Genomic DNA, 69,255 nt, shown 5'->3' with positions numbered 1-69,255 from the left:
GCGCAGCCAAATTAAAAAAGAAACAAATATTTTACAGATACAACCAAAGGAAAGGAAGGGTATGGTTGTTGTGCAGATTTACGGCTTAGCTTTCCCTATCGATAGAAAAGAAAAAAGAGTTTCAAAAGACTGTGTCTCATCCTTCTATCTGGCATATAGAGAGGATTCCTTTGAAATGAGATTTCTCTGGTAAATGTGACTCACAGAAGAGCTGTCTTGAACTTGGGTTTCAGAGATGATCATGTGTCCTCTAAAAAAAAAAGTTAATTGGGTCCCACTAATTCTCATGCTGAGGTGGTATATTTTGTGGTAGCATTTGCTCCCCTTCACTTTGGATGTATCCCCATTTGTTTACACTGTCATCTACTGAAGACATCCTGATATTTGAAAGTTTTTAGTTATTACAAGTAGAGCTGTTGTATATAATCATGTGATACTTTTTGTCTGGACGTTTTCAAAGCTGTTTAGTAAGTGCTAGCCATATAGTATTCAGGTCACAGGTGAGCTTTGTTTAGCTGTGGAAAAATCCAGCTATGTTTCTCTGTGGCATGTGGGATCTTCTGGGGTAAGGGATCAAACTAGAGTGTCTTGCATTGTCAGGCAGATTCTTTACCACTGAGCCACCGGAGAAGTTGTGCCCTACCCCCGTTTTTTTTTTTTTGAGTTTACTGGATCTAATAGGTGTGCAGTGCTACCTCACTGTTATTTTAGTTTGTAATTTCCTAATGATATGTGATTTTGAGTCTTTTTGATAGGCTTATTTACTATCTTTATATTTTTGTAGGCCAGGTGTTTAGGTGTATACATTTTTTATGAGATTGTTCTAGATTTTTTGGTATATTTGGAGTACAATCCTTTATCAGATATGTATTTTATAAATATATTTTCCTGTGGCTTGTGTTTAAGTTTTGTGAATAAGGTTTTTCACAGTTTAAATGTCTAATTCTTTAAAGTTAATGTTATATATGTTTTATATCCTTTTTTGGATAGACTTTAGTGTGTTGTTGTTGTTGTTAAATTTTATAAGCAGAAGTGAGGTACTGTAGATACAGTTTTAAGCTAAGCTGAGGTACCATAGATACAGTTTTGCCTTTTGTCTGTTAAGAAGTTTGAGTGAGTTTGGTGTACACTGTATATAACATTATGTCTACATTCATTTGACTGGATATAGCTTCCAATTATTTGTCTAATTGGTTTTGGAGATATCACGGGAAGTCAGTTTTTCCAAGGGAAACTGAGGTCCATGAAACATGAACTCTTTTCGATCGGTCGGAATCACTCTCTGCTATTTCTGACAGATTTGACTTGTTTGGATATCTCATATGAGTGGAATCACAGAACGTTTGTCTTTTCTTGGTCTGGTTTATTTCACATGATCTAATGACCATAAGGTTTGTCCACATTGTCGCATTGTCAGAATTACTGACTTTGAAGGGCCGAATCAGATTCCATTGTGTGTATACCACAGTTTGTTTATGGAATTGGCTGCCATGGACACTTAGATCACTTCTGTTTGTTTGCCAGTGTGAATCATGCTGTTGTGAGTATGACGGAAGAAGTATCCATTTTTTCAGCCCCCTTTCCCAATCCTTTTGGGTACATAGCTTGAATTGGAATCGAACTATGTATTTATTCCATGTGTTTGTTTTGGAGTCATTTCTGTAATGTCTTGCAGAGTGGCAGCACCATTTAATGTACTTTTTCGTATGGTGGAATACCGTTCAAGCTTCTGAATATACCTTGTGTTGCATATTCAGTCTCCCACCAACGGACACTTGAATGAGTTCTACCTTTGAGCTATTGTGAATGTCACTATGAGTATTTGTGTACCAGTTTTTGTTTGAATTATTAACAAGTACATTACTATATATAAAAGAAGCCACAAGGACCTACTGTACAGTTTAGGAAACTATTAAATATCTTATGATAATGTATAATGGAAGAGAATCTCAAAAGGAATATATGAAAAGCACATAGTAACCATGATATTTATTGTGCCAACACTATGAGTTATCATAGCACTACTCAACGTGTATTTATACATGTCAGTAAAATATTCACATCTGTAAGGATATTATAAAAAATTATATAAAAAATCAAGAATTCAAACAGAGATTAAATAAACTTCCTGTCACTGCTCATCATCATTTATACATTCATACTACCTGTAACACTCATTGTATAAGTGCTGGACTAGCAATTGATGTTCTCGTAAACCAAGAGATTGTGAAGGTGTAAGGAAATATAGCTTATTGAATTCCTTAATGAAGGATTATAGAACTCTATGTCCATGAAGTGAATGAAATTCCATTTTATTGAAACACATTCTTACTAGAGTGATGAGCTTCCACCCCACCCAACGTTAGTTCACAATGAAATCCTGCAGTCCTCTGGCCTCAATGTCTGCTTCCTGCTACCGAGAAAGAAAAGATGAGGAAGTCCTGACAAAACCGATGCTATTTTTCTTTTTCTGATTTGTATTTTATCGCAGGGCTTGGCAAAAAGAGGGCCCAACCTGTTTTTAGAGTTCCATCCCAAGGGTTCCTCTGGCATGTTCCCTATGTTGACAAAGTGCTGATTATTTTCAACAAAGGACAATGATCTGCACTTCACTATTTGTTGCTTGAGCTGGAATAGCGGGCATCCCTTGAAGTGCATTCCTTCATGCTGAAGTAGGCATCCCTGAAGCAATAGTATAAGAGGAACACATTTATCACGTAGACATCGCAGCGCATGCATTTGTAATAATTTTTCAGTTATACCCATCATCATCGGAGGAACTGACTTGTCCCAGTAACAACGAGAGTACCCAGTATAACAGTTCCTTGACTTATGAGTACTTCCTATGAGTACCCTTATGAGTACTTCTTCCAATGTTGTTTCTCCTACTTTGGTCATGAACAGTAGAAGCTGATGGCAGTGGTCCTTGAAATGTATGTCGATTCCTAGGTGGCACAGTTGATAAATAAAAAATCTGCCTACCAGTGCAGGAGGGGGAAGTGATGTGGGTTTGATCCCTGGTTCAGGAAGATAACAATTCATACACATGTTTTATGTGAACCAGTTTGATACTCATGAGTTTTTTCTTCTGTATACAGAAAAACAAATGCTGTTCAAGGACACTGAAAGAACCCTGATGTTGAAAATCAGATCTGTATTGTGAGCAATGCTTAGATATCCATGAGTCGAAGCATAGTATTATGCCTATCATCCTTGTATTTCTCTCAGTGAAATATGTTGAGGAAAACTCTTCATTCGTGGTCTAGATTCACGAAGAAGCTAAATAGCATTCATCCTTTATGTTGACAACTGTGAATTTAAATCTCCTGTGAATCCTATGTGACAACCACACATACCAACATGAGTTATCAGTATTATATCAATATTTTTAGTCCTATTGTATGTCAACTAAAAAAATCAGTATATAATTGTACATGAAGTCAAGACATAAAATCAGTGCAAATACAAAATGTTCCATCCTTTGAGAAAGGGAGAAAAACATCTCTGTGCTTAGCCTATTGCATTTTTATGTATTAGACCCTTAAGTAGTTTATTCACCACACCCTGTGAATGATTCACAAATCTTCAGAGAAGAAAGGATCATTTCTCTTGAACAATGAGTAGTTCAACTATTCTCAAAGCAAAGCCATAAGTGAGTCTTATTTTGGGTGAGACCATGAAAACTCAGCGTTTTCATTATGCTTGTGCTTATGATGGGAGGAGGTCTGAGAAAGCACTTCTGAAGGTTTATTCATACCAGTCGTTCTCATATGTATCGAGTCTTTAAAGGTCGAATCACCAAGGTGTTGCTTCTACACTTGTACTAGGCTGAGCAGCAACATTCCCTTTCTCCGTAAGTGCAGTAGACGTGTTCCCAACCTGTCTGTCTTCTGTCCTCTGGAGTATGCATTGCTTGAGCTCATCACAGCCTAGTAGATGGAAATCATCAGGATATTCTGGAAACCCTTTTTATTTCAGTCTGTTCAGGAGGTTACCACTGCTGCAAACCTCTGGATTTTACCAAGCGCTTTTAACAACCTCAGATGAAGGATATAAGTCAACACTGGTGACAGCCACGGGCTTCCATGGCCTATCCATGATTGTTGGCTTTGCTTTCATAATCATCCTGTTTCTTATACCAGCTAAACTGTCAGTGTATTTTTTAATTACCATTTTATCTTTGATGGTTTTTAGAGCTATTATGGATTTTCCTATATATCTTCACTTATCGGTGAGGGTCTTATGTTAGTAGTAGTTATGACAACTGACTTTCTGTCTGTTAGCTGTGGCAGAATAAAAAAAGAATGACCCACTGTATATTATTAATATTATGTATCAATATATTGTTAGTTTTATTGTTTGCAGTCATCCAATTCCAAGTTTCTGAAATAAACTTTCAGAAAAATCACATCCTTTTGAATGCCCATTTGACTGAATAGGAGCACGGAAATGTTCTTCCATAAAATTGTTTACAGTTTCCATTCCGTTTCTCCTGTTTGATGTAGATATTGGCCTTTGGTTCTATCAGTAGCTTTGCAAGTAAAAAAAAAAATTAATTAGAGCTCGTATGGTAATTTTACTGTTAGCAATAAGTTTAGCATAAAATGAACACAGAAGAGGTTACAGTAGACCAAATATGAAAGTCAGTTTAAAAGAAAACATAGTGTTGAATGTTTACAGTAGGAATATAGTTATGAAGTTCCTTTATTATTATTCTATCCTTTCCTTTTGTTTTGCAGGGGTGTTAATGTACAGATTCCAGTACTATGGCTAGAGCGAATAATAGTATCATTATTCTTGAGAGCAACTCTACTAAGTCTTCACGCTCATGTCACTCAAGGTTTTTTAATACCTATTATGTTAGTCGTGTTTGTAGTTTGTGAAGTCACATAAGTTGCATTCATTCAAGCAATAGTATCAAACAGCTATGGCATCAATTATAGATGTGAATCGATATCGAATGTGAATCCATTTCACTGTGACAAGTTATTATTGTAGATATTCTATTCATGCCAGTAACAAAGCTGTGCAGAAATAATACAATGTTTATTAAGAAAATAAGATTTACTAATTTGTTTTATTATTCTATTTCTTTTAAACAGATTTAATGACAACAGGCTCAACTTTTCATTCACTTGTATGACTATGAGCGGTTTGACCAAGTTGAAGAAGATGACTCGTTTGTAGTCTTCCTCATCAGCTCATTCCATCTACTGGCTTTAAAATCATTTAGTACAGAGCTCACCGTCTAGGTGTTCATCCAGTGTTTTGTTTGCTTATCATGCAGGATCATTTTAAAAGGAAAAGTATGTGTGTATGAGTTAGAGCTCTGATCCCAGGAGTCCATGTAGAAGCTTCCCCTGAGAAATGTATCGTTTTTGCACCAATGCTACTGAAATGTGTGAATGTGGTATACCACGCGTCCCAATAAGTGTAAACAGCGTCATAGGCTACTTATTTGAAATGACCAGTACTCATGACATTCCATTCAACTGAGGACTAAATATAGCCAACGTAGGCTGTGTTTGCCAAATAGACTTTGAAGTATTCTTCACACAGTCCTTCATCGATGCCAGTTTTCAGATCGAAGAAACCCTTGCTCCATGAAGTTTGTGAACACATATACTCATGTTTTGTTTGAGATTTTAAAGTCATTCTTCAGTTTTGTTGGAGGAATGGTTCTGTATATGCCCCGTGGATCCCCAAATCCACTGATGTTCATGTGTCTTGGGGCTTCCCAGGTGGTTCTAGTGGTAAAGAACATGCAGAACATACCCATGCAGGAGACATGGGAGGTATGGATTCCATCCCTGGGGCAGGAAGATCTCCTGAGGGAGAGCATGGCAACCCCCTCCAGTATCTTTGCCTAGAGAATCTCATGGAGAGAGGAGCCTGGTGGGGCCTAGTCCATATGATCCCAAGGAGTTGGACACAATGTAAGTGACTTCGCACAGCACATGATTCGTTGTCATAGCTAATATAATGGAGATGACATAAAAAGAAGCACCAGCGGGCGAAAGTCAATATCCATCACTTTTAAACTTTGGAATGTATTGTGATATTTTACATCCATATTTGTATGACTTGATAGTTGGAGAATCGATGCATGTGAAGGCCTGGTTGTGTTATATGTATGTTGAGGGAAGATATATTTTTATGTGGTTTGACATATAGGTCCCATTTCATTCGTAGACATATGCATACTCATCACTTATCATCATTTTTTTTTTTGAAAAGACCATTGTTTGGAAAGGTTGTTGTCTAACCATGAAAGATGCTTGAATTCTTGGGCTCCTTAGAGGAAGAATTCAACCCGGGGCCAGTGATGAGGCTTGATCAGTCAGAGCTTTTGTGTCCCAACGTTTTATTAAAGTATAAAAGAGAGAAAGCTTCTGACATAGACATCAGAAGGGGGCAGAAAGAGTGCCCCCCTACTCATCTTTGGCTGGATGTTATCTAGCTACTAGCAGTCTACTCATTAGAGAAAGGAATGGCAGCAGACCCCTCACCCACAAGATATATGGAGATGACCGTGGCACCAGGTGAGTCATCCTGGGCCATAAAACGATTGATATGAGCAAATGGATAGCTTCATTCACATAGATCAGGAGAGCCATGTATGAGTAAAGCATATTGGTTTGTCAAGTCAGTTCTGAGCCTTTAGGCAGAACCTACTTGAAGATAGAGTCTAGGGTAAATACATAGTACATTCACATAGCTTAAGGCAAACCTTTCCATGAGAAAAATGCCTTGGTCAGCTCAAAGTATGAGAAAAGTGAAGTTCAGGCGGAACCAGGTGTCATTATAGCAACACAGAATTGTAAGAGAAAATCTCTGTTTAAATTTGTATCAAGAAGGGGAAAAAAGATAACAGCTTGTTTCCTCCTGCCTCGGAAGTGACAGATAACAACTGTCTGACACTTGCACCCCATTTCCTCCCTTTGGAGACCCCTGGCCTTCCTGGCTGTTACCCTCTCAGTTTCATTCATTGAGCGTTTTCTGCCTTGTGAAACATTGGGCATAGAAGTATGTGTTTATTTAGGGGTATTTCATCCAATTTCATTTAAATGCATATGTGAATTAGAAAGTTTGACATGCTGTTGCTTTGTATACCGATTGGGAAATGTGAGCCTCCAAGCTTAATTTAGTTTTTCATGTTCATTTTTCTTTTTAGGGGTACAAAGAAAAATAATATGACTGTTAAGATCAGCTTTCGTATTTTTTGCCAAATATGAATTGGGATCACATCGATCAGAGATGAGTCTGTGCATGAAAGCCCTAATAACTAATGCTAATTGACTTCACTACCATGGGATGTTTTCATATCTATTGAGGATTTACTTCATGTATTTCGATTTTAACTTTCTGTCTTACAGCCTTGTTTGTAGATCAAAGCTATTTGAAATTGTCATCTGGTTTCAAATGGCTTGTGAGGTTATTCATGAGTGGTTCATAAAACCGAATGGATTGTACGTAGCCATACTTTGTTGTCATTCTATGAATTTGAAGAATGTCTGAAGAATGTCTGCAGTTATGCCTTAAAGATTCATACAATTGATGTCCAATATTTATCTCAATAGACTTGCTTTCAATTTGTAGTTTCCTATGCGTATGTCTTTCTTTATGGATTTGGGTAGAACTTGTATTGGAACACTGAAAAATCTGTGATATCAACCGTGCTGACCTTTCTGGTGGTCATCATTAAGATTTTCACGCTCTATGGATCCTAGTGGAAACAGGTGCTGTTCATCCTACTTTTGTGAAGATTGAACTCATCGTAGAAAGTGGAATTTGTTGAAATATTTATGGTATAAATAAATCTTGTCTCTATAATTACCCAGAGTCCTGGTGCGTATTTGATTGCTAAGTTATAAAATGTATGAGATAGATGTGATCCATCAATGGCGACTGGATAAGTGGTGGAGAGGTATTTTGGTGATGCAAGAGATTTAAATGATATGATCATAGTATTTATATCCCTTTTATGTGGATAATGGGTCTTGGATCCATGTTTGAAACCTTACAACCTCGTCTTTTGTTATGCATGGGAAGTGTCAAAAATGAAGAAGATGCGGGTAGGTACTTCAAGGGTAAGTATAGGGCTGAGGGCGTGACTATGATGTGGGTTAGGGTTAGGATGTGGATGGGGGTCGGGTTAGGGTAGGGTAAAGGTTAGAGTTCGTGGAACAGCCCTCCAAACTTGTTAGGGTGAGGGGTGAGGTGTGAGGGTTCAGGATGAGGGTGAGGGTAAGGATTCAGGGTGAGGGTTAGGATTCAGGATGAGGGTGAGGATTCAGGGAGAGGGTGAGGGTGAGGGTTCAGGGAGAGGGTGAGGGTGAGGGTTCAGGGTGAGGGCGTGGGTGAGGGTAAGGGTTCGGGGTGAGGGTTCAGAGTGAGCGTTCAGGGTGAAGGTGTGGGCCTCACATCTGATACAGGATTGTACTCCAAATATACCCATCCCTTCCCTTGAACAGACCTCTCACTATGGGAGCCCTTGGCAGTGTGGAACCCACCGGCCCCTAAGGCCTCCCAAAGGACGCCTGGGGCCTAGGTGCAAAGGCAATACAGGAGTGGAGCTGAGGCCAGGAAGGCGCCAGTGGCGTCTCCCAACTTCGCAAAGGCTGCTCCTTCCTGGGTAGGAAGCCTAGCAGCGAGGCAAGTCTGGGCAAGGTTTGCCCAGGGCAGAGCAGCCTCGCACCAGGAACTCTGCCAGATCGGGCCTCTGAGCAGAGCTGGAGCTCTGCCATCCTGGAGGCGCACTCGACTCCGCCCAAGCAGGGCTTGCAGCCTAAGGCGGCTGGGCTGCTTCGTCTTCCCCCTAGGAAGCTCGATTCCCGCATGCTGTTCACTCAGCTTCCAGGCGCCGGCTCCCTGCCCCTCCTTACGGTCTAGGATCAGGGGCTGCTTCCCCTGAGCTGGGGCTGTGGGCAGGAGCCCAGACACACAGGTGCAGGACTCAACCACCTGCACACGTCTCTGCTGGAGAGGAGAGCGCTAGGGAACCTACGTGTGTGAGGCAGCTACTGGGCGCCCACGGAGTCAGACTCGAGGTGTGCGGGGCTCCAGAGCCCCGCCAGGGGTCCAAGGAGCCTGGTGCTCACCGTGCGGCGCTGAGTCTGGGCTGTCAAGCAACCGCTGGAGGAGACCTGCACTTGCCCTTCCCTTGCCTCTGACAGAGCTCTCCCTGCTGGAGCCCTTGGCAGTGTGCAACCCACCGGCCCCTAAGCCATCCCCAAGGACGCCTGGTGCAAAGGCAAGGCAGGAGCAGAGCTGAGGTCAGGAAGGCGACAGTGGCATCTCCCAGGCTCAAGGAGCCTGCTCCTTCCATGGCAGGAAGCCTAGCAGCCAGGCAAGTCAGGGCAAGGCTCGGCCAGGGCAGAGCAGCCTCAGACCAGGAACTCTGCCAGATCGGGCCTCTGAGCAGAGCTGGAGATCTGCCATACTGGAGGCGCGCTCAGATCCAGCCAAGCAGGGCTTGAGCCGCACGTGGCTGGGCTGCCTCTTCTTACCTCGAGGAGGCTTGCCACCTTGAATGCTCTTCCTTCGGCTTCCAGGCGCGGAAGCTCTGTGCCTCCTGCAGGTCTTGGCTCAGGGGCTGCTTGCCCTGAGCTGGGGCTGTGGGCGGGAGTCAAGACACGCAGGGGCATACCCCAAACTGCTGCACACTTCTCTGCTGGGGAAGAGAGCGCAAGGGAACGACATGTGAGAGGCAGCTGATCGGCACCCACGGAGTCAGCCTCCAGGTATGCCGGGATGGAGACCCCAGCCAAGGCCCTGGGAGGTGCGTTTCTTCGTGCGGCGCTGAGTCTCGGCGACCAAGCAACCGCTGGAGGATCCCTGCACTTGCCCTTCCCTTCCCTCTCACAGAGCTCGCCCTGCCTGAGCTCTTGGCAGTATGCAAGCCACCGGCCCCTAAGCATTACCCACGGACGCCTGGGGTCTAGGTTCAAAGGCAAGGCAGATGCGGAGCTGAGGTCAGGAAGGCGCCAGTGGCGTCTCCCAGGCTCACGCAGCCTGCTCCTTCCTGGGCAGGAAGCCTAGAAGTGAGGCAAGTCTGGGCAAGGCTCGCCCAGGGCAGAGCAGCCTCGCGCCAGCAACTCTGCCAGATCGGGACTCTGAGCAGAGCTGGAGCTCTGCCGTCCTGGAGGCACACTCGGCTCCAGCCAAGTAGGGATTGAGCCAAACGAGGCTGGGCTGCCTCTTCTTCCCTCGAGGAGGCTCGCCTCCCCGCCAGCTCTTCACTCAGCTACCAGGTGGCGGCGCTCTGAGCCTCCTGCAGCTCTTGGCTCAGGGGCTGCTTGCCCTGAGCTGGGGCTGCGGGCGGGAGCCCAGGCACGCAGGGGCAGGCCCCAACCAGCTGCACACGTATCGGCTGGGGAGGAGAGCGCTAGGGAAGCTACGTGTGTGAGGCAGCTGCTGGGCGCCCAGGGAGTCAGCCTCGGGGTGTGCGGGGCAGCAGACCCCAGCCAGGGACCCTGGGAGCCTTTTGCACTCCGTGCGGCGCTGAGTCTGGGCAGCCCAGCAACCGCTGGAGGAGCCCTGCACTAGCCCTTCCCTTCCTTCGCACAGAGCTCTTCCTTCTGGAGCCCTTGGCAGTGTGCAAGCCACCGGCCCCTAAGCCCTCCCAAAGGACGCCTGGGGCCTAGGTGCAAAGGCAAGGCAGTAGCGGAGCTGAGGCCAGGAAGGCGCCAGTGGCGTCTCCCAGCCTCGCGCAGCCTGCTCCTTCCTGGGCAGGAAGCCTAGCAGCGAGGCAAGTCTGGGCAAGGCTCGCCCAGGCCAGAGCAGCCTCGCGCCAGCAACTCTGCCAGATCGGGCCTCTGAGCAGAGCTGGAGCTCTGCCGTCCTGGAGGCGCACTCGGCTCCAGCCAAGTAGGGCTTGAGCCAAACGAGGCTGGGCTGCCTCTTCTTCCCTCGAGGAGGCTCGCCTCCCCGCCAGCTGTTCACTCGGCTTCCAGGTGGGGGCGCTCTGCGCCTCCTGCAGGTCTTGGCTCAGGGGCTGCTTGCCCTGAGCTGGGGCTGTGGGCGGGAGCCCAGGCACGCAGGGGCAGGCCCCAACCAGCTGCACACGTCTCTGCTGGGGAGGAGAGCGCTAGGGAAGCTACGTGTGTGAGTCAGCTGCTGGGCGCCCAGGGAGTCAGCCTCCATGTGGGCGGGTCTGCAGACCCCAGCCAGGGGCCCTGGGAGCCTGGTGCACTCCGTGTGGCGCTGAGTCTGGGCGGCCAAGCAACCGCTGGAGGAGCCCTGCACTAGCCCTTCTCTTCCCTCGCACAGAGCTCTTCCGGCTTGAGCCGTTGGCAGTGTGCAAGCCACTGGCCCCTAAGCCCTCCCAATGGACGCCTGGGGCCTAGGTGCAAGGGCAAGGCAAGAGCGGAGCTGAGGCCAGGAAGGCGCCAGTGGCGTCTCCAGGCCTAGCGCAGCCGGCTCCTTCCTGGGCAGGAAGCCTAGCAGCGAGGCAAGTCTGGGCAAGGCTCGCCCAGGGCAGAGCAGCCTCACGCCAGCAAGTCTGCCAGATCGGGCCTCTGAGCAGAGCTGGAGCTCTGCCGTCCTGGAGGCGCACTCGGCTCCAGCTAAGTAGGGCTTGAGCCAAACGAGGCTGGGCTGCCTCTTCTTCCTTCCAGGGGGCTCGCCTCCCCGCCAGCTGTTCACTCGGCTTCCAGGTGGGGGCGCTCTGCGCCTCCTGCAGGTCTTGGCTCAGGGGCTGCTTGCCCTGAGCTGGGGCTGTGGGCGGGAGCCCAGGCACGCAGGGGCAGGCCCCAACCAGCTGCACACGTTTCTGCTGGGGAGGAGAGCGCTAGGGAAGCTACGTGTGTGAGGCAGCTGCTGGACTCCCAGGGAGTCAGCCTCCGGGTGTGCGGGGCTGCAAACCCCAGCCAGGGGCCCTGGGAGCCTGGTGCACTCCGTGCGGCGTTGAGTCTCGGCGGCCAAGCAACCGCTGGAGGAGCCCTGCTCTAGCCCTTCCTTTCCCTGGCACAGAGCTCTTCCTGCTGGAGCCCTTGGCAGTGTGCAAGCCACCGGCCCCTAAGCCCTCCCCAAGGACGCCTGGGGCCTAGAGCAAAGGAAAGGCAGGAGCGGAGCTGAGGCCAGGAAGGAGCCAGTGCCGTCTCCCAGCCTCGCTCAGCCGGCTCCTTCCTGGGCAGGAAGCCTAGCAGCGAGGCAAGTCTGGGCAAGGCTTGACCAGGGTAGAGCAGCCTCGCGCCAGCAACTCTGCCAGATCGGTGCTCTCAGCAGAGCTGGAGCTTTGCCGTCCTGGAGGCGCACTCGGCTCCAGCCAAGTAGGGCTTGAGACAAACGACGCTGGGCTGCCTCTTCTTCCCTCGAGGGCGCTCGCCTCCCCGCCAGCTGTTCACTCGGCTTCCAGGTGGGGGCGCTCAGCGACTCGTGCAAGTCTTGGCTCAGGGGCTGCTTGCCCTGAACTGGGGCTGTGGGCGGGAGCCCAGCCACACAGGGGCAGGCCCCAACCAGCTGCACACGTCTCTGCTGGGGAGGAGAGCGCTAGGGTAGCTACGTGTGTGAGGCAGCTGCTGGGCGCCCAGTGAGTCAGCCTCCGGGTGTGCGGGGCTGCAGACCCCAGCCAGGGGCCCTGGGAGGCTGCTGCACTCCGTTCGGCGCTGAGTCTGGGCGGCCAATAACCGCTGGAGGTGCTCTGCACTTGCCTTTCCTTCCCTCTCACAGAGCTCTCCCTGCTGGAACCCTTGGCAGGGTGCAAGCCACCGGCTCCTAAGCCCTCCCTAAGGACGCCTGGGGCCTAGGTGCAAAGGCAAGGTAGGAGCGGAAATGAGGCCAGGAAGGCGCCAGTGGCGTCTCCCAGCCTCGCGCAGCCTGCTTCTTCCGGGCAGGAAGCCTTGCAGCGAGGCAAATCTGGGCAAGGCTCGCCCAGGCCAGAGCAGCCTCGCGCCTGCAACTCTGCCAGATCGGGCCTCTGAGCAGAGCTTGAGCTCTGCCGTCCTGGAGGCGCACTCGGCTCCAGCCAAGTAGGGCTTGAGCCAAACGAGGCTGGGCTGTCTCTTCTTCCCTCGAGGAGGCTCGCCTCCCCGCCAGCTGTTCACTCGGCTTCCAGGTGGGGGCGCTCTGGGCCTCCTACAATTCTTGGCCCAGGGGCTCCTTACCCTGAGCTGGGGCTGTGGGCAGGAGCCAAGCACGCAGGGGCAGGCCCGAACCACCTGCACACATCTCTGCTGGGGAGGAGAGCGCTAGGGAAGCTACGTGTGTGAGTCAGCTGCTGGGTGCCCACGGAGTCAGCCTACGGGTGTGCGGGGCTGCAGACCCCAGCCAGGGACCCTGGGAGCCTTTTGCACTCCGTGCGGCGAAGAGTCTGGGCAGCCCAGCAACCGCTGGATGAGCCCTGCACTAGCCCTTCCCTTCCTTCGCACAGAGCTCTTCCTACTGGAGCCCTTGGCGGTGTGCAAGCCACCGGCCCCTAAGCGCTCCCAAAGGACGCCTGGGGCCTAGGAGGCCAGGAAGGTGCCAGTGGCGTCTCCCAGCCTCGAGCAGCCGGCTCCTTCCTGGGCAGGAAGCCTAGCAGCGAGGCAAGTCTGGGCAAGGCTCGCCCAGGGCAGAGCAGCCTCGCGCCAGCAACTCTGCCAGATCGGGCCTCTGAGCAGAGCTGGAGCTCTGCCGTCCTGGAGGCGCACTCGGCTCCAGCCAAGTAGGGCTTGAGCCAAACGAGGCTGGGCTGCCTCTTCTTCCCTCGAGGAGGCTCGCCTCCCCGCCAGCTGTTCACTCGGCTTCCAGGTGGGGGCGCTCTGCGCCTCCTGCAGGTCTTGGCTCAGGGGCTGCTTGCCCTGAGCTGGGGCTGTGGGCGGGAGCCCAGGCACGCAGGGGCAGGCCCCAACCAGCTGCACACGTCTCTGCTGGGGAGGAGAGCGCTAGGGAAGCTACGTGTGTGAGTCAGCTGCTGGGCGCCCAGGGAGTCAGCCTCCATGTGGGCGGGTCTGCAGACCCCAGCCAGGGGCCCTGGGAGCCTGGTGCACTCCGTGTGGCGCTGAGTCTGGGCGGCCAAGCAACCGCTGGAGGAGCCCTGCACTAGCCCTTCTCTTCCCTCGCACAGAGCTCTTCCGGCTTGAGCCCTTGGCAGTGTGCAAGCCACTGGCCCCTAAGCCCTCCCAATGGACGCCTGGGGCCTAGGTGCAAGGGCAAGGCAAGAGCGGAGCTGAGGCCAGGAAGGCGCCAGTGGCGTCTCCAGGCCTCGCGCAGCCGGCTCCTTCCTGGGCAGGAAGCCTAGCAGCGAGGCAAGTCTGGGCAAGGCTCGCCCAGGGCAGAGCAGCCTCACGCCAGCAAGTCTGCCAGATCGGGCCTCTGAGCAGAGCTGGAGCTCTGCCGTCCTGGAGGCGCACTCGGCTCCAGCTAAGTAGGGTTTGAGCCAAACGAGGCTGGGCTGCCTCTTCTTCCTTCCAGGGGGCTCGCCTCCCCGCCAGCTGTTCACTCGGCTTCCAGGTGGGGGCGCTCTGCGCCTCCTGCAGGTCTTGGCTCAGGGGCTGCTTGCCCTGAGCTGGGGCTGTGGGCGGGAGCCCAGGCACGCAGGGGCAGGCCCCAACCAGCTGCACACGTTTCTGCTGGGGAGGAGAGCGCTAGGGAAGCTACGTGTGTGTCAGCTGCTGGACTCCCAGGGAGTCAGCCTCCGGGTGTGCGGGGCTGCAAACCCCAGCCAGGGGCCCTGGGAGCCTGGTGCACTCCGTGCGGCGTTGAGTCTCGGCGGCCAAGCAACCGCTGCAGGAGCCCTGCTCTAGCCCTTCCTTTCCCTGGCACAGAGCTCTTCCTGCTGGAGCCCTTGGCAGTGTGCAAGCCACCGGCCCCTAAGCCCTCCACAAGGACGCCTGGGGCCTAGAGCAAAGGAAAGGCAGGAGCGGAGCTGAGGCCAGGAAGGAGCCAGTGCCGTCTCCCAGCCTCGCTCAGCCGGCTCCTTCCTGGGCAGGAAGCCTAGCAGCGAGGCAAGTCTGGGCAAGGCTTGACCAGGGTAGAGCAGCCTCGCGCCAGCAACTCTGCCAGATCGGTGCTCTCAGCAGAGCTGGAGCTTTGCCGTCCTGGAGGCGCACTCGGCTCCAGCCAAGTAGGGCTTGAGACAAACGACGCTGGGCTGCCTCTTCTTCCCTCGAGGGCGCTCGCCTCCCCGCCAGCTGTTCACTCGGCTTCCAGGTGGGGGCGCTCAGCGACTCGTGCAAGTCTTGGCTCAGGGGCTGCTTGCCCTGAACTGGGGCTGTGGGCGGGAGCCCAGCCACGCAGGGGCAGGCCCCAACCAGCTGCACACGTCTCTGCTGGGGAGGAGAGCGCTAGGGTAGCTACGTGTGTGAGGCAGCTGCTGGGCGCCCAGTGAGTCAGCCTCCGGGTGTGCGGGGCTGCAGACCCCAGCCAGGGGCCCTGGGAGGCTGCTGCACTCCGTTCGGCGCTGAGTCTGGGCGGCCAAGCAACCGCTGGAGGTGCCCTGCACTTGCCTTTCCTTCCCTCTCACAGAGCTCTCCCTGCTGGAACCCTTGGCAGGGTGCAAGCCACCGGCTCCTAAGCCCTCCCTAAGGACGCCTGGGGCCTAGGTGCAAAGGCAAGGTAGGAGCGGAAATGAGGCCAGGAAGGCGCCAGTGGCGTCTCCCAGCCTCGCGCAGCCTGCTTCTTCCGGGCAGGAAGCCTTGCAGCGAGGCAAATCTGGGCAAGGCTCGCCCAGGGCAGTGCAGCCTCGCGCCAGCAACTCTGCCAGATCGGGGCTCTGAGCAGAGCTGGAGCTCTGCCGTTCTGGAGGCGCACTCGGCTCCAGCCAAGTAGGGCTTGAGCCAAACGAGGCTGGGCTGCCTCTTCTTCCCTCGAGGAGGCTCACCTACCCGCCAGCTGTTCACTCGGCTTCCAGGTGGGGGCGCTCTGCGCCTCCTGCAGGTCTTGGCTCAGGGGCTGCTTGCCCTGAGCTGAGGCTGTGGTCGGGAGCCCAGGCACGCAGGGGCAGGCCCCAACCAGCTGCACACGTCTCTGCTGGGGAGGACAGCGCTAGGGAAGCTACGTGTGAGAGGCAGCTGCTGGGCGCCCAGGGAGTCAGCCTCCGGGTGTGCGGGGCTGCAGACCCCAGCCAGGGGCCATGGGAGCCTGGTGCACTCCGTGCGGCGCTGAGTCTGGGCGGCCAAGTAACCGCTGGAGGAGCCCGGCACTAGACCTTCCTTTCCTTCGCACAGAGTTCTTCCTGCTGGAGCCCTTGGCAGTGTGCAAGCCACCGGCCCCTAAGCCCTCCCAATGGACGCCTGGGGACTAGGTGCAAGGGCAAGGCAGGAGCGGAGCTGAGGCCAGGAAGGCGCCAGTGGCGGCTCCCAGCCTCGCGCAGCCGGCTCCTTCCTGGGCAGGAAGCCTAGCAGCGAGGCAAGTCTGGGCAAGGCTCGCCCAGGCCAGAGCAGCCTCGCGCCTGCAACTCTGCCAGATCGGGCCTCTGAGCAGAGCTTGAGCTCTGCCGTCCTGGAGGCGCACTCGGCTCCAGCCAAGTAGGGCTTGAGCCAAACGAGGCTGGGCTGTCTCTTCTTCCCTCGAGGAGGCTCGCCTCCCCGCCAGCTGTTCACTCGGCTTCCAGGTGGGGGCGCTCTGGGCCTCCTACAATTCTTGGCCCAGGGGCTCCTTACCCTGAGCTGGGGCTGTGGGCAGGAGCCAAGCACGCAGGGGCAGGCCCGAACCACCTGCACACATCTCTGCTGGGGAGGAGAGCGCTAGGGAAGCTACGTGTGTGAGTCAGCTGCTGGGTGCCCACGGAGTCAGCCTCCGGGTGTGCGGGGCTGCAGACCCCAGCCAGGGACCCTGGGAGCCTTTTGCACTAGGTGCGGCGAAGAGTCTGGGCAGCCCAGCAACCGATGGATGAGCCCTGCACTAGCCCTTCCCTTCCTTCGCACAGAGCTCTTCCTACTGGAGCCCTTGGCGGTGTGCAAGCCACCGGCCCCTAAGCGCTCCCAAAGGACGCCTGGGGCCTAGGAGGCCAGGAAGGTGCCAGTGGCGTCTCCCAGCCTCGAGCAGCCGGCTCCTTCCTGGGCAGGAAGCCTAGCAGCGAGGCAAGTCTGGGCAAGGCTCGCCCAGGGCAGAGCAGCCTCGCGCCAGCAACTCTGCCAGATCGGGCCTCTGAGCAGAGCTGGAGCTCTGCCGTCCTGGAGGCGCACTCGGCTCCAGCCAAGTAGGCCTTGAGCCAAACGAGGCTGGGCTGCCTCTTCTTCCCTCGAGGAGGCTCGCCTCCCCGCCAGCTGTTCACTCGGCTTCCAGGTGGGGGCGCTCTGCGCCTCCTGCAGGTCTTGGCTCAGGGCTGCTTGCCCTGAGCTGGGGCTGTGGGCGGGTGCCCAGGCACGCAGGTGCAGGCCCAAACAAGCTGCACACGTCTCTGCTGGGGAGCAGAGCGCTAGGGAAGCTACGTGTGTGAGGCAACTGCTGGGCGCCCAGGGAGTCAGCCTCCGGGTGTGCGGGGCTGCAGACCCCAGCCAGGGGCCCTGGGAGCCTGGTGTACTCCGTGTGGCGCTGAGTCTGGGCGGCCAAGTAACCGCTGGAGGAGCCCGGCACTAGCCCTTCCTTTCCTTCGCACAGAGTTCTTCCTGCTGGAGCCCTTGGCAGTGTGCAAGCCACCGGCCCCTAAGCCCTCCCATGGACGCCTGGGGCCTAGGTGCAGGGAAAGGCAGGAGCAGAGCTGAGGCCAGGAAGGGGCCAATGGCGTCTCCCAGCCTCGCGCAGCCTGCTTCTTCCGGGCAGGAAGCCTAGCAGCGAGGCTAGTCTGGGAAAGGCTCGCCCAGGGCAGAGCAGCCTCGCCAGCAACTCTGCTTATCGGGCCTCTGAGCAGAGATGAAGCTCTGCCGTCCTGGAGGCGCACTCGGCTCCAGCCAAGTAGGGCTTGAGCCAAACGAGGCTGGGCTGCCTCTTCTTCCCTCGAGGGGGCTCGCCTCCCCGCCAGCTGTTCATTCGGCTTCCAGGTGGGGAGGCTCAGCGACTCGTGCAGGTCTTCGCTCAGGGGCTGCTTGCCCGGAGCTGGGGCTGTGGGCGGGAGCCCAGGCACTCAGGGGCAGTCCCCAACCAGCTGCACACGTCTCTGCTGGGGAGGAGAGCGTTAGGGAAGCTATGTGTGTGAGGCAGCTGCTGAGCGCCCAGGGAGTCAGCCTCCGGGTGTGCGGGGCTGGAGACCCCAGCCAGGGGCCCTAGGAGCCTGGTGCACTCCGTTTGGCGCTGAGTCTGGGCGGCAAAGCAACCGCTGGAGGTGCCCTGCACTAGCCCTTCCTTTCCCTGGCACAGAGCTCTTCCTCCTGGAGCCCTTGGCAGTGTGCAAGACACCGGCCCCTAAGCCCTTCCAAAGGAAGCCAGGGGCCTAGGTTCAAAGGCAAGGCAGGAGTGGAGCTGCGGCCAGGAAGGCGCCAGTGGCGTTTCCCAGCCTCGCGCAGCCGGCTCCTTCCTGGGCAGGAAGCCTAGAAGCGAGGCAAGTCTGGGCAAGGCTCGCCCAGGGCAGAGCAGCCTCGCGCCACCAACTCTGCCAGATCGGGCCTCTGAGCAGAGCTGGAGCTCTGCTGACCTGGAGGCGCACTCGGCTCCAGCCAAGTAGGGCTTGAGCCAAACGAGGCTGGGCTGCCTCTTCTTCCCTCGAGGAGGCTCGCCTCCCCGCCAGCTGTTCACCCGGCTTCCAGGTGGGGGCGCTCTGGGCCTCCTACAATTCATGGCTCAGGGGCTCCTTACCCTGAGCTGGGGCTGTGGACGGGAGCCCAGGCACGCAGGGGCAGGCCCCAACCAGCTGCACAGGTCTTTGCTGGGGAGGAGAGCGCTAGGGAAGCTACGTGTGTGAGGCAGCTGCTGGGTGCCCATGGAGTCAGCCTCCCGGTGTGCGGGGCTGCAGACCCCAGCCAGGGGTCCTGGGAGGCTGGTGCACTCCGTTCGGCACTGAGTCTGGGCGGCCAAGCAACCGCTGGAGGTGCCCTGCACTTGCCTTTCCTTCCCTCTCACAGAGCTCTCCCTGCTGGAACCCTTGGCAATGTGCAAGCCACCGGCTCCTAAGACCTCCCAAAGGACGCCTGGGGCCTAAGTGCAAAGGCAAGGCAGGAGCGGAAATGAGGCCAGGAAGGCGCCAGTGGCGTCTCCCAGCCTCGCGCAGCAGGCTCCTTCCGGGCAGGAACCCGAGCAGCGAGGCAAGTCTGGGCAAGGCTCGCCCAGGGCAGAGCAGCCTCGCACCAGCAACTCTGCCAGATAGGGCCTCTGAGCCGAGCTGGAGCTCTGCCGTCCTGGAGGCGCACTCGGCTCCAGCCAAGCAGGGCTTGAGCCAAACGAGGCTGGGCTGCCTCTTCTTCCCTCGAGGAGGCTCGCCTCCCCGCCAGCTGTTCACTCGGCTTCCAGGTGGAGGCGCTCTGCGCGTCCTGCAGGTCCTGGCTCAGGGGCTGCTTGCCCTGAGCTGGGGCTGTGGGCGGGAGCCCAGGCACGCAGGGGCAGGCCCCAACCAGCTGCACACGTCTCTGCTGGGGAGGAGAGCGCTAGGGAAGCTACGTGTGTGAGGCAGCTGCTGGGCGCCCAGGGAGTCAGCCTCCGGGTGTGCGGGGCTGCAGACCACAGCCAGGGGCCCTGGGAGCCTGGTGCACTCCGTGCGGGGCTGAGTCTGGGCGGCCAAGCAACCGCTGGAGGAGCCCTGCACTGCCCTTCTCTTCCCTCGCACAGAGCTCTTCCTGCTTGAGCCCTTGGCAGTGTGCAAGCCACCGGCCCCTAAGCCCTCCAAAGGACGCCTGGGGCCTAGGTGCAAAGGCAAGGCAGGAGCGGAGCTGGGGCCAGAAAGGCGCCAGTGGCGTCTCCCAGCCTCGCGCAGCCTGCTTCTTCCGGGCAGGAAGCCTAGCAGCGAGGCTAGTCTGGGAACGGCTCGCCCAGGGCAGAGCAGCCTCGCGCCAGCAACTCTGCCTTATCGGGCCTCTGAGCAGAGCTGGAGCTCTGCCATCCTGGAGGCGCACTCGTCTCCAGCCAAGTAGGGCTTGAGCCAAACGAGGCTGGGCTGCCTCTTCTTCCCTCGAGGGGGCTCGCCTCCCCGCCAGCTGTTCATTCGGCTTCCAGGTGGGGAGGCTCAGCGACTCGAGCAGGTCTTCGCTCAGGGGCTGCTTGCCTGAGCTGGGGCTGTGGGCGGGAGCCCAGGCACGCAGGGGCAGGCCCCAACCAGCTGCACACGTCTCTGCTGGGGAGGAGAGCGCTAGGGAAGCTACGTGTGTGAGGCAGCTGCTGGGCGCCCAGGGAGTCAGCCTCCGGGTGTGCGGGGCTGCAGACCCCAGCCAGGGGCCCTGGGAGCCTGGTGCACTCCGTTTGGCGCTGAGTCTGGGCGGCCAAGCAACCGCTGGAGGTGCCCTGCACTAGCCCTTCCTTTCCCTGGCACAGAGCTCTTCCTGCTTGAGCCCTTGGCAGTGTGCAAGCCACCGGCCCCTAAGCCCTCCCAAAGGACTCCTGGGGCCTAGGTTCAAAGGCGAGGCAGGAGCGCAGCTGCGGCCAGGAAGCCGCCAGTGGGGAATCCCAGCCTCGCGCAGCCAGCTCCTTCCTGGGCAGGAAGCCTAGCAGCGAGGCAAGTCTGGGCAAGGCTTGTCCAGGGCAGAGCAGCCTCGCGCCAGCAACTCTGCCAGATCGGGCCTCTGAGCAGAGCTGGAGCTCTGCCGACCTGGAGGCGCACTCGGCTCCAGCCAAGTAGGGCTTGAGCCAAACCAGGCTGGGCTGCCTCTTCTTCGCTCGAGGGGGCTCGCCTCCTCGCCAGGTGTTCACTCGGGTTCCAGGTGGTGGCGCTCTGCGTCTCCTGCAGGTCTTGGCTCAGGGGCTGCTTGTCCTGATCTGGGGCTGTGGGCGGGAACCCAGGCACGCTGGGCCAGGCCCCAACCAGCTGCACACGTCTCTGCTGGGGAGAGAGCGCTACGGAAGCTACGTGTGTGAGGCAGCTGCTGGGCGCCCAGGAAATCAGCCTCCCGGTGTGCGGGGCTGCAGACAAGAGCCACGGGCCCTAGGAGGCTGGTGCATTCCGTTCGGCGCTGAGTCTGGGCGACCAAGCAACCGCTGGAGGTGCCCTGCACTTGCCTTTCCTTCCCTCTCACAGAACTCTCCCTGCTGAAACCCTTGGCAGTGTGCAAGCCACCGGCCCCTAAGCCCTCCCTAAGGACGCCTGGGGCCTAGGTGCAAAGGCAAGGCAGGAGCAGAGCTGAGGCCAGGAAGGGGCCAATGGCGTCTCCCAGCCTCCCGCATCCTGCTTCTTCCGTGCAGGAAGCCTAGCAGCTAGGAAAGTCTGGGCAAGGCTCGCCCAGGGCAGAGCAGCCTCGCGCCAGCAACTCTGCCAGATCGGGCCTCTGAGCAGAGCTGGAGCTCTGCCGTCCTGGAGGCGCACTCGGCTCCAGCCAAGTAGGCCTTGAGCCAAACGAGGCTGGACTGCCTCTTCTTCCCTCGAGGAGGCTCACCTCTCCGCCAGCTGTTTACTTGGCTTCCAGGTGGGGGCGCTCTGCGCCTCCTGCAGGTCTTGGCTCAGAGGCTGCTTGCCCTGAGCTGGGGCTGTGGGCGGGAACCCAGGCACGCAGGGGCAGGCCCCAACCAGCTGCACACGTCTCTGCTGGGGAGGAGAGCGCTAGGGAAGCTACGTGTGTGAGGCAGCTGCTGGGCGCCCAGGGAGTCAGCCTCCGGGTGTGCGGGGCTGCAGACCCCAGCCAGAGGCCCTGGGAGCCTGGTGCACTCCGTTTGGCGCTGAGTCTGGGCGGCCAAGCAACCGCTGGAGGAGCCCTGCACTAACCCTTCCCTTCCCTCGCACAGAGTTCTTCCTGCTGGAGCCCTTGGCAGTGTGCAAGCCACCGGCCCCTAAGCCCTCCCAAAGGACGCCTGGGGCCTAGGTGCAAAGGCGAGGGGGGAGCGGAGCTGAGGACAGGAAGGCGCCAGTGGCGACTCCCAGCCTCGCGCAGCCTGCTCCTTCCTGGGCAGGAAGCTTAGCAGAGAGGCAAGTCTGGGCAACGCTCGCCCAGGGCAGAGCAACCTCGCGCCAGCAACTCTGCCAGATCGGGCCTCTGAGCAGAGCTGGAGCTCTGCCGTCCTGGAGACGCACTCGGCTCCAGCCAAGTAGGACTTGAGCCAAACGAGGCTGGGCTGCCTCTTCTTCCCTCGAGGAGGCTCGCCTCCCCGCCAGCTGTTCCCTCGGCTTCAAGGTGGGGGCGCTCTGGGCCTCCTACAGTTCTTGGCTCAGGGGCTGCTTGCCCTGAGCTGGGACTGTGGGCGGGAGCCCAGGCACGCAGGGGCAGGGCCCAACCAGCTGCACATGTCTCTGCTGGGGAGGACAGCGCTAGGGAAGCTATGTGTGAGAGGCAGCTGCTGGGCACCCAGGGAGTCAGCCTCCGTGTGTGCGAGGTTGCAGACCCCAGCCAGGGGCCCTGGGAGCCTGGTGCACTCCGTGCGGGGCTGAGTCTGGGCGGCCAAGCAACTGCTGGAGGAGCCCTGCACTGCCCTTCTATTCCCTCGCAGAGAGCTCTTCCTGCTTGAGCCCTTGTCAGTGTGCAAGCCACCGGCCCCTAAGCCCTCCCAAAGGACTAATGGGGCCTAGGTGCAAAGGCAAGGCAGGAGTGGAGCTGAGACCAGGAAGGCGCCAGTGGCGTCACCCAGGCTCGCGAAGCCTGCTTCTTCCGGGCAGGAAGCCTAGCAGCGAGGCAAGTTTGGGCAAGGCTCGCCCAGGGCAGAGCAGCCTCGCGCCAGCAACTCTGCCAGATCGGGCCTCTGAGCAGAGCTGGAGCTCTGCAGTCCTGGAGGCGCACTCGGCTCCAGCCAAGTAGGCCTTGAGCCAAAGGAGGCTGGGCTGCCTCTTCTTCCCTCGAGGAGGCTCGCCTCCCAGCCAGTTCTTCACTCGGCTACCAGGTGAGGGCGCTCTGCGCCTCCTGCAGGTCTTGGCTCAGGGGCTGCTTGTCCTGAGCTGGGGCTGTGGGCGGGTGCCCAGGCACTCACGGGCAGGACCCAACCAGCTGCACACGTCTCTGCTGGGGAGGAGAGCGCTAGGGAAGCTACGTGTTTGAGGCAGCTGCTGGGCGCCCAGCGAGTCAGCCTCCGGGTGTGCGGGGCTGCAGACAAGAGCCACGGGCCCTGGGAGGCGGTGCACTCCGTTCGGCGCTGAGTCTTGGCGGCCCAGGAACCGCTGGAGGTGCCCTGCACTTGCCTTTCCTTCCCTCTCACAGAGCTCTCCCTGCTGGAACCCTTGGCAGAGTGCAAGCCACCGGCCCCTAAGCCCTCCCTAAGGACGCCTGGGGCCTAGGTGCAAAGGCAAGGCAGGAGCAGAGCTGAGGCCAGGAAGGGGCCAATGGCGTCTCCCAGCCTCGCAAAGCCTGCTTCTTCCGGGCAGGAAGCCTAGCAGCGAGGCTAGTCTGGGAAAGGCTCGCCCAGGGCAGAGCAGCCTCGCGCCAGCAACTCTGCCTTATCGGGCCTCTGAGCAGAGATGGAGCTCTGCCGTCCTGGAGGCGCACTCGGCTCCAGCCAAGTAGGGCTTGAGCCAAACGAGGCTGGGCTGCCTCTTCTTCCCTCGAGGGGGCTCACCACCCCGCCAGCTGTTCATTCGGCTTCCAGGTGGCGAGGCTCAGCGCCTCGTGCAGGTCTTCGCTCAGGGGCTTCTTTCCCTGAGCTGGGGCTGTGGGCGGGAGCCCAGGCACTCAGGGGCAGGCCCCAACCAGCTGCACACGTCTCTGCTGGGGAGGAGAGCGCAAGGGAAGCTACGTGTGTGAGGCAGCTGCTGAGCGCCCAGGGAGTCAGCATCTGGGTGTGCGGGGCTGCAGACCCCAGCCAGGGGCCCTGGGAGCCTGGTGCACTCCGTTTGGCGCTGAGTCTGGGCGGCCAAGCAACCGCTGGAGGTGCCCTGCACTAGCCCTTCCTTTCCCTGGCACAGAGCTCTTCCTCCTGGAGCCCTTGGCAGTGTGCAAGACCCCGGCCCCTAAGCCCTTCCAAAGGAAGCCAGGGGCCTAGGTTCAAAGGCAAGGCAGGAGCGGAGCTGCGGCCAGGAAGGCGCCAGTGGCGTTTCCCAGCCTCGCGCAGCCGGCTCCTTCCTGGCAGGAAGCCTAGAAGCGAGGCAAGTCTGGGCAAGGCTCGCCCAGGGCAGAGCAGCCTCGCGCCAGCAACTCTGCCAGATTGGGCCTCTGAGCAGAGCTGGAGCTCTGCCGACCTGGAGGCGCACTCGGCTCCAGCCAAGTAGGGCTTGAGCCAAACGAGGCTGGGCTGCCTCTTCTTCCCTCGAGGAGGCTCGCCTCCCCGCCAGCTGTTCACCCGGCTTCCAGGTGGGGGCGCTCTGTGCCTCCTACAAATCATGGCTCAGGGGCTCCTTACCCTGAGCTGGGGCTGTGGACGGGAGCCCAGGCACGCAGGGGCAGGCCCCAACCAGCTGCACAGGTCTTTGCTGGGGAGGAGAGCGCTTGGGAAGCTACGTGTGTGAGGCAGCTGCTGGGCACCCATGGAGTCAGCCTCCCGGTGTGCGGGGCTGCAGACCCCAGCCAGGGGCCCTGGGAGGCTGGTGCACTCCGTTCGGCACTGAGTCTGGGCGGCCAAGCAACCGCAGGAGGTGCCCTGCACTTGCCTTTCCTTCCCTCTCACAGAGCTCTCCCTGCTGGAACCCTTGGCAGTGTGCAAGCCACCGGCTCCTAAGCCCTCCCAAAGGACGCCTGGGGCCTAAGTGCAAAGGCAAGGCAGGAGCGGAAATGAGGCCAGGAAGGCGCCAGTGGCGTCTCCCAGCCTCGCGCAGCAGGCTCTTTCCGGGCAGGAAGCCTAGCAGCGAGGAAAGTCTGGGCAAGGCTCGCCCAGGGCAGAGCAGCCTCGCGCCAGCAACTCTGCCAGATCGAGCCTCTGAGCCGAGCTGGAGCTCTGCCGTCCTGGAGGCGCACTCGGCTCCAGCCAAGTAGGGCTTGAGCCAAACGAGGCTGGGCTGCCTCTTCTTCCCTCTAGGAGGCTCACCTCCCCGCCAGCTGTTCACTCGGCTTCCACGTGGGGGCGCTCTGCGCCTCCTACAGGTCTTGGCTCAGGGGCTGCTTGCCCTGAGCTGGGGCTGTGGGCGGGAGCCCAGGCACGCAGGGGCAGGCCCCAACCAGCTGCACACGTCTCTGCTGGGGAGGAGAGCGCTAGGGAAGCTACGTGTGTCAGGCAGCTGCTGGGCGCCCAGGGAGTCAGCCTCCGGGTGTGCGGGGTTGCAGACCCCAGCCAGGGGCCCTGGGAGCCTGGTGCACTCCCTGGGGCGCTGAGTCTGGGCGGCCAAGCAACCGCTGGAGGAGCCCTGCTCTAGCCCTTCCTTTCCCTGGCACAGAGCTCTTCCTGCTGAGGCCCTTGGCAGTGTGCAAGCCACCGGCCCCTAAGCCCTCCCAAAGGACGCCAGGGGCCTAGGTGCAAAGGCAAGGCAAGAGCAGAGATGAGGCCAGGAAGGGGCCAATGGCGTCTCCCAGCCTCGCACATCCTGCTCCTTCCTGGTCAGGAAGCCTAGCAGCGAGGCAAGTCTGGGCAAGGCTCGCCCAGGGCAGAGCAGCCTTGCGCCAGCAACTCTGCTTGATCGGGCCTTTGAGCAGAGCTGGAGCTCTGCCGTCCTGGAGGCGCACTCGGCTCCAGCCAAATAGGGCTTGAGCCAAACGAGGCTGGGCTGCCTCTTCTTCCCTCGAAGGGGCTCGGCTCCCCGCCAGCTGTTCACTCGGCTTCCAGGTGGGGGCGCTCAGCGACTCATGCAGGTCTTCGATCAGGGGCTGCTTGCCCTGAGCTGGGGCTGTGGGCGGGAGCCCAGGCACCCAGGGGCAGGCCCCCACCAGCTGCACACGTCTCTGCTGGGGAGGAGAGCGCTAGGGAAGCTACGTGTGTGAGGCAGCTGCTGGGCGCCCAGGGAGTCAGCCTCCGGGTGTGCGGGGCTGCAAACAAGAGCCACGGGCCCTGGGAGGCTGGTGCACTCCGTTCGGCGCTGAGTCTGGGCAGCCAAGCAACCGCTGGAAGTGCCCTGCACTTGCCTTTCCTTCCCTCTCACAGAGCTCTCCCTGCTGGAACCCTTGGCAGTGTGCAAGCCACCGGCCCCTAAGCCCTCCCTAAGGACCTGGGGCCTAGGTGCAAAGGCATGGCAGGAGCAGAGCTGAGGCCAGGAAGGGGCCAATGGCATCTCCCAGCTCGAGCTGCCTGCTTCTTCCGGGCAGGAAGCCTAGCAGCGAGGAAAGTCTGGGCAAGGCTCGCCCAGGGCAGAGCAGCCTCGCGCCAGCAACTCTGCCAGATAGGGCCTCTGGGCAGAGCTGGAGCTCTGCCATCCTGGAGGCGCACTCGGCACCAGCCAAGTAGGGCTTGAGCCAAACGAGGCTGGGCTGCCTCTTCTTCCCTCGAGGAGGCTCGCCTCCCCACCAGCTCTTCACTGGGCTTCCAGATGGGGGCTCTCTGCGCCTCCTGCACGTCTTGGCTCAGGGGCTGTTTGCCCTGAGCTGGGGCTGTGGACGGGAGCCCAGGCACGCAGGGGCAGGCCCCAACCAGCTGCACACGACTCTGCTGGGGAGGAGAGCGCTAGGGAAGCTACGTGTGTGAGGCAGCTGCTGGGCGCCCAGGGAGTCAGCCTCTGGGTGTGCGGGGCTGCAGACCCCAGCCAGGGGCCCTGGAAGCCTGGTGCACTCCGTGCAGCGCTGAGTCTGGGCGGCCAAGCAACCGCTGGAGGAGCCCTGCACTGCCCTTCCCTTCCCTCGCACAGAGCTCTTCCTGCTTGAGCCCTTGGCAGTGTGCAAGCCACCGGCCCCTAACCCCTCCCAAAGGACGCCTGGGGCCTAGGTGCAAAGGCAAGGCAGGAGCAGAGCTGAGGCCAGGAAGGCGCAGTGGCGTCTCCCAGCCTCGCGCAGCCTGCTCCTTCCTGGGCAGGAAGTCTAGCAGCGAGGCAAGTCTGGGCAAGGCTCGCCCAGGGCAGAGCAGCCTCGCGCCAGCAACTCTGCCAGATAGGGCCTCTGGGCAGAGCTGGAGCTCTGCCGTCCTGGAGGCGCACTTGGCCCCAGCCAAGTAGGACTTGAGCGAAAAGAGGCTGGGCTGCCTCTTCTTTCCTCGAGGAGGCTCGCCTCCCCGCCAGCTCTTCACACGGCTTCCAGGTGGGGGCGCTCTGCGCCTCCTGCAGGTCTTGGCTCAGGGGCTGCTTGCCCTGAGCTGGGGCAGTGGGCGGGAGCCCAGGCACGCAGGGGTAGGCCCCAACCAGCTGCACACGTCTCTGCTGGGGAGGAGAGCGCTAGGGAAGCTACGTGTGTGAGGCAGCTGCTGGGCGACCCGGGAGTCACCCTCCGGGTGTGCGGGGCTGCAGACAAGAGCCACGGTCCCTCGGAGGCTGGTGCACTCCGTGCGGCGCTGAGTCTTGGGGGCCAAGCAACCGCTGGAGGTGCCCTGCACTTGCCTTTCATTCCCTCTCACAGAGCTCTCCCTGCTGGAACCCTTGGCAGTGTGCAAGCCACCGGCCCCTAAGCCCTCCCTAAGGACGTCTGGGGCCTAGGTGCAAACGCAAGGAGCGAGGGGAGCTGAGGCCAGGAAGGCAACAGTGGCGTCTCCCAGCCTCACGCAGCCTGCTTCTTCCGGGCAAGAAGCCTAGCAGCGAGGAAAGCCTGGGCAAGGCTCGCCCAGGACAGAGCAGCCTCGCGCCATCAACTCTGCCAGATCGGGCCTCTGCCAGATCTGCCGTCCTGGAGGCGCACTCGGCTCCAGCAAAGTAGGGCTTGAGCCAAACGCGCTGGGCTGCCTCTTCTTCCCTCGAGGAGGCTCGCCTCCCCGCGAGCTGTTCACTCGGCTTCCAGGTGGAGGCGCTCTGCGCGTCCTGCAGGTCCTGGCTCAGGGGCTGCTTGCCCTGAGCTGGGGCTGTGGGCGGGAGCCCAGACACGCAGGGCCAGGCCCCAACCAGCTGCACACGTCTCTGCTGGGGAGGAGAGCGCTAGGGAAGCTACGTGTGTGAGGCAGCTGCTGGGCGCCCAGGGAGTCTGCCTCCGGGTGTGCGGGGCTGCAGACCCCAGCCAGGGGCCCTGGGAGCCTGGTGCACTCCGTTTGGCGATGAGTCTGGGCGGCCAAGCAACCGCTGGAGGTGCCCTGCACTAGCCCTTCCTTTCCCTGGCACAGAGCTCTTCCTGCTTGAGCCCTTGGCAGTGTGCAAGGCACTGGCCCCTAAGCCCTTCCAAAGGAAGCCAGGGGCCTAGGTTCAAAGGCAAGGCAGGAGCGGAGCTGCGGCCAGGAAGGCCCCAGTGGCGTTTCCCAGCCTCGCGCAGCCGGCTCCTTCCTGGGCAGGAAGCCTAGAAGCGAGGCAAGTCTGGGCAAGGCTCGCCCAGGGCAGAGCAGCCTCGCGCCAGCAACTCTGCCAGATCGGGCCTCTGAGCAGAGCTGGAGCTCTGCCGACCTGGAGGCGCACTCGGCTCCAGCCAAGTAGGGCTTGAGCCAAACGAGGCTGGGCTGCCTCTTCTTCCCTCGAGGAGGCTCGCCTCCCCGCCAGCTGTTCACCCGGCTTCCAGGTGGGGGCGCTCTGGGCCTCCTACAATTCATGGCTCAGGGGCTCCTTACCCTGAGCTGGGGCTGTGGACGGGAGCCCAGGCACGCAGGGGCAGGCCCCAACCAGCTGCACAGGTCTTTGCTGGGGAGGAGAGCGCAAGGGAAGCTACGTGTGTGAGGCAGCTGCTGGGCGCCCATGGAGTCAGCCTCCGGGTGTGCGGGGCTGCAGATCCCAACCAGGGGCCCTGGGAGCATGGTGCACTCCGTGCGGCGCTGAGTCTGGGCGGCCAAGCAACCGCTGGAGGAGCTCTGCACTGCCCTTCTCTTCCCTCGCACAGAGCTCTTCCTGCTTGAGCCCTTGGCAGTGTGCAAGCCACCGGCCCCTAAGCCCTCCAAAGGACGCCTGGGGCCTAGGTGCAAAGGCAAGGCAGGAGCGGAGCTGAGGCCAGAAAGGCGCCAGTGGCGTCTCCCAGCCTCGCGCAGCCTGCTTCTTCCGGGCAGGAAGCCTAGCAGCGAGGCTAGTCTGGGAAAGGCTCGCCCAGGGCAGAGCAGCCTCGCGCCAGCAACTCTGCCAGATCGGGCCTCTGAGCAGAGCTGTAGCTCTGCCGTCCTGGAGGCACACTCGGCTCCAGCCAAGTAGGGCTTGAGCCAAACGAGGCTGGGCTGCCTCTTCTTCCCTCGAGGGGGCTCGCCTCCCCGCCAGCTGTTCACTCGGCTTCCAGGTGGGGGCGCTCTGCGCCTCCTACAGGTCTTGGCTCAGGGGCTGCTTGTCCTGATCTGGGGCTGTGGGCGGGAGCCCAGACACGCTGGGCCAGGCCCCAACCAGCTGCACACGGCTCTGCTGGGGAGGAGAGCGCTAGGGAATCTACGTGTGTGAGGAAGCTGCTGGGCGCCCAGGGAGTCACCCTCCGGGTGTGCAGGGCTGCAGACCCCAGCCAGCGGCCCAGGGAGCCTGGTGCACTCCGTTTGGAGCTGAGTCTGGGCGGCCAAGCAACCGCTGGAGGAGCCCTGCACTGCCCTTCTCTTCCCTCGCACAGAGCTCTTCCTGCTTGAGCCCTTGGCAGTGTGCAAGCCACCGGCCCCTAAGCCCTCCCAAAGGTCTCCTGGGGCCTAGGTTCAAAGGCGAGGCAGGAGCGCAGCTGCGGCCAGGAAGCCGCCAGTGGCGAATCCCAGCCTCGCGCAGCCAGCTCCTTCCTGGGCAGGAAGCCTAGCAGCGAGGCAAGTCTGGGCAAGGCTTGCCCAGGGCAGAGCAGCCTCGCGCCAGCAACTCTGCCAGATCCGGCCTCTGAGCAGAGCTGGAGCTCTGCCGACCTGGAGGCGCACTCGGCTCCAGCCAAGTAGGACTTGAGCCAAACCAGGCTGGGCTGCCTCTTCTTCGCTCGAGGGGGCTCGCCTCCTCGCCAGGTGTTCACTCGGGTTCCAGGTGGGGGCGCTCTGCGTCTCCTGCAGGTCTTGGCTCAGGGGCTGCTTGTCCTGATCTGGGGCTGTGGGCGGGAACCCAGGCACGCTGGGCCAGGCCCCAACCAGCTGCACACGTCTCTGCTGGGGAGAGAGCGCTACGGAAGCTACGTGTGTGAGGCAGCTGCTGGGCGCCCAGGAAATCAGCCTCCCGGTGTGCGGGGCTGCAGACAAGAGCCACGGGCCCTAGGAGGCTGGTGCATTCCGTTCGGCGCTGAGTCTGGGCGGCCAAGCAACCGCTGGAGGTGCCCTGCACTTGCCTTTCCTTCCCTCTCACAGAACTCTCCCTGCTGAAACCCTTGGCAGTGTGCAAGCCACCGGCCCCTAAGCCCTCCCTAAGGACGCCTGGGGCCTAGGTGCAAAGGCAAGGCAGGAGCAGAGCTGAGGCCAGGAAGGGGCCAATGGCGTCTCCCAGCCTCCCGCATCCTGCTTCTTCCGTGCAGGAAGCCTAGCAGCTAGGAAAGTCTGGGCAAGGCTCGCCCAGGGCAGAGCAGCCTCGCGCCAGCAACTCTGCCAGATCGGGCCTCTGAGCAGAGCTGGAGCTCTGCCGTCCTGGAGGCACACTCGGCTCCAGCCAAGTAGGCCTTGAGCCAAACGAGGCTGGACTGCCTCTTCTTCCCTCGAGGAGGCTCACCTCCCCGCCAGCTGTTTACTTGGCTTCCAGGTGGGGGCGCTCTGCGCCTCCTGCAGGTCTTGGCTCAGGGGCTGCTTGCCCTGAGCTGGGGCTGTGGGCGGGAACCCAGGCACGCAGGGGCAGGCCCCAACCAGCTGCACACGTCTCTGCTGGGGAGGAGAGCGCTAGGGAAGCTACGTGTGTGAGGCAGCTGCTGGGCGCCCAGGGAGTCAGCCTCCGGGTGTGCGGGGCTGCAGACCCCAGCCAGGGGCCCTGGGAGCCTGGTGCACTCCGTTTGGCGCTGAGTCTGGGCGGCCAAGCAACCGCTGGAGGAGCCCTGCACTAACCCTTCCCTTCCCTCGCACAGAGTTCTTCCTGCTGGAGCCCTTGGCAGTGTGCAAGCCACCGGCCCCTAAGCCCTCCCAAAGGACGCCTGGGGCCTAGGTGCAAAGGCGAGGGGGGAGCGGAGCTGAGGACAGGAAGGCGCCAGTGGCGACTCCCAGCCTCGCGCAGCCTGCTCCTTCCTGGGCAGGAAGCTTAGCACAGAGGCAAGTCTGGGCAACGCTCGCCCAGGGCAGAGCAGCCTCGCGCCAGCAACTCTGCCAGATCGGGCCTCTGAGCAGAGCTGGAGCACTGCCGTCCTGGAGACGCACTCGGCTCCAGCCAAGTAGGACTTGAGCCAAACGATGCTGGGCTGCCTCTTCTTCCCTCGAGGAGGCTCGCCTCCCCGCCAGCTGTTCCCTCGGCTTCCAGGTGGGGGCGCTCTGGGTCTCCTACAGTTCTTGGCTCAGGGGCTGCTTGCCCTGAGCTGGGACTGTGGGCGGGAGCCCAGGCACACAGGGGCAGGGCCCAACCAGCTGCACATGTCTCTGCTGGGGAGGACAGCGCTAGGGAAGCTACGTGTGAGAGGCAGCTGCTGGGCGCCCAGGGAGTGAGCCTCCGTGTGTGCGAGGTTGCAGACCCCAGCCAGGGGCCCTGGGAGCCTGGTGCACTCCGTGCGGGGCTGAGTCTGGGCGGCCAAGCAACTGCTGGAGGAGCCCTGCACTGCCCTTCTATTCCCTCGCAGAGAGCTCTTCCTGCTTGAGCCCTTGGCAGTGTGCAAGCCACCGGCCCCTAAGCCCTCCCAAAGGACTAATGGGGCCTAGGTGCAAAGGCAAGGCAGGAGTGGAGCTGAGGCCAGGAAGGCGCCAGTGGCGTCACCCAGGCTCGCGAAGCCTGCTTCTTCCGGGCAGGAAGCCTAGCAGCGAGGCAAGTCTGGGCAAGGCTCGCCCAGGGCAGAGCAGCCTCGCGCCAGCAACTCTGCCAGATCGGGCCTCTGAGTAGAGCTGGAGCTCTGCCGTCCTGGAGGCGCACTCGGCTCCAGCCAAGTAGGCCTTGAGCCAAACGAGGCTGGGCTGCCTCTTCTTCCCTCGAGGAGGCTCGCCTCCCAGCCAGTTCTTCACTCGGCTACCAGGTGAGGGCGCTCTGCGCCTCCTGCAGGTCTTGGCTCAGGGGCTGCTTGTCCTGAGCTGGGGCTGTGGGCGGGTGCCCAGGCACTCACGGGCAGGACCCAACCAGCTGCACACGTCTCTGCTGGGGAGGAGAGCGCTAGGGAAGCTACGTGTGTGAGGCAGCTGCTGGGCGCCCATGGAGTCAGCCTCCGGGTGTGCGGGGCTGCAGACCCCAGCCAGGGGCCCTGGGAGGCTGGTGCACTCCGTTCGGCACTGAGTTTGGGCGGCCAAGCAACCGCTGGAGGTGCCCTGCACTTGCCTTTCCTTCCCTCTCACAGAGCTCTCCCTGCTGGAACCCTTGGCAGTGTGCAAGCCACCGGCTCCTAAGCCCTCCCTAAGGAGGCCTGGGGCCTAGGTGCAAAGGCAAGGCAGGAGCGGAAATGAGACCAGGAAGGCACGAGTGGCGTCTCCCAGCCTCGCGCAGCAGGCTCCTTCCAGGCAGGAAGCCTAGCAGCGAGGCAAGTCTGGGCAAGGCTCGCCCAGGGCAGAGCAGCCTTCCGCCAGCAACTCTGCCTTATCGGGCCTCTGAGCAGAGCTGGAGCTCTGCCGTCCTGGAGGCGCACTCGGCTCCAGCCAAGTAGGGCTTGAGCCAAACGAGGCTGGGCTGCCGCTTCTTCCCTCGAGGGGGCTCGCCTCCCCGCCAGCTGTTCATTCGGCTTCCAGGTGGGGAGGCTCAGCGACTCGTGCAGGTCTTGGCTCAGGGGCTGCTTGCCCTGAGCTGGGGCAGTGGGCGGGAGCCCAGGCACGCAGGGGCAGGCCCCAACCAGCTGCACATGTCTCTGCTGGGGAGGAGAGCGTTAGGGATGCTACGTGTGTGAGGCAGCTGCTGGGCGCCCAGGGAGTCAGCCTCCGGGTGTGCGGGGCTGCAGACCCCAGCCAGGGGCCCTGGGAGCCTGGTGCACTCCGTTTGGCGCTGAGTCTGGGCGGCCAAGCAACCACTGAAGGAGCCCTGCACTAGCCCTTCCTTTCCCTGGCACAGAGCTCTTCCTCCTGGAGCCCTTGGCAGTGTGCAAGACACCGGCCCCAAAGCACTTCCAAAGGCAGCCAGGGGCCTAGGTTCAAAGGAAAGGCAGGAGCGTAGCTGAGGCCAGGAATGCTCCAGTGGCGAATCCCAGCCTCACGCAGCCTGCTCCTTCTTGGGCAGGAAGCCTAGCAGCGAGGCAAGTCTGGGCAAGGCTTGCCCAGGGCAGAGCAGCCTCGCGCCAGCAACTCTGCCAGATCGGGCCTCTGAGCAGAGGTGGAGCTCTGCCGACCTGGAGGCGCACTCGGCTCCAGCCAAGTAGGGCTTGAGCCAAAGGAGGCTGGGCTGCCTCTTCTTCCCTCGAGGGGGCTCGGCTCCCCGCCAGCTGTTCACCCGGCTTCCCGGTGGGGGCGCTCAACGACTGGTGCAGGTCTTGGCTCAGGGGCTGCTTGCCCTGAGCTGGGGCTGTGGGCAGGAGCCCAGGCACGCAGGGGCAGGCCCCAACCAGCTGCACACGTCTCTGCTGGGGAGGAGAGCGCTAGGGAAGCTAGGTGTGTGAGGCAGCTGCTGGGCGCCCAGGGAGTCAGCCTCCGGGTGTGCGGGGCTGCAGACCCCAGCCAGGGGCCCTGGGAGGCTGCTGCACTCCGTTCGGCGCTAAGTCTGGGCGGCCAAGCAACCGCTGGAGGTGCCCTGCACTAGCCCTTCTTTCCCTGGCACAGAGCTTTTCCTCCTGGAGCCCTTGGCAGTGTGCAAGCCACCGGCCCCTAAACCCTTCCAAAGGAAGCCAGGGGCCTAGGTACAAAGGCAAGGCAAGAGCAGAGCTGAGGCCAGGAAGGGGCCAATGGCATCTCCCAGCCTCGCGCAGCCTGCTTCTTCCGGGCAGGAAGCCTAGCAGCGAGGAAAGTGTGGGCAAGTCTCGCCCAGGGCAGAGCAGCCTCGCGCCAGCAACTCTGCCAGATCGGGCCTCTGAGCAGAGGTGGAGCTCTGCCATTCTGGAGGCGCACTCGGCTCCAGCCAAGTAGGGCTTGAGCCAAACGAGGTTGGGCTGCCTCGTCTTCCCTCGAGGGACTCGCCTCCCCGCCAGCTGTTCATTCGGCTTCCAGGTGGGGAGGCTCAGCGACTCGTGCAGGTCTTCGCTCAGGGGCTGCTTGCCTTGAGCTGGGGCAGTGGGCGGGAGACCAGGCACTCAGGGGCAGGCCCCAACCAGCAGCACACGTCTCTGCTGGGGAGGAGAGCGCTAGGGAAGCTACGTGTGTGAGGCAGCTGCTGGGCGCCCAGGGAGTCAGCCTCCGGGTGTGCGGGGCTGCAGACAAGAGCCACGGTCCCTGGGAGGCTGGTGCACTCCTTTTGGCGCTGAGTCTGGTCGGCCAAGCAACCGCTGGAGGTGCCCTGCACTAGCCCTTCCTTTCCCTGGCACAGAGCTCTCCCTGCTGGAACCCTTGGCAGTGTGCAATCCACCGGCCCCTAAGCCCTCCCTAAGGACGCATGGGGCCTAGGTTCAATGGCAAGGAGCGAGGGGAGCTGAGGCCAGGAAGGCACCAGTGGCGTCTCCCAGCCTCGCGCAGCCTGCTTCTTCCGGGCAAGAAGCCTAGCAGCGAGGAAAGTCTGGGCAAGGCTCGCCCAGGGCAGAACAGCCTCGCGCCAGCAACTCTGCTTGATCGGGCCTCTGAGCAGAGCTGGAGCTCTGACGTCCTGGAGGCTCACTCGGCTCCAGCCAAATAGGGCTTGAGCCAAACGAGGCCGGGCTGCCTCTTCTTCCCTCGAAGGGGCTCGGCTCCCCGCCAGCTGTTCACTCGGCTTCCAGGTGGGGGCGCTCAGCGACTCATGCAAGTCTTCGCTCAGGGGCTGCTTGGCTGAGCTGGGGATGTGGGCGGGAGCCCAGGCACCCAGGGGCAGGCCCCCACCAGCTGCACACGTCTCTGCTGGGGAGGAGAGCGCTAGGGAAGCTACGTGTGTGAGGCAGCTGCTGGGCGCCCAGGGAGTCAGCCTCCGGGTGTGCGGGGCTGCAGACCCCAGCCAGGGGCCCTGGGAGCCTGGTGCACACCGTGCAGCACTGAGTCTGTGCGGCCAAGCAACCTCTGGCGGAGCCCTGCACTAGCCCTTCCTTTCCCTGGCACAGAGTTCTTCCTGCTGAAGCCCTTGGCAGTGTGCAAGCCACCGGCCGGTAAGCCCTCCCAAAGGATGCCTGGGGCCTAGGTGCAAAGGCAAGGAGCGAGGGTAGCTGAGGCCAGGAAGGCACCAGTGGCGTCTCCCAGCCTCGCGCAGCCTGCTTCTTCCGGGCAACAAGCCTAGCAGCCAGGAAAGTCTGGGCAAGGCTCGCCCAGGGCAGAGCAGCCTCGGGCCAGCAACTCTGCCAGATCGAGCCTCTGAGCAGAGCTGGAGCTCTGCCGTCCTGGAGGCACACTCGGCTCCAGCCAAGTAGGGCTTGAGCCAAACGAGGCTGGGCTGCCTCTTCTTCCCTCGAGGAGGCTCGCCTCCCCGCCAGCTGTTCACTCGGCTTCCAGGTGGGGAGGCTCAGCGACTCGTGCAGGTCTTCGCTCAGGGGCTCTTTCCCCTGAGCTGGGGCTGTGGGCGGGAGCCCAGGCACGCAGGGCCAGGCCCCAACCAGCTGCACACGTCTCTGCTGGGGAGGAGAGCGCTAGGGAAGCTACGTGTGTGAGGCAGCTGCTGGGCGCCCAGGGAGTCAGCCTCCGGGTGTGTGGGGCTGCAGACAAGAGCCACGGTCCCTGGGAGGCTGGTGCACTCCGTGCGGCGCTGAGTCTGGGCGGCCAAGCAACCGCTGGAGGTGCCCTGCACTAGCCCTTCCTTTCCCTGGCACAGAGCTCTTCCTCCTGGAGCCCTTGGCAGTGTGCAAGACACCGGCCCCTAAGCCCTCCCGAAGGACGCCTGGGGCCTAGGTGCAAAGGCATGGCAAGAGCAGAGATGAGGCCAGGAAGGGGCCAATGGCGTCTCGCAGCCTCGCGCAGCCTGCTTCTTCCGGGCAGGAAGCCTAGCAGCGAGGCAAGTCTGGGCAAGGCTCGCCCAGGGCAGAGCAGCCTCGCGCCAGCAACTCTGCTTGATCGGGCCTCTGAGCAGAGCTGGAGCTCTGCCGTCCTGGAGGCGCACTCGGACCAGCCAAGTAGGGCTTAAGCCAAACGAGGCTGGGCTGCCTCTTCTTCCCTCGAGGGGGCTCGGCTCCCCGCCAGCTGTTCACTCGGCTTCCAGGTGGGGGCGCTCAGAGACTCATGCAGGTCTTCGCTCAGGGGCTGCTTACCCTGAGCTGGGGCTGTGGGCGGGAGCCCAGGCACCCAGGGGCAGGCCCCCACCAGCTGCACACGTCTCTGCTGGGGAGGAGAGCGCTAGGGAAGCTACGTGTGTGAGGCACCTGCTGGGCCCCCAGGGAGTCAGCCTCCGTGTGTGCGGGGCTGCAGACCCCAGCCAGGGGCCCTGGGAGCCTGGTGCACTCCGTGCAGCACTGAGTCTGTGCGGCCAAGCAACCTCTGGTGGAGCCCTGCACTAGCCCTTCCTTTCCCTGGCACAGAGTTCTTCCTGCTGAAGCCCTTGGCAGTGTGCAAGCCACCGGCCCCTAAGCCCTCCCAAAGGACGCCTGGGGCCTAGGTGCACAGGCGAGGGGGGAGCCGAGCTGAGGTCAGGCAGGCGCCAGTGGCGACTCCCAGCCTCGCGCAGCCTGCTACTTCCTGGGCAGGAAGCCTAGCAGCGAGGCAAGTCTGGGCAAGGCTCGCCCAGGGCAGAGCAGTCTTGCCCCAGCAACTCTGCCAGATCGGGGCTCTGAGCAGAGCTGGAGCTCTGCCGTCCTGGAGGCGCACTGGGCTCCAGCCAAGTAGGGCTTAAGCCAAACGAGGCTGGGCTGCCTCTTCTTCCCTCGAGGAGCCTCGGCTCCCCGCCAGCTGTTCACTCGGCTTCCAGGTGGGGGCGATCTGGGCCTCCTAAAATTCTTGGCTCAGGGGCTCCTTACCCTGAGCTGGGTCTGTGGGCCGGTGCCCAGGCACGCAGGGGCAGGCCCCAACCAGCTGCACACGACTCTGCTGGGGAGGAGAGCGCTAGGGAAGCTACGTGTGTGAGGCAGCTGCTGGGTGCCCAGGGAGTCAGCCTCCGGGTGGGCGATGCTGCAGACCCCAGCCAGGGGCCTGGGAGCCTGGTGCACACCTTGCGGGGCTGAGTCTGGGCGGCCAAGCAACCGCTGGGGGAGCCCTGCACTAACCCTTCCCTTCCCTCCCACAGAGTTCTTCCTGCTGGAGCCCTTGGAAGTGTGCAAGCCACCGGCCCCTAAGCCCTTCCAAAGGAAGCCAGGGGACTAGGTGCAAAGGCGAGGGGGGAGCGGAGCTGAGGACAGGAAGGCGCCAGTGGCGACTCCCAGCCTCGCGCAGCCTGCTCCTTCCTGGGCAGGAAGCCTAGCAGAGAGGCAAGTCTGGGCAAGGCTCGCCCAGGGCAGAGCAGCCTCGCGCCAGCAACTCTGCCAGATCGGGCCTCTGAGCAGAGCTGGAGCTCTGCCGTCCTGGAGGCGCAATTGGCTCCAGCCAAGTAGGACTTGAACCAAAAGAGGCTGGGCTGCCTCTTCTTCCCTCGAGGAGGCTCGCCTCCACGCCAGCTGTTCCCTCGGCTTCCAGGTGGGGGCGCTCTGGGCCTCCTACAGTTCTTGGCTCAGGGTTGCTTGCCCTGAGCTGGGACTGTGGGCGGGAGCCCAGGCACGTAGGGGCAGGGCCCAACCAGCTGCACATTGCTCTGCTGGGGAGGACAGCGCTTGGGAAGCTACGTGTGAGAGGCAGCTGCTGGGCGCCCAGGGAGTCAGCCTCCGTGTGTGCGGGGTTGCAGACCCCAGCCAGGGGCCCTGGGAGCCTGGTGCACTCCCTGCGGGGCTGAGTCTGGGCGGCCAAGCAACCGCTGGAGGAGCCCTGCACTGCCCTTCTATTCCCTCGCAGAGAGCTCTTCCTGCTTGAGCCCTTGGCAGTGTGCAAGCCACCGGCCCCTAAGCCCTCCCAAAGGACTAATGGGGCCTAGGTGCAAAGGCAAGGCAGGAGTGGAGCTGAGGCCAGGAAGGCGCCAGTGGCGTCTCCCAGCCTCGCGAAGCCTGCTTCTTCCGGGCAGGAAGCCTAGCAGCGAGGCAAGTCTGGGCAAGGCTCGCCCAGGGCAGAGCAGCCTCGCGCCAGCAACTCTGCCAGATCGGGCCTCTGAGCAGAGCTGGAGCTCTGCCGTCCTGGAGGCGCACTCAGCTCCAGCCAAGTAGGCCTTGAGCCAAACGAGGCTGGGCTGCCTCTTCTTCCCTCGAGGAGGCTCGCCTCCCAGCAAGTTCTTCACTCGGCTACCAGGTGAGGGCGCTCTGCGCCTCCTGCAGGTCTTGGCTCAGGGGCTGCTTGTCCGGAGCTGGGGCTGTGGGCGGGAGCCCAGGCACTCAGGGGCAGGACCCAACCAGCTGCACACGTCTCTGCTGGGGAGGAGAGTGCTAGGGAAGCTACGTGTGTGAGGCAGCTGCTGGGCGCCCAGCGAGTCAGCCTCCGGGTGTGCGGGGCTGCAGAGAAGAGCCACGGGCCCTGGGAGGCTGGTGCACTCCGTTCGGCGCTGAGTCTGGGCGGCCAAGCAACCGCTGGAGGTGCCCTGCACTTGCCTTTCCTTCCCTCTCACAGAGCTCTCCCTGCTGGAACCCTTGGCAGTGTGCAAGCCACCGTCCCCTAAGTCCTCCCTAAGGACGCCTGGGTCCTAGGTGCAAAGGCAAGGCAGGGGCAGAGCTGAGGCCAGGAATGGGCCAATGGCGTCTCTCAGCCTCGCGCAGCCTGCTTCCTCCGGGCAGGAAGCCTAGCAGCGAGGAAAGTCTGGGCAAGGCTCGCCCAGGGCAGAGCAGCCTCGCGCCAGCAACTCTGCCAGATAGGGCCTCTGAGCAGAGCAGGAGCTCTGCCGTCCTGGAGGCGCAGTGGGCTCCAGCCAAGTAGAGCTTGAGCCAAACGAGGCTGGGCTGCCTCTTCTTCCCTCGAGGAGGCTCGCCTCCCCGCCAGTTCTTCACTCGGCTACCAGGTGGGGGCGCTCTGCGCCTCCTACAGGTCTTGGCTCAGGGGCTGCTTGTCCTGAGCTGGGGCTGTGGGCGGGTGCCCAGGCACGCAGGGGCAGGACCCAACCAGCCTCACACGTCTCTGCTGGGGAGGAGAGCGCTAGGGAAGCTACGTGTGTGAGGCAGCTGCTGGGCGCCCAGGGAGTCAGCCTCCGGGTGTGCGGGGCTGCAGACAAGAGCCACGGGCCCTGGGAGGCTGGTGCACTCCATTCGGCGCTGAGTCTGGGCGGCCAAGCAACCGCTGGAGGTGCCCTGCACTTGCCTTTCCTTCCCTCTCACAGAGCTCTCCCTGCTGGAACCCTTGGCAGTGTGCAAGCCACCGGCCCCTAAGCCCTCCCTAAGGACCTGGGGCCTAGGTGCAAAGGCAAGGCAAGAGCATAGCTGAGGCCAGGAAGGGGCCAATGGCATCTCCCAGCCTCGCGCAGCCTGCTTCTTCCGGGCAGGAAGCCTAGCAGCGAGGAAAGTCTGGGCAAGGCTCGCCCAGGGCAGAGCAGCCTCGGGCCAGCAACTCTGCCAGATAGGGCCTCTGGGCAGAGCTGGAGCTCTGCCATCCTGGAGGCGCACTCGGCTCCAGCCAAGTAGGGCTTGAGCCAAACGAGGCTGGGCTGCCTCTTCTTCCCTCGAGGAGGCTCGCCTCCCCGACAGCTCTTCACACAGCTTCCAGGTGGGGGCGCTCTGCGCCTCCTGCAGGTCTTGGCTCAGGGGCTGCTTGCCTTGAGCTGGGGCAGTGGGCGGGAGCCCAGGCACGCAGGGGCAGGCCCCAACCAGCTGCACACGTCTCTGCTGGGGAGGAGAGCGCTAGGGAAGCTACGTGTGTGAGGCAGCTGCTGGGCGCCCAGGGAGTCAGCCTCCGGGTGTGCGGGGCTGCAGACAAGAGCCACGGTCCCTGGGAGGCTGGTGCACTCCGTGCGGCGCTGAGTCTGTGCGGCCAAGCAACCGCTGGAGGTGCCCTGCACTTGCCTTTCCTTACCTCTCACAGAGCTCTCCCTGCTGGAACCCTTGGCAGTGTGCAATCCAGCGGCCCCTAAGCCCTCCCTAAGGACGCATGGGGCCTAGGTTCAATGGCAAGGAGCGAGGGGAGCTGAGGCCAGGAAGGCACCAGTGGCGTCTCCCAGCCTCGCGCAGCCTGCTTCCTCCGGGCAAGAAGCCTAGCAGCCAGGAAAGTCTGGGCAAGGCTCGCCCAGGGCAGAGCAGCCTCGGGCCAGCAACTCTGCCAGATCGAGCCTCTGAGCAGAGCTGGAGCTCTGCCGTCCTGGAGGCACACTCGGCTCCAGCCAAGTAGGGCTTGAGCCAAACGAGGCTGGGCTGCCTCTTCTTCCCTCGAGGGGGCTCGCCTCCCCGGCAGCTGTTCACTCGGCTTCCAGGTGGGGGCGCTCTTCGCCTCGTGCAGGTCTTGGCTCAGGGGCTGCTTGCCCTGAGCTGGGGCTGTGGGCCGGAGCCCAGGCACCCAGGGGCAGGCCCCCACCAGCTGCACACGTCTCTGCTGGGGAGGAGAGCGCTAGGGAAGCCAAGTGTGTGAGGCAGCTGCTAGGCGCCCAGGGAATCAGCCTCCAGGTGTGCGGGGCTGCAGACCCCAGCCAGGGGCCCTGGGAGCCTGGTGCACTCCGTGCGGCGCTGAGTCTGGGCGGCCAAGCAACTGCTGGAGGAGCCCTGCACTTGCCCTTCCCTTCCCTCTCACAGAGCTCTCCCTGCTGGAGCCCTTGACAGTGTGCAAGCCACCGGCCCTTAAGCCCTTCCCAAGGACGCCTGGGGCCTAGGTGCAAAGGCAAGGCAGGAGCGGAGCTAAGGCCAGAAAGGCGCCAGTAGCGTCTCCCAGCTTCTCGCAGCCTGCTTTTACTGCTGGAACCCTTGCCTCTGCGGCACTCAGTAGCCCCTAATCGCGACTCCAATCCCGGAACTCCACCCTGACCTCAAAACCCTATATCCCAAACCTGTAAACTGAATGCCTAGCTCGAATCCCCAAACAATGAACCTGAAACCTGATACCTTAACCCTAACCCGACCTCAAACCAAAACACCTACCCCTTAATACCAAACCCAAACTCCAATCTCCAAACCGCAACCCCAAACCGCAAACCTCTAACCCCGAAGCCGAACCCCAAACCCCAAGCCCCTAATCAGAACAAGAACCCCCAAACTCCGAACCCCAAACCCCTAACTCGAACACCATACCATGAACCCCAACCCATTTCCCGAATCCAAATCTCTAACCCCAAGCACCGAACTCCCAACCTGAACCCGAATCCCCTAACCCAATCCCCTACCTGAACCCTTTACCATAACCCGAAAACGAAACACCAAACCCCTAACCCATAACCTGAACTGCGACCCCCTACCCTAAAACAGAAGCCCCTGTCACTAACCCCTAACCAGAACAGCGAACCCCTTAACCGAACCTCAAAGGCCGAACCCCAAACCCCTAACCCGATCCGTGAACCCCTAACTCGTACCCGAACCCCTAACCCGAGCCCCAAACCCAAACCCCGACCCCCAAACCCCATACCACAAACCCCGAACCATGTAGCCCAAACCCCGAATCCATAACTCAAACCCCGAACCCCAAATCTGGAACCCGAACCCCCAACCCCAAACCGCTAACACGAACCCCACACCCAGACCGCACACCCCTAATGCCTTACCGGAAACGCAAACCCATAAAGTGAACCCCAAACCCTGAACCCAAACCCCTAACCCGTACCCCACACCCCACACCCCCAACCCAAACCCCAAACCCCTAACCCAAACTGCGAACACCTAACCCGAATTCTAAACCCCGAAACCCAAACCCCAAAACCCAACCCTCAAACCCAAACTCCAAACCCCTGATCCGAACCCCAAACCCCAAACCCCTAGCCGGAACCCCAAACCTCAAACCCCAAACCGCACACCCCAAACCCCTAAGCCGAACCCCGAACTCCCAACCCCTAACTCCTAACCTGAACAGCAAAACTCGAAACTGCACCTCACACCCCCATCCCCAAACCCTGAACCCAAACCCCCGAAGCCCAAACCCCAAACCTCAAATCTTGACCCCCGATCCACAAATCTCACTTACTGAACCTCTAATCGGAACCCCCAACCCCAATCCTCGAATCCCAATTCCCGAACCCCAAACCCAAACCCCAAACCCCTAATCCGTAACCCAAACTGCAAACCCAAAAACCGAACCCCAAACCCCCAACCCACAACCCTGAACCCAAACCCCAAACCCATAACTGGAACCCCAAACCACGAACCCCTGACCCAAATCCCAGACTCCAAACCCCAAATCCCTAACCCCTAACCAAATCCGCGAACCCCTATCCCAAACCGCGAACCCCAAACCCCAACCCTCAACCCCTAACCTGAAACGCGAACCCCAAACCTCGAACTCCAAACCCCAAACCCGAACCCCGAACCCCTAACCAGAACCCCAAACCCAAACCGCGAACCCCAAAACCCAAACCCATAACCCGAATCCCAAACCCAAAACCCCTAACCCGAATCCCAAACCTCCAACCCAAACCGCGAACCCCAAACCCCAAACCCTTCACCCTAACCTCAAACCCAAACCCGAACTGTGAACCCCTAACCCAATCCGAGAGCCCCTAACCTGATCCCCAAACCCCAAACCCAAACCTCAAACCACAAACCCAAACCGCGAACCCCAAACCCTTTACCTGAACCTCAAACCCCAAACCCAAACTGCGAACCCCGAACCTGAACTGAGAACCCATAACCTGATCCCCAAATCTGAAACGCGAACCCCTAACCCGAACCCCAAACCCCAAACCCAAACCGCGAACCCCTAACCCGAACCCCGAACCCCAAACCCCTAAGCTGAACCTTGAACCCCTAATCGGAACCCCAAACTTCAAACTAGAACCGCGAACCCCTAACCCCAAACGCTGAACCCCAAACCACAAACACGAACCCTGAACCCGAACCCTAAGTAGAGAGGGGATTCCCCGCACCCGAACTCTGAACCTGAACCCTAACAAGTTGGGGGGATGCCAGAACCCTAAACCTAACCCTAACAATAAAACTCTAACATAAACATAAACTTTTCTGGCCTAAGCCCCGCCCCTTGCTGTCCCTCACCCCCTAAAAGCAAACGAGGCAAAACTGGGACTTGAATGCCTGACCTACAGAGCCAAGTTGGATGTTTAACTGGTTGTCAGCCTAACCGCTTCGCTAGAGAGGATTACTGGGTTTTGTCTTGCTCCCAGGCGCTCTTCAAGCCTCACCCCGCCACTGCAGGCTAATAAAGAACTATGGACCCTATTAGCGCTCACTTTAGCTGTAACCCTAGAGCTAATGCCAACCCTAACCGTAACCCGAACCCTGACCCTGACATGAACCCTAACCCAAACCCGAACTCTAAGAAGAGGGGGGTCCCCGAATTCTAACCTGAACCCGAACCCTAACAAGTGGGGGGGGTTGCCCGAACCCTAACCCTAAGCTTAACAATAAACCTCTAAAATAAAAAAATTTTCTGGTCTAAGCCCTGGCTCTTGCAGTCCCCTGCCCCTTAAAAGCGAAAAGGTCAGACTGGAGACTTGAACTCCTGATTTACAGGCCATAGCCTACCTGCCTAGTGGCCCACCTAACCCCTATGCTACAGAGGCTTGCTGCTTTCAGCAGGGCTCCCGAACCCTCTTCAAGCCTCTGCCCGCCAGGGCAGGCTAATAAAGAACTATGGGCCCTATTAGGGCTCACTTTAAGCTGTAACCCCAACACTAATGCTAACCCTAACCGTAACCCGAACCCTGACCCTGACATGAACCCTAACCCAAACCCGAACTCTTAGAAGAGGGGGGATCCCCAAATTCTAACCCTAACCCTGAACCCGAACCTGAACAAGTTGGGGGGTTGCCCGAACCCTAACCCTAAGCTAAACAATAAACCTCTAAAATAAAAATAAACGTTTCTGGTCTAAGTCCCGCCTGTTGCTGTCCCCCGCCCCCTAAGAGCAAAAGAGTTAAGCTGCAGACTTGAACTCCTGACTTACAGACCATCGTCTGCCTGCTCACCAGTGCACCTAACCGCTACGCTACAGAGGCTTGCTGTTCTGACAGAGCTCCCGGACCCTCTTCAAGCCTCTGCCCGCCAGGGTCTGGCTCTATAGACTATCATGGCTGTCCTAGGTCATCTTTGCTTTCTATAGTCATAGTTTTATCCCTAAATCATAGACAGATCAGCTGAGAAAAAGCTTGGATTGTCTCGGTGGGGTGGATTTGCTTGTCCTTGTGTTTCACCTGGAGGCAGTCGCGGTCCCGCGGGCCTGTCCTGGAAGGGGGCGTGGGGGTGGGGCGCACCGTGAGCGCGTCGGGGGCGGGGCGAGCCTGGGCGGCTGGTCAGGAGCGCGGCTCACGTGAGCGGGTCTGGGGCGGGATGAACATGGCGGCGCGTCGGGGGCCAGGGCTCTCAGGGCTCGCCATTGCAGCTGGGAATGCTCGTTTCGTGGGCTCCTGGGTCCCCGTCGATTGGCATCCAGCGAGCAGAGCGCAGGGCTGTGGGCCACAGGTAAGGGAACTCGGACTGGGCGGAGCAGGGAACCATGTATTCTGCCCTCTTTGTTTGCAGTCTCGGAGCCGACTAAAATGGCGGTCGCAGAAAAGCCTCGCCTTTGAGGTCAAGGGTTTTACTGCTTTACCCCTTTGCATAAAGCTCAGACCCGCGCGGTTTTCCCAAGCAGCCTAGTGTATTGCTTCCTACAGGCCTGGAGAGGATAACAGGCAGGAAGGCCAGGGGTCTCCAGACAGAGAAAATAGACTGCAAGTGTCAGACGTTTTTTTCTCTCTCTTAAGAGGCCGGAGGAGACAAAAGAGTGCTGCATTTTTTTTTCTCCATGTTGATACAAATTTAAAAGGTTTCTCAGAAATTTCTGTGTTGCCATGACCACTCCTGGCTCCACCTGAATTTAACTTTCCTCAAACCTTGAACTAAGCAATGCATTTTTCTTATGGAAATGTTTGTCTTAAGGTATGCTAATGTACTATGTATTTACCCAAGGCTCTGTCTTCAGGTCAGTTTCCCCTAAAGGCTCAGAAAAAACTTGACAAACCAGTATGTTTTACTCATACCTTGTTCTCTTAATCTATGTGAATGAAACTATATATTTGCTTGGAAATCTGCCTTTCTTCAAGATTCATGTCCATCATTTTATGGCCTGGGATGACTCATCTGCTGCCAATGTTATCTCAATGCATGCTGTGGGTGAGGGGCCTGGTGCCATTCTCTGACACATTGTCTTTCTTTCATTAGCAGACTGCTAGTGGCTCTATAACATCTGGCTAAAGACTAGCAGGGGGTACTCTTCCCCCTTTTACTGTCTACGTCAGCAGCTCTCTCGATCTCTTTTATATTTTAATAAAACTTTTTAACAGAAAACCTCTGAGCCATCAAGCTTCGTCACTTGCCCTGGATTGAATTCTCCTCTGGAGTCCAAGAATGCTGGCATCTTTTGTGGTTTAGCAACCACCTTTCAGCCTTTTGAAATTCATATTGAATCTTCATTTCAGATTGAAGATGCATTCCATGGTATTGCCAACTGAAGCCTTTTCATCGCTATGGCATATCTGTCCATGTCTTTAGGGTATTTTTCAGCAATCATGTATCATTTCCAGTGTGCCAGTCTTGTTATCCTCATTCTGTCCATAGCAAAGTCTTTTATTAATGTTGACATGACTGAAAGGGAATCGTTTGTTTAAATTCCTTTTCAGATTGTTATTTGCTGGTGTATACAGATAACACTGTGTCATCATTCATTTGTATCAGTTTGGACAGCTTGATAGTTGTCTTTAGTTTCTTTAATTTCTCATAATTCAAGATGACCCTGTCTCATATATTTACAGTCTCACCCCTAGTCTCAGTCATTTCTTCAAAGAACTGTCCTTTTTTTAAACATTACATTATTTTTGACTGTGCTGGGTCTTTATTGCTCGTTTGTCTAGTTGTAGTGAGCAGAGGCTACCCTCTAGTTGCTGTGCCATGGCTTCTCATTGCAGTGCTTTCTCTGTTTGCAGAACTTGGGCTCTGGAGCATGCAAACTTCAAGAGCTGTTCAAGGGCTTCGTTGCCCCTGGGCGTGTGGAATCTCCTACACAGGAATTGAACCCGTGTTCCCTGCATCGGTAGGCAGATTCTTTACCACCGGGCCATTGGAGATGTTTCCTGTTCCCTTTTATTAGAGAATGATATTTAAAACATACATGTAGGAGCTCAATATGCTCAGCTGACAATACATGGATATATATATATATATATACATGTATTCCAGCTCACCTTTGAACATATTCAGTTAAAGGTAATTTGTGATGTCTCCAACCTGATCCACCACGACATGGACATTGTAACGTTTCCTTTTGTTTATCTGTAACTTTGCATTCCAATGGTAAGATACCTGGCTTCCACCGCTTGTCATACACAGAATTCAGTGCTTGTCCCACGTGGTTACTGAAAAAAAAACTGTCAGATTGTCTTTCAAAGGGGGCTCTGCATGCATTGCACCAGTATCTTGAGTATGTTTTTGTATGATAGTTTACTATCAGTATACCCTCAGTGGCCAGGTGTCTATTTCAGTCGCTACCAATTATGAATGGGCTTGTTTGCTCTAGTGTTCTTGGACAATTCGAATACAGTTTCTTTGTCAGATATGCATTGTTTTAGGAAAACAGTTTTATTGATTGTTGGCTGTGTTGCCTCTTTGTGTGTGGGCTTTTCTCTAGTTTTGGTGAGCATGGGCCATAACTAGTGGTTTGCAGGCTTCTCACTGCAGTGTCTCCTCTTGTTGAGGGGCACAGGCTCACGGGCTTCAGTGGCTGCAGCATGTGAACTCGGCATCGTGGCTTCCAGGATCTAGAGCACAGGCTCGCTCGGCTGTTGTGGCACACGGGCTCCATAGGATGTGGGATCTTCCCATCCTAGGGATCGCACATGCATCTCCAGCACCGGGGGGTGGATTCTTTACTATGGAACCACCAGGGCATATTTTAGACTAGTTTTCCACACATGTATCTAGTGAAAGAGGCCAGGATCAAGAGGCATGGCAGCTGGGAATCCTCAGCCCCAGCTCTGGTGTGCTATCCAAAGCTCTGGGGCCTTTGGTGAGCAGCTCAGCTTCCCTGGGACTGTTTCCTCCCATCAGAAATGCCCTGCTTTTGGACTGTAGCCCACCAAGCTCCTCTGTCCCTGGGATTTCTGAGACCAGAGTACTGCAGGTGGTGCCATTTCCTTCTCTGCTGCTGCTGCTGCTGCTGCTGCTGCTGCTGCTGCTGCTGCTGCTGCGTCGCTTCAGTCGTGCCTGACTCTGCGCGACCCCATAGACAGCAGCCTACCAGGCTCCTCTGTCCCTGGGATTCTCCAGGCAAGAACACTGGAGTGGGTTGCCATGTCCTTCTCCAGTGCATGAAAGTGAAAAGTGAAAGTGAAGCCACTCAGTGAAGTCGTGTCCGTCTCTTAGTGACCCCGGGGTTGCAGCCTACCAGGCTCCTCTGTCCGTGGGATTCTCCAGGCAATGGTACTGGAGTGGGCTGCCATTGCCTTCTCTGATTTCCTTCTCTGCAAGATAGCGTTTTGAAGATATTTTCTCCTGGATATTGCTTTTGATGAAGGAAGGGGGATCCCTTTCAGGGCTTGAGAGTGAGTTCTTGTCTGACACTGGGCAATGAGTTGTCTGAGGAGAGGAGTGCTGTCCAAGCGAGAGGCTTTATTGGGAAGGGCTGCCAGGGTGGAGGGCAGGAGGGTGAGGGAAACGGAGAGAACCACTCTGTCACGTGGCTCACAGTCTCAGGTTTTATGGTCATCGGGCTCATTTCTGGTTTGTCTCTTGCCAGGCATTCTGAATTGGGATCCTTCTTGGGGGCACACGCATCACTCAGCTGAGATGGATTCCAGCGAAGTGGATCCTGGGAGGTTGGTAGGACCTCTGAACTGGAGCCTCCCATCTCCTGACCTCTCCAGAATTCTGGTTGGTGGTAGCTTGTTCGTTCCTTGTTCCTTCCCAGGACCTCCTGTTGTAAGATGATTCCTGCAAGTGTTTTCTTTTCTCTGTTGCCTGGCCAGGGTGGGTGGTCCGTGGTTCATTTAACAGTTTGTTTTTGGTTCTCTCGAGTAAGGTCCTCCACAGGGTAAATGTATGAAATGATAAAAGGCAATGTTTTAAATAATTTATATTCATAATTTGGTAAGTTGGCTTGTTTTGTGTATGTTAGACCTGATCACCAGACCAACGGTCATGTAGAACTTTTGCAGTTTTCTAAAATTCTATAGTTTTTTAAATGGAGTTACCTTGTTGCAAAGTTTGTGTTTATGTTCATATTTTTTTAAAGTTATTTCTTTTAGTTGATTGATCATTGCTTTACAATATTGGTTTGATTTGTCATACATCCACATGAATTAACCATAGGTGTACCTATGTCCTCTTGCTCTTGAATCTCCCTCCCACCTCGCACGCATTCCCACCTCTCCAGGTTACTACTGAGCCCCAGTTTGAGTTCCCTGAATCATACAGCAAATTCCCATTGGTTGTCTATTTACAAATGTAGGTGTACCTGCATCCATGCTGCTCTCTCCATTCATCTCACCCTCTCCCTCTTGTTCCCCACCCTCGTCTGTAAGTCTGTTCTCTATGTCTGCACCTCCATTGCTGCTCTGTGAACAGACTCGTCAGTACCATCCTTCTAGATTCCATGTTTTTCTCTCTTTGACTGACTTCCCTCCCCTTTATTAGAACAAACTCAAATGTGTTCCTTTTTATGGCTGCATTCCATGCAGGCTCTGATTGTTCCTTAGCCATGTTTTGCGGAGGGTCATGGAGCTATTCTGCTCCATTTCAGTTTGGGCTTCCAGTCTGAGTGCTCGCAGCAGAGCTGCTTCTGGGTGAGCCCTCTGAGGTCTGTGAGCACCGGGCTGCCCGCTCTTCTCTTGTGGCCCGCAGGGGGCGCCAAAGGCCCCTCTGACCCGCGGGCGCAGGACGCTTTGCCTTTAGACTCTGCTCCGTGAGCAGCTGGCGGGAGCTTTGTCTCCTCAGGACCATCGGGGCTCAGGCTTCTGGATAACAGGGCTGCATCCAGGCTGAGAGGAGCAGGGTTGCCTCAGTGCCCACCAGCAGGGAGGCGCTGCAAGAGCGAAAAATGAGGATGGAGTAGACGTTTCCTGTGTCCAGCTGAGGGCTGACTGGAGGTCCATCTCAGAGGACTCAGGGGGAAAGAGCTCCGTGTGCAAAGCGGTGGGTTTTCAGTTAGATTTGCCTTAGATGATGTAGAGGATGAACACTGATGTTCTTCCGTGTAGGTGGCCATTTTCCTGTCACTGTTTCTTGAGAAGACTGTCCTTTCCTCTTCGCTCGTTCCTGGTTTGATTTTCAGGAACTGACCATGTACAGGTGGGTTCGTTTCTGGGCTCTCTATTCTCTCCTGGAGTCCATGTGTCTGTGTTCCTGCCAGTTCCTCACTGTGGTGGTCACTACAGCTCCGTGATGTAGTTTGAAGAGGGATAGGAAGATGCCTCCAGCTGTGTTCCTCTTTCTCAGAGTCTTTTTGGCCGTTTAAGGTCCTGTTCAACAGTAGCAGCCTAATATTAGGAATATTTCTATTTCTGTGAAAAATGCCATTGAATATTATTTTGTGATTGCAGTCCGTGTATTTGTTGATGACTTTGGTTGGAATGGACCTTTTAATTCCTCATTGTTCCAGTGCATGAGCGTGGAATAATTTTCTGTGTGTTTGTATTTTCTTTGGTTTCTTTATCAGTGCCTTCTAGTTTTCTGACTACTGGTTTTTTATGTTCTTGATTAAGTTTGTTGCTAGATGTTTTATTTAAGTGGGATTTTCTTAATATTTTTTTCTGATTGTTATTAGTGTATAGAAATGCAAGTGATTTTTGGACTGTAAAGGGTAGTATTTTATGATTGTAAATTAATCCAAAATGATTCAGCTTTACTGAATGTAGTCTAACAACTTTTTGTGAAGTGATGTGGAACATTTTATCTGTAAGATCTGTTTCTCCTGCAGTAGGTCATCCAGAGGACCCAAGACATGGTGGTTACTAATAGACTTCCCACACTACTTCTTCATTCCACGTGGACTCCTTCACGGGCAGTGAGCATCGCAGCTTCCCTTGAACTTCATCTGGGTAAGTCTTGGCCTGTATCAGAAAGTTTCCTGCCTGTCTGCTCTAAATTTCTTTTGTGGTATTGACATGGTTGTTTTGAAACCTAGTATACTTTCCAGTCATTTAAAATGTACAGAAAATGCCTAGCAATGGGAACAAGTGCTAGCATTTGCCACATCATCTAAAATACTCTATGTGTTTTATCCAAAATGGGTACCTTCTGCAGAACCAGCACATAATCTCCAAAATCAGGAAATCATATGGTACCTACATTATAATGTAATCCACTGCCCCACTTCCACTTTTAGCAATTGTTCAAGTGTATGAATATATCTTTTGTTTCCATCGTCATCCTTTTTCTTTATTTAGAGTGTTACTGAGATTTTCAGTTATTTGGACAAACTTGATGGATTGAAAGCAGACATGGTGAATAAGGGTTCTGGGTGGCCTTTTCTATGTGGATTTCTTTTTCACTGAAGATGGTTTTAATATTTATTCATGTGGTAACATGTATGAATCCTGCATTCTTTCTCCCCCCCCCCCCATAGTAATTAAAAATAAATAATATGCCATTTACCATTTAGATATTTGTAAGCATACAGTGTTGTAGCAGACAACCTTTTCTTGTTTTGCAAACCAGTTTAATAATGTGCACCTTGTGCGTGCTTTGGAGAAACTCAGGAAACTGAGTCAGTGACTGAAATGGCCCAAGATATCACCTTAGATTCCATCTTCATCTGAAAACAAAACAGGCACTTTCTGGTGGTCCAGTGGCTGAGACTGGACACTCCCAAAGAAGGAGGCCCAGGTTCATTCCCTGATCCAAGAGCTAGATCTCCCATGCCACAAAGGAGAATTTGCATGTTGTAGCTAAATATCTGGCTTACCTCAATGAAGGTTGACCTGGCGCAGCCAAATTAAAAAAGAAACAAATATTTTACAGATACAACCAAAGGAAAGGAAGGGTATGGTTGTTGTGCAGATTTACGGCTTAGCTTTCCCTATCGATAGAAAAGAAAAAAGAGTTTCAAAAGACTGTGTCTCATCCTTCTATCTGGCATATAGAGAGGATTCCTTTGAAATGAGATTTCTCTGGTAAATGTGACTCACAGAAGAGCTGTCTTGAACTTGGGTTTCAGAGATGATCATGTGTCCTCTAAAAAAAAAAGTTAATTGGGTCCCACTAATTCTCATGCTGAGGTGGTATATTTTGTGGTAGCATTTGCTCCCCTTCACTTTGGATGTATCCCCATTTGTTTACACTGTCATCTACTGAAGACATCCTGATATTTGAAAGTTTTTAGTTATTACAAGTAGAGCTGTTGTATATAATCATGTGATACTTTTTGTCTGGACGTTTTCAAAGCTGTTTAGTAAGTGCTAGCCATATAGTATTCAGGTCACAGGTGAGCTTTGTTTAGCTGTGGAAAAATCCAGCTATGTTTCTCTGTGGCATGTGGGATCTTCTGGGGTAAGGGATCAAACTAGAGTGTCTTGCATTGTCAGGCAGATTCTTTACCACTGAGCCACCGGAGAAGTTGTGCCCTACCCCCGTTTTTTTTTTTTTGAGTTTACTGGATCTAATAGGTGTGCAGTGCTACCTCACTGTTATTTTAGTTTGTAATTTCCTAATGATATGTGATTTTGAGTCTTTTTGATAGGCTTATTTACTATCTTTATATTTTTGTAGGCCAGGTGTTTAGGTGTATACATTTTTTATGAGATTGTTCTAGATTTTTTGGTATATTTGGAGTACAATCCTTTATCAGATATGTATTTTATAAATATATTTTCCTGTGGCTTGTGTTTAAGTTTTGTGAATAAGGTTTTTCACAGTTTAAATGTCTAATTCTTTAAAGTTAATGTTATATATGTTTTATATCCTTTTTTGGATAGACTTTAGTGTGTTGTTGTTGTTGTTAAATTTTATAAGCAGAAGTGAGGTACTGTAGATACAGTTTTAAGCTAAGCTGAGGTACCATAGATACAGTTTTGCCTTTTGTCTGTTAAGAAGTTTGAGTGAGTTTGGTGTACACTGTATATAACATTATGTCTACATTCATTTGACTGGATATAGCTTCCAATTATTTGTCTAATTGGTTTTGGAGATATCACGGGAAGCCAGTTTTTCCAAGGGAAACTGAGGTCCATGAAACATGAACTCTTTTCGATCGGTCGGAATCACTCTCTGCTATTTCTGACAGATTTGACTTGTTTGGATATCTCATATGAGTGGAATCACAGAACGTTTGTCTTTTCTTGGTCTGGTTTATTTCACATGATCTAATGACCATAAGGTTTGTCCACATTGTCGCATTGTCAGAATTACTGACTTTGAAGGGCCGAATCAGATTCCATTGTGTGTATACCACAGTTTGTTTATGGAATTGGCTGCCATGGACACTTAGATCACTTCTGTTTGTTTGCCAGTGTGAATCATGCTGTTGTGAGTATGACGGAAGAAGTATCCATTTTTTCAGCCCCCTTTCCCAATCCTTTTGGGTACATAGCTTGAATTGGAATCGAACTATGTATTTATTCCATGTGTTTGTTTTGGAGTCATTTCTGTAATGTCTTGCAGAGTGGCAGCACCATTTAATGTACTTTTTCGTATGGTGGAATACCGTTCAAGCTTCTGAATATACCTTGTGTTGCATATTCAGTCTCCCACCAACGGACACTTGAATGAGTTCTACCTTTGAGCTATTGTGAATGTCACTATGAGTATTTGTGTACCAGTTTTTGTTTGAATTATTAACAAGTACATTACTATATATAAAAGAAGCCACAAGGACCTACTGTACAGTTTAGGAAACTATTAAATATCTTATGATAATGTATAATGGAAGAGAATCTCAAAAGGAATATATGAAAAGCACATAGTAACCATGATATTTATTGTGCCAACACTATGAGTTATCATAGCACTACTCAACGTGTATTTATACATGTCAGTAAAATATTCACATCTGTAAGGATATTATAAAAAATTATATAAAAAATCAAGAATTCAAACAGAGATTAAATAAACTTCCTGTCACTGCTCATCATCATTTATACATTCATACTACCTGTAACACTCATTGTATAAGTGCTGGACTAGCAATTGATGTTCTCGTAAACCAAGAGATTGTGAAGGTGTAAGGAAATATAGCTTATTGAATTCCTTAATGAAGGATTATAGAACTCTATGTCCATGAAGTGAATGAAATTCCATTTTATTGAAACACATTCTTACTAGAGTGATGAGCTTCCACCCCACCCAACGTTAGTTCACAATGAAATCCTGCAGTCCTCTGGCCTCAATGTCTGCTTCCTGCTACCGAGAAAGAAAAGATGAGGAAGTCCTGACAAAACCGATGCTATTTTTCTTTTTCTGATTTGTATTTTATCGCAGGGCTTGGCAAAAAGAGGGCCCAACCTGTTTTTAGAGTTCCATCCCAAGGGTTCCTCTGGCATGTTCCCTATGTTGACAAAGTGCTGATTATTTTCAACAAAGGACAATGATCTGCACTTCACTATTTGTTGCTTGAGCTGGAATAGCGGGCATCCCTTGAAGTGCATTCCTTCATGCTGAAGTAGGCATCCCTGAAGCAATAGTATAAGAGGAACACATTTATCACGTAGACATCGCAGCGCATGCATTTGTAATAATTTTTCAGTTATACCCATCATCATCGGAGGAACTGACTTGTCCCAGTAACAACGAGAGTACCCAGTATAACAGTTCCTTGACTTATGAGTACTTCCTATGAGTACCCTTATGAGTACTTCTTCCAATGTTGTTTCTCCTACTTTGGTCATGAACAGTAGAAGCTGATGGCAGTGGTCCTTGAAATATATGTCGATTCCTAGGTGGCACAGTTGATAAATAAAAAATCTGCCTACCAGTGCAGGAGGGGGAAGTGATGTGGGTTTGATCCCTGGTTCAGGAAGATAACAATTCATACACATGTTTTATGTGAACCAGTTTGATACTCATGAGTTTTTTCTTCTGTATACAGAAAAACAAATGCTGTTCAAGGACACTGAAAGAACCCTGATGTTGAAAATCAGATCTGTATTGTGAGCAATGCTTAGATATCCATGAGTCGAAGCATAGTATTATGCCTATCATCCTTGTATTTCTCTCAGTGAAATATGTTGAGGAAAACTCTTCATTCGTGGTCTAGATTCACGAAGAAGCTAAATAGCATTCATCCTTTATGTTGACAACTGTGAATTTAAATCTCCTGTGAATCCTATGTGACAACCACACATACCAACATGAGTTATCAGTATTATATCAATATTTTTAGTCCTATTGTATGTCAACTAAAAAAATCAGTATATAATTGTACATGAAGTCAAGACATAAAATCAGTGCAAATACAAAATGTTCCATCCTTTGAGAAAGGGAGAAAAACATCTCTGTGCTTAGCCTATTGCATTTTTATGTATTAGACCCTTAAGTAGTTTATTCACCACACCCTGTGAATGATTCACAAATCTTCAGAGAAGAAAGGATCATTTCTCTTGAACAATGAGTAGTTCAACTATTCTCAAAGCAAAGCCATAAGTGAGTCTTATTTTGGGTGAGACCATGAAAACTCAGCGTTTTCATTATGCTTGTGCTTATGATGGGAGGAGGTCTGAGAAAGCACTTCTGAAGGTTTATTCATACCAGTCGTTCTCATATGTATCGAGTCTTTAAAGGTCGAATCACCAAGGTGTTGCTTCTACACTTGTACTAGGCTGAGCAGCAACATTCCCTTTCTCCGTAAGTGCAGTAGACGTGTTCCCAACCTGTCTGTCTTCTGTCCTCTGGAGTATGCATTGCTTGAGCTCATCACAGCCTAGTAGATGGAAATCATCAGGATATTCTGGAAACCCTTTTTATTTCAGTCTGTTCAGGAGGTTACCACTGCTGCAAACCTCTGGATTTTACCAAGCGCTTTTAACAACCTCAGATGAAGGATATAAGTCAACACTGGTGACAGCCACGGGCTTCCATGGCCTATCCATGATTGTTGGCTTTGCTTTCATAGTCATCCTGTTTCTTATACCAGCTAAACTGTCAGTGTATTTTTTAATTACCATTTTATCTTTGATGGTTTTTAGAGCTATTATGGATTTTCCTATATATCTTCACTTATCGGTGAGGGTCTTATGTTAGTAGTAGTTATGACAACTGACTTTCTGTCTGTTAGCTGTGGCAGAATAAAAAAAGAATGACCCACTGTATATTATTAATATTATGTATCAATATATTGTTAGTTTTATTGTTTGCAGTCATCCAATTCCAAGTTTCTGAAATAAACTTTCAGAAAAATCACATCCTTTTGAATGCCCATTTGACTGAATAGGAGCACGGAAATGTTCTTCCATAAAATTGTTTACAGTTTCCATTCCGTTTCTCCTGTTTGATGTAGATATTGGCCTTTGGTTCTATCAGTAGCTTTGCAAGTAAAAAAAAAAATTAATTAGAGCTCGTATGGTAATTTTACTGTTAGCAATAAGTTTAGCATAAAATGAACACAGAAGAGGTTACAGTAGACCAAATATGAAAGTCAGTTTAAAAGAAAACATAGTGTTGAATGTTTACAGTAGGAATATAGTTATGAAGTTCCTTTATTATTATTCTATCCTTTCCTTTTGTTTTGCAGGGGTGTTAATGTACAGATTCCAGTACTATGGCTAGAGCGAATAATAGTATCATTATTCTTGAGAGCAACTCTACTAAGTCTTCACGCTCATGTCACTCAAGGTTTTTTAATACCTATTATGTTAGTCGTGTTTGTAGTTTGTGAAGTCACATAAGTTGCATTCATTCAAGCAATAGTATCAAACAGCTATGGCATCAATTATAGATGTGAATCGATATCGAATGTGAATCCATTTCACTGTGACAAGTTATTATTGTAGATATTCTATTCATGCCAGTAACAAAGCTGTGCAGAAATAATACAATGTTTATTAAGAAAATAAGATTTACTAATTTGTTTTATTATTCTATTTCTTTTAAACAGATTTAATGACAACAGGCTCAACTTTTCATTCACTTGTATGACTATGAGCAGTTTGACCAAGTTGAAGAAGATGACTCGTTTGTAGTCTTCCTCATCAGCTCATTCCATCTACTGGCTTTAAAATCATTTAGTACAGAGCTCACCGTCTAGGTGTTCATCCAGTGTTTTGTTTGCTTATCATGCAGGATCATTTTAAAAGGAAAAGTATGTGTGTATGAGTTAGAGCTCTGATCCCAGGAGTCCATGTAGAAGCTTCCCCTGAGAAATGTATCGTTTTTGCACCAATGCTACTGAAATGTGTGAATGTGGTATACCACGCGTCCCAATAAGTGTAAACAGCGTCATAGGCTACTTATTTGAAATGACCAGTACTCATGACATTCCATTCAACTGAGGACTAAATATAGCCAACGTAGGCTGTGTTTGCCAAATAGACTTTGAAGTATTCTTCACACAGTCCTTCATCGATGCCAGTTTTCAGATCGAAGAAACCCTTGCTCCATGAAGTTTGTGAACACATATACTCATGTTTTGTTTGAGATTTTAAAGTCATTCTTCAGTTTTGTTGGAGGAATGGTTCTGTATATGCCCCGTGGATCCCCAAATCCACTGATGTTCATGTGTCTTGGGGCTTCCCAGGTGGTTCTAGTGGTAAAGAACATGCAGAACATACCCATGCAGGAGACATGGGAGGTATGGATTCCATCCCTGGGGCAGGAAGATCTCCTGAGGGAGAGCATGGCAACCCCCTCCAGTATCTTTGCCTAGAGAATCTCATGGAGAGAGGAGCCTGGTGGGGCCTAGTCCATATGATCCCAAGGAGTTGGACACAATGTAAGTGACTTCGCACAGCACATGATTCGTTGTCATAGCTAATATAATGGAGATGACATAAAAAGAAGCACCAGCGGGCGAAAGTCAATATCCATCACTTTTAAACTTTGGAATGTATTGTGATATTTTACATCCATATTTGTATGACTTGATAGTTGGAGAATCGATGCATGTGAAGGCCTGGTTGTGTTATATGTATGTTGAGGGAAGATATATTTTTATGTGGTTTGACATATAGGTCCCATTTCATTCGTAGACATATGCATACTCATCACTTATCATCATTTTTTTTTTGAAAAGACCATTGTTTGGAAAGGTTGTTGTCTAACCATGAAAGATGCTTGAATTCTTGGGCTCCTTAGAGGAAGAATTCAACCCGGGGCCAGTGATGAGGCTTGATCAGTCAGAGCTTTTGTGTCCCAACATTTTATTAAAGTATAAAAGAGAGAAAGCTTCTGACATAGACATCAGAAGGGGGCAGAAAGAGTGCCCCCCTACTCACCTTTGGCTGGATGTTATCTAGCTACTAGCAGTCTACTCATTAGAGAAAGGAATGGCAGCAGACCCCTCACCCACAAGATATATGGAGATGACCGTGGCACCAGGTGAGTCATCCTGGGCCATAAAACGATTGATATGAGCAAATGGATAGCTTCATTCACATAGATCAGGAGAGCCATGTATGAGTAAAGCATATTGGTTTGTCAAGTCAGTTCTGAGCCTTTAGGCAGAACCTACTTGAAGATAGAGTCTAGGGTAAATACATAGTACATTCACATAGCTTAAGGCAAACCTTTCCATGAGAAAAATGCCTTGGTCAGCTCAAAGTATGAGAAAAGTGAAGTTCAGGCGGAACCAGGTGTCATTATAGCAACACAGAATTGTAAGAGAAAATCTCTGTTTAAATTTGTATCAAGAAGGGGAAAAAAGATAACAGCTTGTTTCCTCCTGCCTCGGAAGTGACAGATAACAACTGTCTGACACTTGCACCCCATTTCCTCCCTTTGGAGACCCCTGGCCTTCCTGGCTGTTACCCTCTCAGTTTCATTCATTGAGCGTTTTCTGCCTTGTGAAACATTGGGCATAGAAGTATGTGTTTATTTAGGGGTATTTCATCCAATTTCATTTAAATGCATATGTGAATTAGAAAGTTTGACATGCTGTTGCTTTGTATACCGATTGGGAAATGTGAGCCTCCAAGCTTAATTTAGTTTTTCATGTTCATTTTTCTTTTTAGGGGTACAAAGAAAAATAATATGACTGTTAAGATCAGCTTTCGTATTTTTTGCCAAATATGAATTGGGATCACATCGATCAGAGATGAGTCTGTGCATGAAAGCCCTAATAACTAATGCTAATTGACTTCACTACCATGGGATGTTTTCATATCTATTGAGGATTTACTTCATGTATTTCGATTTTAACTTTCTGTCTTACAGCCTTGTTTGTAGATCAAAGCTATTTGAAATTGTCATCTGGTTTCAAATGGCTTGTGAGGTTATTCATGAGTGGTTCATAAAACCGAATGGATTGTACGTAGCCATACTTTGTTGTCATTCTATGAATTTGAAGAATGTCTGAAGAATGTCTGCAGTTATGCCTTAAAGATTCATACAATTGATGTCCAATATTTATCTCAATAGACTTGCTTTCAATTTGTAGTTTCCTATGCGTATGTCTTTCTTTATGGATTTGGGTAGAACTTGTATTGGAACACTGAAAAATCTGTGATATCAACCGTGCTGACCTTTCTGGTGGTCATCATTAAGATTTTCACGCTCTATGGATCCTAGTGGAAACAGGTGCTGTTCATCCTACTTTTGTGAAGATTGAACTCATCGTAGAAAGTGGAATTTGTTGAAATATTTATGGTATAAATAAATCTTGTCTATATAATTACCCAGAGTCCTGGTGCGTATTTGATTGCTAAGTTATAAAATGTATGAGATAGATGTGATCCATCAATGGCGACTGGATAAGTGGTGGAGAGGTATTTTGGTGATGCAAGAGATTTAAATAGTATTTATATCCCTTTTATGTGGATAATGGGTCTTGGATCCATGTTTGAAACCTTACAACCTCGTCTTTTGTTATGCATGGGAAGTGTCAAAAATGAAGAAGATGCGGGTAGGTACTTCAAGGGTAAGTATAGGGCTGAGGGCGTGACTATGATGTGGGTTAGGGTTAGGATGTGGATGGGGGTCGGGTTAGGGTAGGGTAAAGGTTAGAGTTTGTGGAACAGCCCTCCAAACTTGTTAGGGTGAGGGGTGAGGTGTGAGGGTTCAGGATGAGGGTGAGGGTAAGGATTAAGGGTGAGGGTTCAGGGTGAGGGTTAGGATTCAGGATGAGGGTGAGGATTCAGGGAGAGGGTGAGGGTTCAGGGAGAGGGTGAGGGTGAGGGTTCAGGGAGAGGGTGAGGGTGAGGGTTCAGGGAGAGGGTGAGGGTGAGGGTTCAGGGTGAGGGTGTGGGTGAGGGTAAGGGTTCGGGGTGAGGGTTCAGAGTGAGCATTCAGGGTGAAGGTGTGGGCCTCACATCTGATACAGGATTGTACTCCAAATATACCCATCCCTTCCCTTGAACAGACCTCTCACTATGGGAGCCCTTGGCAGTGTGGAACCCACCGGCCCCTAAGGCCTCCCAAAGGACGCCTGGGGCCTAGGTGCAAAGGCAATGCAGGAGTGGAGCTGAGGCCAGGAAGGCGCCAGTAGCGTCACCCAACTTCGCAAAGGCTGCTCCTTCCTGGGTAGGAAGCCCAGCAGAGAGGCAAGTCTGGGCAGGGTTCGCCCAGGGCAGAGTAGCCTCGCGCCAGGAACTCTGCCAGATCGGGCCTCTGAGCAGAGCTGGAGCTCTGCCATCCTGGAGGCGCACTCGACTCCACCGAAAAAGGGCTTGCAGCCTAAGGCGGCTGGGCTGCTTCGTCTTCCCCCTAGGAAGCTCGATTCCCGCATGCTGTTCACTCGGCTTCCAGGCGCCGGCTCCCTGCCCCTCATTCTGGTCTAGGATCAGGGGCTGCTTCCCCTGAGCTGGGGCTGTGGGCGGGAGCCCAGACACACAGGTGCAGGACCCAACCACCTGCACACGTCTCTGCTGGAGAGGAGAGCGCAAGGGAACGACGTGTGAGAGGCAGCTGATGGGCACCCACGGAGTCAGCCTCCAGGTATGCCAGGCTGGAGACCCCAGCCAGTGGCCCTGGGAGGTGCGGTTCTTCGTGCGGCGCTGAGTCTGGGCGACCAAGCAACCGCTGAAGGAGCCCTGCACTTGCCCTTCCCTTCCCTCTCACAGAGCTCTCCCTGCCTGAGCCCTTGGCAGTATGCAAGCCACCGGCCCCTAAGCACTACCCACGGACGCCTGGGGTCTAGGTTCAAAGGCAAGGCAGATGCGGAGCTGAGGTCAGGAAGGCGCCAGTGGCGTCTCCCAGGCTCACGCAGCCTGCTCCTTCCTGGGCAGGAAGCCTAGCAGTGAGGCAAGTCTGGGCAAGGCTCGCCCAGGGTAGAGCAGCCTCGCGCCAGCAACTCTGCCACATGAGGCCTCTGAGCAGAGCTGGAGCTCTGCCATACTGGAGGCGCGCTCGGATCCAGCCAAGCAGGGCTTGAGCCGCACTCGGCTGGGCTGCCTCTACTTCCCTCAAGGAGGCTCGCCTCCCTCATGCTGATCACTCGGTTTCAACGCTGGGAGCTCTGCGCCTCCGGCTGGTGTTGGCTCAGGGGATGCTTGCCCTGAGCTGTGGCTGTGGGCGGGAGCCCAGGCACGCAGGGGCAGGCCACAACCTGCTGCACACCTCTCTACTGGGGAGGAGACCGCTAGGGAAGCTACGTGTGTGAGGCAGCTGCTGGGCGCCCAGGGAGTCAGCCTCCAGGTGTGCAGGGCTGCAGACCCCAGCCAGGGGCCCTGGGAGCCTGGTGCACTCTGTGAGGCGCTGAGTCTGGTCGGCCAAGCAACCACTGGAGGAGCCCTGCACTTGCCCTACCCTTCGCTCTAGCAGAGCTCTCCCTGCTGGAGTCCTTGGCAGTGTGCAAGCCACAGGCCCCTAAGCCTTCCCCAAGGACGCCGGGGGCCTAGGTGCAAAGGCAAGGCAGGAGCGGAGCTGAGGCCAGGAAGGCGCCAGTGGCGTCTACCAGCCTCGCGCAGCCTGCTCCTTCCTGAGGAGGGAGCGTAAAAGCAAGGCAAGTCTGGGCAAGGTTCGCCCACGGCAGAGCAGCCTCGCCCCAGCAACTCTGCCAGATCGGGCCTCTGAGCAGAGCTCGAGCTCTGCTGTACTGGAGGCACACTTGGCTCGGGCAAGCAGGGCTTTCAACTTGACGGGGCTGGGCTGCCTTCTCTTCCCCCAAGGAGGCTCCCTTCCCTGCTGGTTGTGCATTCGCCAATCAGGCGGGGGCGCAGGGCTCCTCCAGCAGGTCTTGCCTCAGGGGCTGCTTCCCTGAGTTGGGGCTGTGGGCGGGAACCCAGACACGCAGGATCAGGCCCCAAACACCAGCACATGTCTGTGCTGGGGAGGAGAGTGCTAGGGAACCTACGTCTGTCATGCACTTGCTGGGCGCCCACGGAGTCAGCCTCCAGGTGTGCGGGGCTGCAGACCCCAGCCAGGGGCCCTGGGAGCCTGGGGCTCTCCGTGTGGCCCTGAGTCTGGGCGGCCAAGCAACCGCTGGAGGAGCCCTGCAGCCGCCCTTCCCTTCCGTCTGACAGAGCTCTCACTGCTGGAGCCCTTGGAAGTGTGCAACCCACCAGCCCCTAAGCCCTCCCCAAGGACGCCTGGGGCCTAGGTGCAAAGGCAAGGCAGGAGCGGAGCTGAGGCCAGGAAGGCGCCAGTGGCGTCTCCCAGCCTTGCGCACCCTGTCCTTCCTGGGGAGGGTGCCTAAAAGCAAGGAAAGTCTGGGCAACGATCGCCCTAACCAGAGCAGCCTCGCGCTAGGAACTCTGCCAGATCGGGCTTCTGAGCAGAGCTAGAGATCTGCAGTACTGGAGGGGCACTTGGCCTGGGCTGCAGGGCTTTCAGCTTGACGGGGCTGTGCTGCCTCGTCTTCCCCCGAGGAGCCTCACTTCCCTGCTGGCTGTGCACTCCCCGATCAGGTGGGGGCACAGGTCTCCTCCAGCAGGTCTTGCCTCAGGAGCTATTTCCACTGAGTTGGGGCTGTGGGCGGGTACCCAGACACGCAGGATCAGGCCCGAACCACCGGCACATGTCTCTGCTGGGGAGGAGAGTGCTAGGGAACCTACGTCTGTCATGGACTTGCTGGGCTTCCACGGAGTCAGCCTCCGGGTGTGCAGGGCTGCAGACTCAAGCCAGGGGCCCTGGGAGCCTGGTGCTCTACGTGTGGCGCTTAGTCTGCGCGGCCAAGCAACCGCTGGAGGAGCCCTGCACCCGCCCTTCCCTTCCGTCGGACAGAGCTCTCACTGCTGGAGCCCTTGGCAGTGTGCAATCCACCAGTCCCTAAGCACTCCCCAAGGACCCCTGGGGGCTAGGTTCAAAGGCAAGGGAGGAGCGGAGCTGAGCAGAGGAAGGCGCCAGTGGCTTCTCCCAGCCTCGAGCACGCAGCCTGCCCCTTCCTGGGGAGGGAGTGTAAAAGCAAGGTAAGTCTGGGCAAGGCTCGCCCATGGCAGAGAAGCCTCGCGCCAGTAACTCTGCCAGATCGGACTTCTGAGAAGTGCTATAGCTGTGCTGTACTGGAGGCTCACTTAGCTCCGGGCAAGCAGGGCTTTCAGCTTGAGGGGGCTGTGCTGCCTCGTCTTCCCCCGAGGAGCCTCACTTCCCTGCTGGCTGTGCACTCGCCGATCAGGCGGGGGCACAGCGCTCCTCCAGCAGGTCTTGCCTCAGGAGCTGTTTCCACTGAGTTGGGGCTGTGGGCGGGTACCCAGACACGCAGGATCAGGCCCCAACCACCGGCACATGTCTCTCCTGGGGAGGAGAGTGCTAGGGAACCTTCGTCTGTGATGCACTTGCTGGGCACCCACGGAGTCAGCCTCCAGTTGTGCGGGGCTGCAGACCCCAGCCAGGGGCCCTGGGAGCCTGGTGCTCTTCGTGAGGCTCTGAGTCTTGGCGGCCAAGGAACCGCTGGAGGAGCCCTGCAGGTGCCCTTCCCTTCCCTCTGACAGAGCTCTCACTGCCGGCGCCCTTGGCATTGTGCAACCCACAAGCCCCTAAGCCCAGCTCTCGGACGCCTGGGGCCTAGGTGCAAAGGCAAGGCAGGAGCGGAGCAGAGGCCAGAAAGACGCCAGTGGCATCTCCCAACCTCGCGCAGCCTGCTCCTTCCTGGGGAGGGTGCCTAAAAGCAAGGCAAGTCTGGGCAAGGCTCGCCCATGGCAGAGCAGCTTCCCACAGGAACTCTGCCAGATCGGGCTTCTGAGAAGAGCTAGAGCTCTGCCTTACTGGCGGCTCACTCGGCTCCGGGCACGCAGGGCTTTCCACTTGACGGGGCTGGGCTGCCTCCTCTTCCCCCGTGGGGGCTCGCTTCCCTGCTGGCTGTGCACTCGCCAATCAGACGGGGGAGCAGGGCTCCTCCAGCAGGTCTTGCCTCAGGAGCTATTTCCACTGAGTTGGGGCTGTGGGCGGGTACCCAGACACGCAGGATCAGGCCCGAACCACCGGCACATGTCTCTGCTGGGGAGGAGAGTGCTAGGGAACCTACGTCTGTCATGGACTTGCTGGGCGTCCACGGAGTCAGCCTCCGGGTGTGCAGGGCTGCAGACTCAAGCCAGGGGCCCTGGGAGCCTGGTGCTCTACGTGTGGCGCTTAGTCTGCGCGGCCAAGCAACCGCTGGAGGAGCCCTGCAGGTGCCCTTCCCTTTCCTCTGACAGAGCTCTCACTGCTGGAGCCCTTGGCAGTGGGCAATCCACCAACCCCTAAGCACTCCCCAAGGACCCCTGGGGCCTAAGAGCAAAGGCAAGGCAGGAGCGGAGCTGACACCAGGAAGGCGCCAGTGGCATCTCCCAGCCTCGTGCAGCCTGCTCCTTCCTGGGGAGGGTGCCTAAAAGCAAGGCAAGTCTGGGCAAGGCTCGCCCATGGCAGAGCAGCCTCGCGACAGGAACTCTGCCAGATCGGGCCTCTGAGCAGAGCTAGAGCTCTGCCTTACTGGCGGCTCACTGGGCTCCGGGCAAGCAGGGCTTTCCACTTGACGAGGCTGGGCTGCCTCCTCTTCCCCCGTGGGGGCTCGCTTCCCTGCTGGCTGTGCACTCGCCAATCTGACGGGGGAGCAGGGCTCCTCCAGCAGGTCTTGCCTCAGGGGCTGCTTCCCTGAGTTGGGGCCGTGGGCGGGAACCCAGACACGCAGGATCAGGCCCCAACCACCGGCACATGTCTGTGCTGGGGAGGAGAGTGCTAGGGAACCTACGTCTGTCATGCACTTGCTGGGCGCCCACGGAGTCTGCCTCCGGGTGTGCGGGGCTGCAGACCCCAGCCAGGGGCCCTGGGAGCCTGGCGCTCTTCGTGAGGCGCTGAGTCTTGGCGGCCAAGCAACGGCTGGAGGAGCCCTGCAGGTGTCCTTCCCTTCCCTCTGACAGAGCTCTCACTGTCGGTGCCCTTGGCAGTGTGCAACCCACCAGCCCCTAAGCCCTGCCCTAAGACGCCTGGGGCCTTGGTGCAAAGGCAAGGCAAGAGCGGAGCAAGGCCAGGAAGGCGCCAGTGGCATCTCCCAGCCTCGCGCAGCCTGCTCCTTCCTGGGGAGGGTGCCTAAAAGCAAGGCAAGTCTGGGCAAGTCTCGCCCATGGCAGAGCAGCCTCGCGACAGGAACTCTGCCAGATCGGGCTTCTGAGAAGAGCCAGAGCTCTGCTGTACTGGAGGCACACCTGGCTCGGGCAAGCAGGGCTTTCAGCTTGACGGGGCTGGGCTGCCTCCTCTTCCCCCGAGGGGGCTCGCTTCCCGGCTGGCTGTGCACTCGACAATCAGGCGGGGGCGCAGGGCTCCTCCAGCAGGTCTTGCCTCAGGGGCTGCTTCCCTGAGTTGGGGCTGTGTGCGGGAACCCAGACTCGCAGGATCAGGCCCCAACCACCGGCACATGTCTGTGCTGGGGAGGAGAGTGCTAGGGAACCTACGTCTGTCATGCACTTGCTGGGCGCCCACGGAGTCTGCCTCTGGGTGTGCGGGGCTGCAGACCCCAGCCAGGGGCCCTGGGAGCCTGGTGCTCTTCGTGAGGCGCTGAGTCTTGGCGCCAAGCAACCGCTGGAGGAACCCTGCACCCGCCCTTCCCTTCCGTCTGACAGAGCTCTCACTGCTGGAGCCCCTGGCAGTGGGCAATCCACCAGCCCCTAAGCACTCCACAAGGACCCCTGGGGCCTAGGTTCAAAGGCACGGGAGGAGCGGAGCTGAGCCCAGGAAGGCGCCAGTGGTTTCTCCCATCCTCGCGCAGCCTGCTCCTTCCTGGGGAGGGAGCCTGAAAGCAAGGAAAGTCTGGACAAGGCTGGCCCTTGGCAGAGAAGCCTCGCGCCAGTAACTCTGCCAGATCGGGCCTTTGAGCAAAGCTAGAGCTCTGCTGTACTGGAGGCGCACTTGGCCTGGGCAAGCAGGTCTTTCAGCTTGACGGCGCTGGGCTGCCTCCTCTTCCCCAGAGGAGGCTCGCTTCCCTGCTGGCTGTGCACTCGCCGATCAGGCGGGGGCGCAGGGCTCCTCCAGCAGGTTTTGCCTCAGGGGCTTCTTCCCTGAGTTGTGTCTGTGGGCGGCAACCGAGACACGCAGGATCAGGCCCCAACCACCTGCACATGTCTCTGCTGGGGAGGAGAGTGCTAGGGAACCTTCGTCTGTGATGCACTTGCTGGGCACCCACGGAGTCAGCCTCCAGTTGTGCGGGGCTGCAGACCCCAGCCAGGGGCCCTGGGAGCCTGGTGCTCTTCGTGAGGCGCTGAGTCTTGGCGGCCAAGCAATGGCTGGAGGAGCCCTGCAGGTGCCCTTCCCTTCCCTCTGACAGAGCTCTCACTGCCGGCGCCCTTGGCATTGTGCAACCCACAAGCCCCTAAGCCCAGCTCTCGGACGCCTGGGGCCTAGGTGCAAAGGCAAGGCAGGAGCGGAGCAGAGGCCAGAAAGACGCCAGTGGCATCTCCCAACCTCGCGCAGCCTGCTCCTTCCTGGGGAGGGTGCCTAAAAGCAAGGCAAGTCTGGGCAAGGCTCGCCCATGGCAGAGCAGCCTCCCACAGGAACTCTGCCAGATCGGGCTTCTGAGAAGAGCTAGAGCTCTGCCTTACTGGCGGCTCACTTGGCTCCGGGCAAGCAGGGCTTTCAGCTTGACGGGGCTGTGCTGCCTCGTCTTCCCCCGAGGAGCCTCACTTCCCTGCTGGCTGTGCACTCCCCGATCAGGTGGGGGCACAGGTCTCCTCCAGCAGGTCTTGCCTCAGGAGCTATTTCCACTGAGTTGGGGCTGTGGGCGGGTACCCAGACACGCAGGATCAGGCCCGAACCACCGGCACATGTCTCTGCTGGGGAGGAGAGTGCTAGGGAACCTACGTCTGTCATGGACTTGCTGGGCGTCCACGGAGTCAGCCTCCGGGTGTGCAGGGCTGCAGACTCAAGCCAGGGGCCCTGGGAGCCTGGTGCTCTACGTGTGGCGCTTAGTCTGCGCGGCCAAGCAACCGCTGGAGGAGCCCTGCACCCGCCCTTCCCTTCCGTCGGACAGAGCTCTCACTGCTGGAGCCCTTGGCAGTGTGCAATCCACCAGTCCCTAAGCACTCCCCAAGGACCCCTGGGGGCTAGGTTCAAAGGCAAGGGAGGAGCGGAGCTGAGCCCAGGAAGGCGCCAGGGGCTTCTCCCAGCCTCGAGCACGCATCCTGCCCCTTCCTGGGGAGGGAGTGTAAAAGCAAGGTAAGTCTGGGCAAGGCTCGCCCATGGCAGAGAAGCCTCGCGCCAGTAACTCTGCCAGATAGGGCTTCTGAGAAGTGCTATAGCTGTGCTGTACTGGAGGCTCACTTAGCTCCGGGCAAGCAGGGCTTTCAGCTTGAGGGGGCTGTGCTGCCTCGTCTTCCCCCGAGGAGCCTCACTTCCCTGCTGGCTGTGCACTCGCCGATCAGGCGGGGGCACAGGGCTCCTCCAGCAGGTCTTGCCTCAGGAGCTGTTTCCACTGAGTTGGGGCTGTGGGCGGGTACCCAGACACGCAGGATCAGGCCCCAACCACCGGCACATGTCTCTCCTGGGGAGGAGAGTGCTAGGGAACCTACGTCTGTCATGCACTTGCTGGGCGCCCAGGGAGTCAGCTTAAGGGTTTTCGGGGCTGCAGAACCCAGCCATGGCCCTGGGAGCCTGGTGCTCTCCGTGCGGTGCTGAGTCTGGGCGGCCAAGCAACCGCTGGAGGAGCCATGCAGGTGCCCTTCCCTTCCCTCTGACAGAGCTCTTACTGCCGGCCCCCTTGGCAGTGTGCAACCCACCAGCCCCTACGCCCTGCCCTAGGACGCCTGGGGCTTAGGTGCAAAGGCAAGGCAGGAGCAGAGCTGAGGCCAGGAAGGCTCCATTGGCATCTCCCAGCCACGCGCAGCCTGCTCCTTCCTGGGGAGGGAGTCTAAAATCAAGGCAAGTCTGGGCAAGGCTCGCCCATGGCAGAGCAGCCTCGCGACAGGAACTCTGCCAGATCGGGCCTCTGAGCAGAGCTAGAGCTCTGCCTTACTGGCGGCTCACTGGGCTCCGGGCAAGCAGGGCTTTCCACTTGACGAGGCTGGGCTGCCTCCTCTTCCCCCGTGGGGGCTCGCTTCCCTGCTGGCTGTGCACTCGCCAATCAGACGGGGGAGCAGGGCTCCTCCAGCAGGTCTTGCCTCAGGGGCTGCTTCCACTGAGTTGGGGCTGTGGGCGGGAACCCAGACACGCAGGATCAGGCCCCAACCACCGGCACATGTCTCTCCTGGGGAGGAGAGTGCTAGGGAACCTTCGTCTGTGATGCACTTGCTGGGCACCCACGGAGTCAGCCTCCAGTTGTGCGGGGCTGCAGACCCCAGCCAGGGGCCCTGGGAGCCTGGTGCTCTTCCTGAGGCGCTGAGTCTTGGCGGCCAATCAACCGCTGGAGGAGCCCTGCAGGTGCCCTTCCCTTTCCTCTGACAGAGCTCTCACTGCTGGAGCCCTTGGCAGTGGGCAATCCACCAACCCCTAAGCACTCCCCAAGGACCCCTGGGGCCTAAGAGCAAAGGCAAGGCAGGAGCGGAGCTGACACCAGGAAGGCGCCAGTGGCATCTCCCAGCCTCGCGCAGCCTGCTCCTTCCCGGGGAGGGTGCCTAAAAGCAAGGCAAGTCTGGGCAAGGCTCGCCCATGGCAGAGCAGCCTCGCGACAGGAACTCTGCCAGATCGGGCCTCTGAGCAGAGCTAGAGCTCTGCCTTACTGGCGGCTCACTGGGCTCCGGGCAAGCAGGGCTTTCCACTTGACGAGGCTGGGCTGCCTCCTCTTCCCCCGTGGGGGCTCGCTTCCCTGCTGGCTGTGCACTCGCCAATCAGACGGGGGAGCAGGGCTCCTCCAGCAGGTCTTGCCTCAGGGGCTGCTTCCCTGAGTTGGGGCTGTGGGCGGGAACCCAGACACGCAGGATCAGGCCCCAACCACCGGCACATGTCTGTGCTGGGGTGGAGAGTGCTAGGGAACCTACGTCTGTCATGCACTTGCTGGGCGCCCACGGAGTCTGCCTCCGGGTGTGCGGGGCTGCAGACCCCAGCCATGGGCCCTGAGAGCCTGGCGCTCTTCGTGAGGCGCTGAGTCTTGGCGGCCAAGCAATGGCTGGAGGAGCCCTGCAGGTGTCCTTCCCTTCCCTCTGACAGAGCTCTCACTGTCGGTGCCCTTGGCAGTGTGCAACCCACCAGCCCCTAAGCCCTGCCCTAATACGCCTGGGGCCTTGGTGCAAAGGCAAGGCAAGAGCGGAGCAAGGCCAGGAAGGCGCCAGGGGCATCTCCCAGCCTCGCGCAGCCTGCTCCTTCCTTGGGAGGGTGCCTAAAAGCAAGGCAAGTCTGGGCAAGGCTCGCCCATGGCAGAGCAGCCTCGCGACAATAACTCTGCCAGATCGGGCTTCTGAGAAGAGCCAGAGCTCTGCTGTACTGGAGGCACACTTGGCTCGGGCAAGCAGGGCTTTCAGCTTGACGGGGCTGGGCTGCCTCCTCTTCCCCCGAGGGGGCTCGCTTCCCTGCTGGCTGTGCACTCGACAATCAGGCGGGGGCACAGGGCTCCTCCAGCAGGTCTTGCCTCAGGGGCTGCTTCCCTGAGTTGGGGCTGTGTGCGGGAACCCAGACTCGCAGGATCAGGCCCCAACCACCGGCACATGTCTGTGCTGGGGAGGAGAGTGCTAGGGAACCTACGTCTGTCATGCACTTGCTGGGCGCCCACGGAGTCTGCCTCTGGGTGTGCGGGGCTGCAGACCCCAGCCAGGGGCCCTGGGAGCCTGGTGCTCTTCGTGAGGCGCTGAGTCTTGGCGCCAAGCAACCGCTGGAGGAGCCCTGCACC

At 56.6% G+C, this 69,255-nt stretch overlaps 1 long non-coding RNA gene across 1 annotated transcript; it reads left to right on the top strand.

The window, feature by feature from the left end:
* The first annotated feature begins 44,295 nt into the window (after positions 1-44,295).
* Positions 44,296-58,768, top strand: LOC138425429 (uncharacterized). Its single transcript, XR_011251209.1, has 6 exons — positions 44,296-44,441; positions 45,944-46,050; positions 47,752-47,885; positions 49,930-50,050; positions 56,038-56,871; positions 58,109-58,768. It is a non-coding gene; the product is annotated as an uncharacterized lncRNA (long non-coding RNA).
* Positions 58,769-69,255: the final 10,487 nt, after the last annotated feature.

Source organism: Ovis canadensis, chromosome 20 (genome assembly GCF_042477335.2).
Source record: "Ovis canadensis isolate MfBH-ARS-UI-01 breed Bighorn chromosome 20, ARS-UI_OviCan_v2, whole genome shotgun sequence".
Lineage (NCBI taxonomy): Eukaryota > Metazoa > Chordata > Mammalia > Artiodactyla > Bovidae > Ovis > Ovis canadensis.
Note: the sequence above shows the minus strand (reverse complement) of the source record. Positions and strands in the feature narration are given on the sequence as shown.